Source organism: Patiria miniata, unplaced genomic scaffold, assembly GCF_015706575.1.
Source record: "Patiria miniata isolate m_02_andy unplaced genomic scaffold, ASM1570657v1 HiC_scaffold_5, whole genome shotgun sequence".
NCBI classification, from domain to species: Eukaryota; Metazoa; Echinodermata; class Asteroidea; order Valvatida; family Asterinidae; genus Patiria; species Patiria miniata.
The window spans coordinates 9806863-9878951 of NW_024037072.1; the positions used below are offsets into that span (position 1 = coordinate 9806863).

Here is a 72089-nt window from a genome sequence, read left to right on the forward strand (position 1 = left end):
TCAGAAGTTTCATACAGAACAAGTGAGGTCGGTGGTTTTGTTGAAGTCGCAGTGATAAAAGAATATTTAAAAAAAAAATAAGATTAAGGCAGACTGTTTTGTAGCGCAGACCAAAATTAATAAATATGTGAAGGGCACATAATGTAAATATAGTACGGGAAGGTGATTCAAACCTTACTAGACATTTAACTATGAATATATGAAGCTTTTACTATCATTGGGGACTTTCTTAAATCTAAAGTTTTTGTTCTAAAAGTTGTTCCTGGATAGAATTTAATGACAGTAAAAAAAAAAATATTTTCAGTCTCAATTTGTTATCATACAGGTAAATATGTCATTAGAAACTTTATATTTGTTTTGAAAAGTTTGCAAAATCAAGCTGGAAAAGGTGAACCAAAAAGAGAATATCGGTCAACATTTCGAAAAATACATTTAGTTCCAGTCTGTGAGACCAACCAAACAAATTATGAGTGAATAGAATCCCCATAGAGGTTTAGTGATGCCGCACTTAACATTAAGACTCTTTCTCGTTGTTGGCATGCATTTTGTTGGTTGTTAATTTTTAGAAGAATGCATCAACCAGAACTTGACACAGTGGAGTCTCTCTGTGGACGCAACTGTGCAGGGAGATAAAATGGTGTTCATTGTTGGTTATACAGTTGTTGAGAAGAAACGACTTCCTGAGAAGATATTCAAAATCAGCTTGGGGCTTATGTCGCAGGATGGTGAAATAGATCCGCTAATTCACATTCAGCAGCCATCTTTGAAAATGCATTTGTCATTTTGATTTAATAACAATGAATGCTCGAGAGGACTACTCATGCGCATCAAAGAACATGCACCTCAAACATGGCGGCAAAGCCTGAAATGCAAAGCATCTACATGTATAGACCCATGCTATTTTGACCCGAACGAGGGTCTTTTGTATTGTTATTGAGATATGTGAATTGAGGTTTTGGGCCTTGCTCTTTTAGATGGTGCCGAAAGGTTAACTTTTATACAAATAACTGTTTTGACACAATGACAAATACATTTAAGCGGCCCGACGTTTCTTCCAAACCTTTTTGTTTTGCCTCTGAAGATCTTGTCAAGATCCAAACGTCAGGCCGATTATTTTTTTTTTTGATTTGTATATTTCAGGTCAATCCAGTCAGAAAGCAGTTTGTAGCAGTTTTATTCATTTTCACAATGACACTAGGCAGTTTCAACTTGGCTCCTCTTATTTTACCAACTCTGGTAGCTCTTCTGGAGTATTTCATTTTTTTTTCGCCTGAGCCTCCACAGTCCAGTTAAATATCCATTTCAACACAATGACAGTGAAAGAAAAGACGTACAACCTTCTCTCCGCCCCTCCCATTTCCCTCCTGAGAGGAACCGCCCCTGGGGCTTTTGCTTCCTGGGGCCTTAGCACGCCAAAAGGCCAAGACATCTGAGGAGTGCTAGAGCGAGGTGGCTGCTTCTTCAGCTCAACAACAAACAACAATACCAAAACGAATATATTTGCATCCACGTGATGACAGGGGAAGCCTGCATAAATGCATACGGGTCTCGCTTGCTTGCGACACCTTACCGCGATACCTCATCTCCAGAGGTTTGTCTTTTCACTTCTTCACTCGTTGTTGCACCTGAGCCCCCTTCACGAACTGGATATTTCTCCCAGCCAAGCTGAACCCGGATACTTTGATTAAAAAAAAAACATCTTCGTTTCAGCTTTGACTATAATGAATACCAAGCCATTGAATACATAGATGTATTCGACTAAAGGGAATGAATGTTTCAAATCAAAAATATGTGCAAATACCGTACTTTTTCTCCCGCAATGTATGAAAAACAGGAAGGCATAAATTTCTGTTACATTTTTGTCAAAAACACTTTTTTTTTTCATTATTCACAATGTTCATGCCATTTCCTGACAAGTGAGGGCGCTTTTGCTGTGATGTCACTTAAAGTTAGACGATTTCATTCCACAGTTTAGGGAGTTTGAGTACAAATTAACAAAAGTGTTAATTGATACTGCAGGCCTTGCTGTACATGTATACTTTATGTACTAAATCAACCAAAAACCCCAAAGGGTACAGCACAGCAATGATTTTGCATAACATCGTCCCTTTAAAATATATAAACTGGTGATAACTTAATTTGTCCCTTACCAACTGCAAAAACCCAAGTTTTATTTTTCTAAATAACATTTTTTTCTTTTGTTTCATTTTGACAAATGTAACCCTGGCGTATTAACCGATACATTGTGTTTGCTGATAGACACACATTTTGTTATTTTCCCAGGGGCAACCCACACTCAAAACTGTGCCAACCAGGAAGCCAACGTGATGAATTTTAATCGGCGGAGTTTAAGTACGGGTGTAGATTTTGCAATGGTCATTTGATACATGAATCAATCAGCCACGTGAAAGGTATATCAGGTATCTAATGAATGAAAGTCAATGAGTAGAACTGTGACGACGACAGCAAAGCCTTTTTGGTTTGTCTTGGCTGTGATCCTTAAAGGGGTCCGATATTTTTTGCCCAGGAGAAGTTCTGTTTGATTTACAAATTAATATATTTAAAAATGAATTACAATGATGCATGTGTCTGCACTTTTCTGTGAAAGTTTGAGAAGGTTGTGAAATGAGGCATTCAATCATTGTTTGAAAACAAGGAATCGTGTGCAAAACAAAAAACTAGTAATGCGGCTTATAAAATTAGAGCCCCACAATTAGGCCTACATGTTTCTGTTAGAATGATGTAAACCCTGAGCCGTCACAAAATGGAACTCTACAAAATCAAATAAGGCCAAAGATAACACAACCTTCAAAACTAACATTTCGATGTTTGTTTTGAATTTCAATAAAGATGTCCTCCACGATTTTCATTTTTTTCACTCAGCATCTGAATACTGATCATTAAAAAGCTACAACATTTTAGGCCCTAATGGTAAGTCATAAAATACAGAATATTTGTGCGTTGGAATGAGATTGTTTTTGTGTCCATCAAGCTTATTCGGTGAATTTGACATTTGAGTTCAAATTAAATTGTCAATTTTTACACGGTAAATTTTTATTCAAATTTATGATTAAAGGCACATAATAAATGCTCTTTATAAAGACTGCTTCTGTCGGCTGAAGAAAAACCGTATCAAATGTAACGGACTGTGGATGGCGAAGAAGCCATGGATGTCTCCACTGCTCAACATGATGCATTGATCGGCTGACATTAATACCACAAATGCCTATCACCGCGGCAGGTTATTCCAACAGACAACTGACTTGACATCAGTGTCAGATAAAGTGGCTTCCGCAAGGGACCGGTGACAGCTACCGAGGGTCTCAGCTTGCAAATCATTTATACTGGACACTTTCAAGTTTATCTAAGTTCGCAAGCTTGCAAAGCATAATACTGGATGAAATCTGAACTCGGTTTGAAGGTTCCACTGATAAAAGTACAGTAGCAACAGTTTAAAATTAGCATCCAATCTTGACTCTCCGTGCCATTGTATGATATTGATGAAGAGCTTACTGGATGAAAAAAGGAGAACACAGTTTGAAGGGGGTACATACCTATGTTCCCCAATACTGATGTTCCCCGAAATCCTTACCCTAATCCCAACCCTTACCCTAATCCTAAGGATTTTTGGGAACATCGGGTAGACCCCGTTTGAAGGTACTTTTGAGAAATGTACAAACATTGTAATGTAGCAACAAACAAAATTTCAAAATTCAGTCAAGCTGAGGCCTGCTTTGCCAATATATATCGCATGACATTGACTACCTTTACTTTTTTAACCCTTACCACAAAAGAGACAACTGAGGCCCGGCCCAAGAACTTGGTGTCATTTTGAAATTTGTTTATAAATGAGCAGACTTCTTGGGCCGCAATCGTTTTTGGATAATCATGCCAGTTAACTCCCCCCCCCCTCCTGACTGCTACACCCCTTTTTGCTGATAGATCCACCCCTGGAACAGGTAATATCCAATAAAACAATAACACAACGGGCGAGATTGTTTTGGTACATTTCCCTTTTAAGTTCATTCTGAGTAAATTGCCACCGTGTTCTCTACTAATGCTGTGCAAGTGCCACCAGAATGTCAAATGCCAACATAAATTTAGAGATCACGTCCTAGAATTCGTGTGTTGCACACCGTCGTCTGCCACTCACTTGTGCTGCGACATTATTGGCATGTTATTATCTCTCATGCAGGTGAATGAACCTTCCTGTTTCCAATTCTCGGCTGAAGACAAGCAGGTTATGAGATTTCCTCTGCCTGTCGCGTGCCATAAGCCGTGTCAGAGTTGACGGTGCGACGATCTGCTGCTGGAGTTTGACAGAGTTGGTTAGCCACGGCACAGATGCAAAGTGGAGTGGGAGGGACTAGAGAAAAAAGGTTTGGGGTACTATTCGTGGAGGAGGGGAAAGGTAGGGGGAAAAGGCGGGGGGGGGGGGGTGTTTCACACTTGAAAGTTGTTTTCCTCCCAGATAAAAAGTATATAGATAAACAAACACCTCCTAAGATTGTTTTTTTTGAAACCCTTGTTCCCAAAAATTAAAAAAAAAATTGACCTCACTCAAAGGAGAGACAAAGGGCGGAGAGATGTATACACTGTTTGCAGTTAAAAGCCATCGCTGGGGTATCCCTGTGGATATAAATATGGAACCTCAACGATTGCTGTTATGCAAAGGAACTGTAGTTGTGCCCCCCTCCCCCCACAAACAGAGTATATTTAACAGAAAAAACCCCTTTGCTCTCAACTTTCGTTCTCCCAAATCAGTTCCCCTGATGAAAAACGTGATCTCACTGGAAGCAAACTAATGTTATGAAACTTGTAAATTGGGTCTAAAAATAACAAATGGAATGCTAAAGTTCTTCTATATATTCTCCAATTACCTTAGAATACAGGAGAAAGCATTAAAAATGACAAAAATGTTCCTGGGGTTACGCCCTCAGACCGCCCTAGCAGGGAGTGCCTGCGACACACCTTCACTCAAACCCGCCCTTATATCAAACTCCTCCCCCACCCCACCCTTCCCCCCGTTTCCTAAAACCTAGATCCGCCCCTGCTTAGGTTTGTGTGAAATAGTGGACCGTTTTTTGTGTGAAGATTTCTATTCTCCATTCACCTAGTTAAGCAGCTGCGACTGTCGGCTAATATTCATCTTCTCAACACTCTATGGAAAAACATCACGTCCACAAAACCTTTTCAAAATGCATAATCGCATCAAGCTTTGTCATATTGATCGCCACAAAGTATTACTCGCATGCTAAATTGAATTGTATATTTATCTTTATGAGATATTAAATCATCCAATGAAACTGCCGTTACATTGTATTCAGAGAGTGAAAGCATGACACGTGCAGTGATCTCTTTTATTTTGGATGGAGTGATGCATTCTGAAAGAATCACACCACGCTTTCAGTTTCTGTGTCACCAGAACAAAAAAGACAATGCACACCAAACTCTGTACATCTGATATTTTATTCAGCTAACTGATGGTCCTTCAAAAAAAAAATTCCTAGTTCCAATATGTGTGAGCATTACAAAGACTTATATACATACACTTGTACTCACTTTGAAAGCTTTCTCCAAAACTACCACCCCTTAAAAAAAGTAAAGATGAAAATGGGTTGTCCTGTTTTCTGAGGAAAACAGAACAAATTAACAATGTCAAGAAATACTAAATTACTATGTAAACACTCTTGGAACTCCTTAAGTTGGTATGTCTGTGTTCTGCTGAAAATGTTTCCTGTTACTTTCATGAATTAAAAAAAAAAACAATTTTGGAAGAAACAAATTATAACATTCTGTTCCAGTTTATTTGGTCTCCAAAACTTTTTCATTTTGGCTATATGCACAAAGATTGATGAACATTAATACTGTCTAAATATGGAGTCGGGACTTCCCATTCTCCAGCAATTTTCTTGTGTGCGGTATCTCATTTGAAAGCTCATAACTTGTCTAATGAAATAATACCAAAATGAGCAATGGACAAATATCACATAAGCATCCAAATTGAGGCTCGCAGTATTAAGTTATTGTAGGACATTGGAAACCTTTCCTTTTTCATTTTCAATACTCACAAAATAGCAGGAAGTACTATTAGCCTTCACTTTCAATGCTAGTATAAAATGTGTGTATTCAATTCGAATTTTTTTTTAAGGTTCAATACCACCAGAAAGCACAGACATACATACTTTGATATAGGTTCCAATCGTATGATGTCAAATACCACATGACCATCCGGTCTGCCCGTGATCGGCCACCATTGCAGTAGGCAAGTATATGGTTAGCAACCAGTCATCATTGTAAACTAGACAGTAGGGCTAATTTTCTCATAAAAGAACCGATAATTCTTTATCAAATGGCATAATGGCCACTACCTGTGCTGTGTACAGTTGTCGTAATGTGCCGACCCAGCACTGGGTGTTGGCTCTGCGTTTTTTGCAAAGTTTTTGCCATCCATCACAGCGTCTGCCATATGATCTCCCCTAGGGTAATCCTTACTTTTAGGACCCCGTTCCCCTATAGGAAGGGAAAGACTCACCAAAACAGTTGACTAAATGACACTCAAAATTGACATTCAAAGTCAGTTTTGAACAGAACTTGTAAAAAATAGAGGTCTCCTAAAAGTAAGGATCACCCTGCCTAGTGCCTACCACAATGGCGATGGACTAGCAAGGCTGGGTTGTGAGAGAGCCCTATTTCATATGATGGTGACAGACTCTGTACCCTTGTCTTTCTCAAGCATGAATGCTTGCAATGAAGACAAAGCCCTGATATTTCTGCACTGTGGGCCGAGATCTGGAGTATACAGGCCCAGTCACTCGTGAGTCTGGTGGGTCCCTAGATCAAAAAGCCTCTTGATCTACATTCAAATTAGTACAAAATGTAATGCTTTTGCTTCAACCATGATGTTTAAGCTGAACAGAAATTAATATTCAAAAAAATAATTTTGGATTGTTTGTTTTGAAATGAGAGTTGGTGGATTAGACTTGCTGGGTATAAGAGGAAAAGATTCAACCTAAGCTTTCCATGAAAATATAGGATTATTTACATGTACTGCAAAATGAATCACATTTCAAATTGTTACAAATCTTTACTAAAGGGTTAAATTTAAAGATTGGATTTTAAAAAAATATTCACTGATATTCCGAAGACAAATGGAAATACATTTGTAGATTTCATTTGGACATTAATAAAGCGGAGACTGTAATATCAAGGGATGTAATGTGGATAATAAAAAATATAAAGTTATATAACTGACATTTTAAAAATACATTTGGTAAATGAAAATACCCAGTAGCTGAGGATGAATGGAAAAACATGTCTGGTCTCGGACCCTGCAGCGCAACGGTAGCAAATTGCATTTGGTTTACGCTGCAGTGGCTGCATGCTGCATCCTGAGCAGTATGCAGACCATGTGCCTCAAGGGTCGGTGGATCGAATCTTGAATCTTGAATCTTTCAACCCGTGCTGGGGAAATGCTTTTATTAATGAAATGCTCACGCGCTGGTAGGCCTGGGCTTATGCTGCCGGACCGGGGCAGGGATTGCATTGTTTGAATAACTGGAAAAACATGAGTTGCGGAGATAGGTTTACATGCACCATTAAAGGCGCACTGCCTAACCCAGACAAATCAAATGAAACATTGCCATTGTATATTACACTGCGCTTTTCAATGTATTATTCTATTTTTATGGCACCTGTGAGCATTCCACAGACTACACTGTAAAGAAGGATGGTTGGGCCTTGTGGTAGGAGTTCCGTTTATCCTTAGTCTGTGCCAACAGCTGGGCGGAGACACTCACTTGTCAAATCAAATGCATCAAGGATTGACCTTGAAGGAGGTGGTGTTTGACAGCTGGGTGGTACCCAGTGGGAGGAGTTATAGTCCCACATCAATTGACAGGTTATGGATGGTTTGGCCTTGTAGGAGGAGCTTATGTGATCCTGACTGGTGTTTGACAGATGTGTGGTATCAAGTGGGAGGAGTTAGTCCGACATCAGTTGTATGTTTCTGGCTGGTTTGGCCTTGTACCCTGGTAGGAGGAGCTTATGTGATCCTGACGGGTGGATCTGGGTGATACCCATTGGGAGGAGTTATAGTCCCACATCAATTGGCAGTTTATGGATGGTTTGGCCTTGTATCCTGGTAGGAGGAGCTTATGTGATCCTGACTGGTGTTTGTAGCTTAGTGGTAGCCAGTGGGAGGAGTTAGTCCAACATCAACTGTAAGTTTGTAGGCTGGTGTATAAGACAGCTGGGTAGACACACACATTGTCAAGTATTGGGTGGTAACCAATATGTGGAGTTCACTCCCATGTCAATTTAAATATTACGGATTGATTAGTCATATGGGAGGAGCTTCAGTTATCCATAGTCTGGTGTATACAGCGGCTGGGCGGAGACTGGTGGAAAAACTCAACCTGGTATGTGCATGTATGGCAGCTGGGTAGTAGCCATTAACCAATCAGAGTAATCTGAATTGAGAGTTAATTGATGGTTTGGCCTTGTGGGAGGAGCTTCCCACAGCAGCTGGGCGGAGCTACAGGTTGAATGTCTGATCCTATGTCATTGTGGGTGGAGTTTATTCATTCACTCTGATCCCTCCTCTTCTTCTGTCTCCTCCAACTCGGCTGAAAGAGAAGATCATAAGCCTCCATTACACAAGCAACTTTTTAAAAAAAATTAAATAAAAGAATTTGAAGTAGGCAGGCCCCTGAAAAGCAAGTACATGTATGAGATTGGTATTATAAAAAAAAAAAAATCAGTTAAACAAACAAAGGTCCATTAAAACTGAAATTTCAAAACTATTTTGAGAATGAAAAGTGAATCGGAAAACTAAATTGATATTTAATTTTGATCATCTGAAAACAAAAGTTCATAGAACAGCTTTGCAGTATAACATCACTACCATCTTTAAAATTGGCAAGGTTTGTTTACTAATACAAAGTCCTGGTTTTTCTTGGAAGCTTGCAAGTTAGAATTTCTTCTTTGGGATTGAAAAGAGATACAAGCTAATTATGTAAGTTCTCTTTGAAGCTCGACGAATAAAAATGTAGTAATGTATGAAATCCTCCTGGAATGTGTTTGTCATACGTGTAAGTTCTGGAGTTTCCAAGAAATAACAACATCCACAACAAAAACAGGCCAGATCTGGGTATTTACAGTTTGCTTGCTGTGTGTTTCTGTTTCTTTTTGTTCAAGATTGTAGCAAAATAAGAAAACTATTACCTATTTACTTTCTTACTGTTTTTACAATGTCATAGAAATGACACAATACAAGAACATCCACAGTATAACAGGTGTTTCTGAACTACATGTTTCACTTGACTACTCTAAATTGTGTTTTACTTTATTACTATCAAAACTGACATTGGGCAGCCAGGAGAGAGCAGAATTCTGAAAAGTTACAAAATGGCGTTTATCACTTTTTTGAAACAAATTTTTCAAATGCAACTTTCAACCAATGGGCAAGCCAAAACCAAAAGTACATAGTTTAAAAAAAAATAATTTCAGGTTATGTTTTATTTCCCCTTCAAAAGAAAGTTTGAGAAGTCTATGCTCCCCGACACCTTTTTTCCATCTTCATATAGAGGGCCTTTTTGCCAAGGGAAACTCGGACATGGGAAAACTAGACCTAGCTTGCCATACACTATGCAGAATTTGTAAGGCTATATTGCTCAGCAAGGGGAAAGTGTATTGCCCAAAACAAAAGGTTTCAAGACCCTATAAACTGAAGAGTATCTTACAGCAGACAAGTTATATAAATTGAATCAAACGAAATAATAAAGAAATTTGTTGAATAGTACATGTATACTGGTTCAAAATCATCTACTCAACTTGATGAAGTTGTTCTTTGATTGACCCCCGTGTATTTTCTCCTTGCAGATAACAGAACACAATGGAGCTAGCGACCCCAACACAAAGAAGAGCACAACAAGAAAGGCAGAAGTTTCATTGGCCGCCTTATCAAGCCATGTGTACAGGCCAATTAATTATGGGAGTTTGTTTGAGGATAGATGACAGCTTGACCTGACTTTATTGGTTTTCTTGAGTCTGTATACAGAGAGCTTGAGCTTCACAGGTCAAACAAGATGAATATGGAGGAAGTAATAGTCATAAAGGCCTGAACTAAATGAACACTATCTTTTCATCTTTGTATGGAATTTGTTTGAGGCCTGCTGTTTTTAACAGGTTGACAAGAGTAAATTTGTTTTCTCATGTTTGTCTACAGAAAGAATCAACTTAAAAGGGCAGACAAGGTGAAACTGGAGGAAGTAATGGCAAAAGGACTGGCCAGAATGAAAACTATCTTTTCATCTGGTTACAATACAGAGTTGTTTGAAGTGTTAAGTTTTTGCCATCAAATTGAACTACAGAAATCTTCAGCTTCAGAGGGCAAACGGGATGAAACTGGAGTCAAAAGGATTAGAACTAATAGTCAAAAGGACTAGGGAAATAAACAATCTTTGTACTCTTGGAATTTAATACGGTGCATTTATGTATATGCAATTCTGTGAGGACCAGTTTTTGTCAAAAAGACGGGGGTGTCAGGTGTCAATTATTTTTTTTTGATTTAGTCTACAGCAAGCTTCAGCTTTAAATGGCAGACGACTTCAAACTGATGGAAGTATTTATAAGTATAGGGCTAGACAGTGGAATACTAACTGTCAATCTGTGTTCATATTCATGCATTATGTTCATGGTTTGAGGACCTGTTTCTAGTGACACACACTGGTGTACCAGATTGACAAGTACCTACAGGTACATTGGATGCCTAATACAGGTACTCAAAAAGGTCAAGCACACTCAAGGTGCTGTGTTGAGGAGAGGTGGGTTTGGGCTATAATACCTAAAACAATCTGTGTATCTAGGCTTCCCTAAATTAACTTCAAGCCAGCACTTCACCAGAATCTATTACAACTAAGCAATTTTTTTAAAAATTAATTCTAAGCTTTCAAAAGAAAATTGTTAAAATATTCGGTCCTCCCGAAATTCATAACATGTACATCTCATTGAAAATATTATATCAGTCTCTAATATTGGAAATTTGGAATTGTTCACTTGGGAAATCCCAGGGTCCAAAAAGGTAAGTGAGACATCTTGAAACATAAAAATGAATAAAACTGCTGCAAGCTGCTTTCGGACTCTTGAAACAAATACCATGGCAATGCTTCAGGCACTTTAAAAAAACGTTATTGCAAATTCTCATGAGAATTGAAGAGGTTTAAATTGCTGTCGAAATTCTCTCATTTTCACCTGGAAAGAAGTATGTTTTTATGATTTCTTTGATTGTCTCTTGGAAGATTGGATTTTCATTTGCGAATGCTTTGATTGAAAAAAAAAAATGGGGGGGGGGGGGAAGGGTTTGAAAGTGTCAGCAGATGAATTTTGTTTGTCTAAGATTTTGCGCGTTCCGCGTCCATTTGTATCATGCAATTGGACAATATTTCACTAGCTGCGCTGACGCGATTCTACCGCGATAGGTCAATTGACAATTTGACAGACACCATGCCCATGTCAACACCCCGTTATGGGGAAGTTTTCTACTGTTAGGGAAACTAGCACCAAGTTAAGGGGACTTTCTGCTGTCCCCACAGCATCTTCAGTCCCCTTTAATAATAACTATCGCTCAACAGTTGTGTGGTTCCCACAATTATGGAACAAGATTGGGTGTTCTGAATTGTGTCTCTAGAAACATTCTGGGAGAAGGAATGTGATTGATGACAAATTGGACCAAGTTCCAGCCCAACCATTGGAGTCCCTTCAAAATCCACAGGGTTTTGGAAAAGTCTGCAGGACTGAATTTTGAGGTGCATGGTGCATGGTGGATTTTGAGGATTCAGAAATGGTGGTAGCCAAAAAAATGCCACGGGTCACAGCAGAACATAACTGGTGCAGGTTGAAGCCAGGAACCCTGAAACATCCTACTGGAAGGAAGGAGGTACTGTATTATATCCTGACAGTTCAGGCACAGAGCATGGTTCAAGATTCACAGGCAAAGCACTAACCAGCTGGGAATGTCATTAATTAATCTGTAACATCAACGCATTCCTGCTTACTCTAATGCACTTGATCCTGGCTTCTTGCCCTAGACTACCTTGAACAAAAAGCTGGTACGATCTCTGGTAGTTAATTCTGGCTATCATATAAATATTTAGACCTTGACAGAAAGAGAAATAACGAGGCAATGACTTTGGTTTATAGCCGTATAGCCAAGCCGATGACATACAGTGTACCAGTATTACTAAGAGGTAAAAATAGACTGCTTTCCTGTGGAATGTGAATGCCCACTCCCGGATAAAAACAAAAGAGCTATTTTTGGTACAGATTAAAGATCTAGGAATTTGAAGTAGGTAGTAAAGATGGACTGGTTGGCTTTGTTTATTTTCTGACTGCCAGTATGAAGTTAACCATAACATAACAGTTGATGGTTACACTGTCAAGGAGATCAGTGGTGTTTTTTTTTAATTCACATGGATTGTAGATATTGAGACTGAGAGAATATTACATTTTGTAACCCTTACCCTTCAAGATCCTTTTCATCCAAGGATGAAGGAAGGTAGAACATAGCCTTTTTAACTTTATATGGGACGTGATGCTCATTAAAAGTTAACCCTCCCTCTCTGGTTGGCAATTTCAACGAGGCCAGCCCAGTAGTCAAAGGAAATGAAGTGACTGTAACAGTTGAGTGCTCCCTGCCTTCATAAAGCAGGATTGACTGGTTGTGATTGTCATGAAACCTGATATAGCTATGCTTTGACTGTAGGAGATTGATAAGTTAGCTGTGCCTACCAGTCACCTGCTTTTGTCTGTTGATGGAATTTGACTAGTCACAGTGCCACAGGAAAAACGATCTGACTGTTGGTGACTAGCCTGTGCCGGCAGGCAGGGGAACAGGATTGACCTTTTGACTGTCTGTGAGTGATCAAACAAACAGCAGGTTAAAAAGTTAAAGGCACATAGGATCATTTACATTAATCCCAAAATTAACCTACAGAATCATCAAAAAGCTTCCTTGGATTAAAGATCATAAACTGGTACTAAACACCCCGTGAAATTATTCTGTCTAACTTGCTGTCATTTAGAAGAAATCAAGAAATGTAGGTGATTTCCAACGATCAGTCAATGGAATGATCTTTGGAAATAAAAGAGTGCTATTGACAAAATAAATAGTGTTCATGATCAAAAGGTTGTGCATGGATTTTCACGGTTTTCTTGACAAAGTCTAATAATATCCACTGAGCTGAAACCTCATCAGGTTAGGTTATGAACAGTCTTCTTTGGAGTTTTAATGGTGGTGTTATTGGAAACCAACAAAACACATGGAAAGCAATTGATCCTATGTGCCTTTAAATGAATGTGCCACATGTTTCCTCCACAGTAGAGGATTTTGGAGGAATCGGGAAGGTTCCAACTCATCAAAGCAACATCAGCTGGAGTCTGGGTTTCAGATCTAATACTGCTATTGATCCTTCAGTTTTGGCTACACTAATTACCAGAAAATCTGTACCACTATTACATTGTTTTGTAAATATTTATTACTATTGTCATTCCTCGTTGTTGTTTTGGAAAAATCTGGCAAACCAAAAGTCCTTAACCTCTTCTATATTTGGACCGATTTCCTGGTATTCCTGTGACCTTTTGGTGCCTAGATATCAATCAGCATTAAAATAGAAGATTCCTGGATATCTGTGTGACCACAGGAAGCCCTACTTTCCCCGCTAATTGCTCAACCGGTTACGAAATGGGTCTGATTGGTCACCACATTTTGTTTTCTGCCACTCTTGCACGATCAAAACAAAGTTCATGACGTTCATATAACTAGCTATAAGTAAACACAGAATTTCAAAGTAAGTTTTGATTTTTATAAGCCACAATTACTTCTTCAATATTGTATTAATACATAGGTTACTTCGCAGCAAGAGAATAAAGCCTTTTCAGTCTTTGAGTATTTTTTTTAATGAAAGAGTGAAATGTAAAATTCTCTATTTAAATTTAATGCATATAACCAACTAAACTTGGCAATCAGAGACATTTATAAACATATGCCCTCTTTATGATGAACCCAAAAAAACTTGACATAATTTCCAAGCCACTATATATAAGGCTCTACATTATTTTGTATGTTTTGAATACCCTGTTGTTTGTATCACCCATCCCCCATTGAGGCCCCCCCCCCCCCGAAACACCAGAGCGTTCCCTACAAACACCGAGGCCCCTAGAGCCCCACCCCTCGTAACAGTATCCCAGTTTATGCCACTACTGACAGGCAGAGTTCATAAACAAGACATGTACATGTAACTAGCTGTGAAGATGTCCCGAGCCAAACAAGCCGCAATTTACCCAAACGACAAAAACAAGGATGTGTGGAATTACAGTCTCCCGGCCAGCAATATCTTGTTTGTGTCTCATGTGGCTTCACCGCTGAAACCATTCCAACGCTTTATGTGACCCTCTATGATCCAACACTTCCTGGCAGCAAAGTTGCACTCAAGACTTCCGTCTATTTTCAATTAGATTCATATCCAGTGGTCTCACTAGGCATACGTAAGTGTGCCCCTCCCCCACCCCCAACTGGAAAATGTGAGATTTTCCCCACCCGGATAGAAAGGTTCCCTAAAACACTAACTTTGTGCCATCATTTTAATATTTCCCCATTCCGAATAAAAACAAGATCGCTTTTCTTTTTATGAACTTTGTGTATTTAAGTACCCTTTCAACCGTGACACAAAGAATGTTACAAAAGACCATCTCAAAACCTACAATGTAGTGAGCAATTTCAAAATGCTGTTCATTTTATAATATCAAAAACAATCTTTTGTTTTGCATTTCAAAAACACATAGTAATCTGTGAAACTGTGTGATGAAACTCAAAGGAAATCACTGACTGACAGCAAGGATTTAAACCGCAGGCCAAGAAAAAGCACTAGATAGACCCCAATAAAGGGCCAGCGGAAAAAAAACAAATCCCATTTTCAGAGTTCTGCCGTTACCACAACCCAAACTTATAGACAGTAGGAGGCTTATCAAGAAATGATTCCAACAGTCATTTGTAATTTTACAACAGTGCTCATGCAAGAATTTTGGCTGATCTGTTGTATTTGTTGCACATGGAATGTCTTTTGCTGATTTAACGATGGGAATGACAAATAAATCAATTACTTATTCGGAGAATGAAAATGCAGAACCAATTTTTTTACCAAAACTCTGGCTACAATAAAAGCAGGGATATGTTTTGATAGTATGCAAAACATACAAATGCCTTCACCCAAACAACTACACACCTGTTTGTATTGTCACCAAAGGGGAAATTGCTGTGCATCTATTTTCAAGGCTTTGCATTAATGTCCACATTTCTATTTTAGCAACAACATGAGTCATGGTGTAATAAAAAATTCCCCTTTTGCCACGATTTTTATGTGTGCGTAGTGCCAATATCCCCCAGGCCTCAGAGTTTGTCCCTATCTGGGTTGGGTCGTTGGAACTGTGTATGCTGGCAATGAGCCAACAGGCCCCCAAACGCCAGCCAATATCCTGCACGTTATTAACATTTCCTCTCAGAAATCTGTAAACACACTTGCTGCCAGAAGTTCATCAACCGCCTGTGTGGTTCACATATCTCCAGAAAACAAAAATTCCCCTGTTTTGATGAACAACACTATCCAAACTATCCGTCTGTGAGGAATTCTATTTTCAAACAATTCCAGATTTTCCCCAGCTGAAAAGACAAAACAACAAATTGATGTTTGCATCATTTTTCCTGACGCAGCATTTGAAAATAGATCAATTAACACCATTTTGTTCTCTTGAGCTTGAAGTCATATAAACTGCAAATTTATGCGTTGATCATTTTCCCTGACTCAGCATTTGCACTTTTCCTGACCCCTACGTGTTGTGAGGATTATTGATTAATTAGTGTTCTAATGTTTGTCCATTCTCTCCACTTATAACTCCCAGAATTGCATCTAGATTTAATATATTTGCTTTACCATTCTTCTAGGGACCATCTGTGCAAAGACTGCTTCATTATACAGGGATTGTGTTGTCTAAATCTTTCAGAGCACTGAGTAAAAAAATAATTCTATAAATAATTAAACTGATTCAAACAAGGAAAAAGCACTCTGAATTGGCAGCTATTTTTTAATGCGCTCATGGGAAGAAATTAATTTTTGAAATTAATAAGTGTTGTAGATATATGATAACGAAAAAAAAAACTACATCAGATTTATTTTTGAGTTTTTTTGTGAGCAAATGATAGTGATGAGATTGTCGATTTTTAAAAAGGTCTGAAAATTTGATAAAAGGTCTGAAAGTTGTTTTTTTTGTTCAATACTGATAATGTCTTTCTCTCACGTCTGAATTGAAATACTGTACAATCTGTAGCATCGAGGCTCGAGCCTAGCTGCCTGTTTTTCGCATTCACTGACGATTCATCGTGAATCATAGAACGAAAAGAGAGAAAAAAAAAAAAAAAAGGAAAAAAAAAAGAGTAAATATCTTGAAGTGGATGAGTCAGAAAAATTCCAATTCTCCCCAATGTCATTATCAGTCCGGCTCGGGTCTATTCGAGCATCAGCAATGCAAGTACTACTATTGTGTGCGCTGTGACTGAGAACCAATCAATGCTCCGTGCCTAGAGACCTGAATAGAAAGCCGCCAACCGCGTATATTTGGATGATGAACACTGTGTGATACGTGTGTTACAGTCATCACACATTATGAGTCATCAATCGGCCGTACGCACATCGCATGTTGTCTGACAAGTGTAGTGTGTGGACACTGATGCATTTTTGTGTACCCCTGCCAAAAAAAACCCCATAATAAAAAAAATAAAAGCCAATAAAAATATTGAAACGTTGTCCAAGACAAATAATTGGACTGGTTGCCAATGGCAGGATGCATGTCATTCGCACAGGATCAGTGTAAATGTACGCATTTCCCAAATGGTGTGTTGAAATAATTAACACTTCACACTTCAAATGTAATGAATATTCATTGATCAGAGCCACGTACGTGTGAATTTATTTCCAGGAATTCTGCATTGTGCCTTGAAAATATGGTTTACTTGTATGAAAGACAGCTGTCAATAACCAGAGACCAACTACACTATTCCTCTTGATGAAATTAAACATACAGTAGAAATGTAACAAATTCATTAGTTATTAAGCATACCGGCACTTCATGTATACATGTATGTATGTAAATGTATGCATTATGATGAATTTTAAAGAAACTTTTGGTTACAAACACATGATTTTTAAAACAAATTCATGTCAATTCCTCATCGAAATCATGGAGGTACAATCTGATAAAAAGATTTACATGTGTATCAGCAAACGTTTTAAGCTTTGTTTTGGATGCAGACAAAATGGTCAATTCGTATATAAAGTGTGAAATTACAAAAATGTATCAAAGTTTCAAGTTGCATTCCCCGTGCGATTTTCGAGGTTTCTCCCGAAAAACAGATTTCTTTTCTAAATTGCTATTTTTCCAACAATACAAAATTTATTCCCAAAAAAATTCAGTCCATGGTTAGGCCAAAAAAAAAAAAGTAGTCGGTCTCTGGTCAGCGCGCGCGTCGATTTTAACCATGCGCGTCAATCTTTTTTTTTTCCAAAATGTTCCGCGGTAGCTCCAACAGCGTTGCCGCACCGCCTCAAATTTTTTTACCAAAGAGCACCCAGGAATGGGAAATTGCACCAAGGTAAATGATTGAGGGCACTAAGGCAAATTATGCAGGACACCAATGTACATGAGGACACCCAAAAAAGCAAAATAGTACCCCACCTTGTCTGTACAATCCAAGCTTAAAAAAAAAAAAAGAGCAGTGTCGTCGCATCAATTCCGGAACTGTGGTCTGACCAGAGACCGAGTATTTTTTTTTTTTTTGGCCTTAGTTACTGAATTTTGACTTTTACAAATATTGGCTGCCAGACAATAATTCCATTGTCGATAATGTTCAGACCAAGAGCCAGTATTTTGCTCGCAAAGTGGATCTGTTTGTGCCTAAAACAAAAACCCTTTTTCAGAGGGTTGCAGAGTTCAAAAAAAAAAAAAAAAAAGGGAAAAAGTGTTGAATTTGTTGAAGATCAAGGGGAATGCAACTTTAAATCATAAGATTTTAAAATATGAATTCCATAAACACTGGTGTAGTCCATAGCCACTTATCTAGGAGCCTGCAGTACCTTGTATCTGTTTGAGATCTCCCTCCAGCACCTTGCGCAGTCTCTGCCTCACCTCCCGGACACGCTCCTCTTGCTTCTTGATGTCGGCCTCCGTCACCAGGAACTTCATACAAGGAGGCTGCTCTGTATTCAGGTACACGCCTGGGTTCTTCTCAATCTGATGCTGAGAATTCAACAACACAAAGGTTTAATGCAACGCAAACATAGTGTGGGTACATGGATGGTATGCAATGTACGTGTATCAAATGTCAAGAAGACAGGCACTCATTCCGAAACATTGTGCTACTGGTACACAACTGATTCTTTTCAGAACCACACACTGGCACACAAAAGATTTGATTACATGGTGCTACCGCTAACCGTACATCTGTAGACTTCCCACCATGCAAACCTTCAATTCTTACGTCTCCAATGTAGTCCTAAAGTGGTCAATTATACATTATTGCATGTAATAACCGGTAATTAATTGATTTTGATCAGTCACAGACAGTCAAAAATTTCTTTCACAGTAAACATTTTCTTCCACTTTCTCTGCCATCCATTACAGACTAGTAAACACTATGACCAGTCAAATTCCATCAACAGACGAAAGAGGTACCAGAACTGGAAAGTACAGCTGGCATATCAATTAGGCCTACCTACAGTCAAAGCATGGCCATTTCAAATTAACTATTAATTATAAGTCACTTAATTGATTTTGACTGCTGTGATAATGTACCCCTGAATGTAGCTGAATGTGTCAGCCAGACAGGGAGGGTTACATCAAAAGCACCTGTCATTTTTGCTGGGAACATTCCCTAATCCTCCCCAAAACAATTGTAATTATAGACGTCATCCAAATTAATGATCAAATAAAAATCTAGCCAAGGAAATCTAAGACGATATTGACATCAAACCAGAGGGCATGAACCGGAGCTCTGCAATTTTACACCAGTCCAGCTCAACCTCAGGTCACTGCCTGCACGTCAGTTTTTTCTCCGAACAGAAAAAATATATAAAAACAAAACAAGAAAAAGCTGGATATGGTTTCCATGGCAGTGACACTAACAGTGTCTAACTAACACTTCTCACCCAGGGATCATTTCAGGAAGAGTACATATTCTGGATGTAGGACAGGATGTGGCAACTAATACTGCGTTAATGTGAGACTTAAAGGCAACATGCCATGGCAGTTCTGTTCTGGTTAAAACCTCTTCAAATTCATTTCCGAAAGAGGCCTTCAATTTTCATTTTCTTTTTGAATTCACACAAAAAAAATTGTGCAACATTTGCTTTTTGCTGTAATTTTCAGAAATGGATAGATTTAAGGTTCACTATTTGATAGCAAATATTGTTAAAGTGGCCTGTTTAAAGTTTTGTGTTCATAAATTCTATGAAAACCAAGAATTTTTTCCTTGTAGTCTGATTCCCTGACCCTACTTCAGACGAAATGGAGCAATTTATAGACGTCAGGGAATTTTCACGCCAGGGAACCAGACTAGCTGGCTTGCACCCGTTCACGGATGTGTCTCCAATTGCAAACAAAATGTGGATTAACTAAATTTAACAAATTGGGAGCAGTATTTGAGAAAAAAAAAATCTTTTTTTTTTCCAAAGATGATTGGCCGACCCTCGTTGGAAATTGATACAAAAATCCCACTTTTCTTGAAAATGACAGCACACCAGGTGCCATGATATCACAGAATGCTTGAGACTATTATTCACTTTAAGTGAGGTACTTCATAATAATTTGGTAGTTTTGTTTTTTTGATGTAAGCAAATATTGTGTTTTACCTTTACATTTGTAAGTTTGGTTCTTTATGTACCGGTACAGTCTTTGACTGTGCACAAGAGACCCAAGTAAGGACTCTTTCCCAGTTACAGTGACTCTTAAAACCCTAACCTTCCCCAATCCTTCATAATCCTCCAAGCAATTTTGCAGGATTCTGTAGGATAAGGGAGTAACAATAGAGCCCAACCAGTAGTACACGCATTGTTTCACAAAGACCCTTTATGGATAGCCGCCAGACAGGAAATGTGCAGTGAAGGTATGTCACAATGCATTGTGGGACAGTTTGCGCTGCACACAATCCTCGTAGCGCAAACTTTCCCAGGATGCTATACACAGCATGCCTTCACAGCACTCTTACGATCTGTCCGTAAAAGGGTCCATGGGGCTGGATGACCTTCAATGTTTATGTTAAAGAAACGTGCCATCAGGTTTCTTAAACAGAGGAAATTCTGGAGGATGCAGGAAGGATCTTTGAAACAAAAGTAGATCCTAGAGATCCAGACTCCCGATCCTTGCCAAGTCTGGCATATTATCATGCATGTGGGTCCTTGAACCCACTAAGATATCTATGCTCTAAAGTTATGGCTACACAGTGTCATCGTTTATTAGCACATATGGAGAACTTTCGTCAAGCTAGTACGTGCCAGATATGAGGCAAAAACAAATTCTGGCATCTACATTCTAGGTGCCTAAGGATCAAGCCAATACAAATCCGGGCACTTGATCACTGTGTGCAGATCAATATTTCCTTCTTAGACAACGTCTCTCAGAGAACCCCTGTTTTGATAGGAAAGTTATGTTTATTCATGAGTAAAGAACAATGACATACATTGTAACACCATTGTTACTTTAATAGTCAACTACTTACATTAATTACATCATTTTAAAGATAGTGAGATAAATTATGGATCGCAAGATCTTCGGTTCAAAATCCACCTGTGCCCATTTTTCACAGACTTTTTTTGTTCTCCAAATTTATCGTTGGGATTATTTTAATTTAATTAAAGGAAAAGAAGAGTCCGAGAACCAAAATGTTTTGCAGTGATTCCATTGAAACTATTGAACACAAGTTCTCTGAGGAACTTTGTCAAAGAGGAAAATATGTATCTGCTTACTGTACACACACAAGGTCCCCTTCAATGGCCAAAACAAGGTGCTCACTATTGCACAGAGGACCTATCCTATGACAGGTTATCTTAACAATAGGTTGCCCTGACACTGAAGGAGGTCTTCATGATAGATAATGATTGTGAGGGATACTGATCTTGAAGATCACCCAAAGTCTTCTCTAACTGCATCTCATTACAAACTGTTTCTTCAAGCATCAATTTAGTAAAACTTCATTGTCCTAAGCACCTTTTTGCTGATATCAATATCAACCCTCAAAGCAAACATACATTCTGTGTGAAGCAGTCCTTTTAGTCAAAATCAATCAAGTGACTGTTAAAAAAAGTTAAAAGCTCCCAGACTACATAAAGTACCGTAGGATTGACTGGCTGTGACTGTTGTCACTTGATACAGCTATGCTTTGACTGTAGGTGGTTGATAAATAAATTGAATTTAACCCCCCTTTCTGACTGGCAAATTCAGCTATATGCCATCGCAGCTGTCAAAATCAATCAAGTGACTGTTTTTGACAGTTTCAAATTCCCTTCTCAATTTGATTTAAGCATGCTTGGACTGGAGGTGTTTGACATTGACAGTCAGTGCAGTAAGCAAACCTAGGATGTCACAAATACCCTTGCAATCCATAGATAATATACTCACTTCATCGCACTCCTTTGCATAATTACCGCGACATCGTTAAGTACAAGCGTTACTTAAATCAGTACCCGGTAATTGTATAAATATTAGCAACCCGCATTTACGCTCGGCACACAATTAATCCCAAATGGGATTTAGAGTGAGCTGGCTTCATCGGCAAGCGGTTTCAAAGCAATCAAGTTTGTCAGGGATTTTTTTTAATACGAGGGGGGAAATTTGCGGTGGCAAATACTTGTAAGTGACTTACGGCCAGGATGGAAACTGCACTAATGATATTAAAGACTTGCGCATTATTGACTGGAGCCGACGTTCAGTTTTAATTTGACATTTTAGACAGAGTTAGTGACATTTGAAAGTGGGATGTTGCACTTACACGTACATACATTCAAAGAAAAAAAATGTTTGGACGCATTCAAGTTGGTCGGTTTTGATTAAAAAGGTGGACGAGACAAGAGTATGTGACAAATACCATGAAAGTACGATAGGAGTCAATGTTTTCAATGGAAACTTGGTTGTTACTATTAGGTATACCGTGGAATTTTTCATTTCTACTAAGAAATGTTGGCTCTGGAAATAGATCATTGTACATGTACTTGACATTTGAATGGGTATGATCTACAGTCTACATACAATGTACATGTGTGTTACCTAAGATGAGTAAATGTGTTGGCAACTTCCGCATTTATAAACGGCTGAATCATACAACACAATTTTCACAAGAAACTAGGAGGCAACCAAATGCAATACAAGCTAAAGGAAAGGACTAACTACAGATTTCAACAAAATTACTCGTGGAAAGTTACTCAGAATATTTCACTGAATTACTGTGGTTTTCTTCTTGGACAATCCTTGTTGAGTGGTCGGGCACAACCCGACCACTGTCTAGAATTGTTCTCATAAATCTTCTTTGTTTGGGTCTTTCTTTCTTTCTTTCTTTTTCCGGACAATACTTCTCCGCGGGTTTTCTCCTAAACGGTATATGGTATGAACTTGTAACTTTCAACATATCTCGACCCTCATCCCGAGTGGTGCATATTACTCTGACGTCACGATGACGTCATCGGGTGTCAAGTTACAAGCAATTTTTGGTCAAAATATGACAATTTTCCATCAATTATAACTCATAAACAAAATAAACGATCACGTTTATACTTTGCGATCTAATAGACAATACCTTGATAAACATTTTTGATTTTAAAGTCAAAGTTGTTTGACCTTTCCTTCCGGGGCTACCGGAAGGTCAAAGTTAGGTGAATTCAAAATGAAGACGTTAGCTTGAAATAAAAAAATAACAAAATTTCTTCCGAATGGTTTATGGTATGATCATAAAACATAGTGTGAACTTGTACCATGTTATGAAGATGTTACAAATTTTGTAACGTCATCATGATGTCATCAGGTATCAAATTACAAGCGAGTTAAGGGCAAATTTTGACAAAGTAGTTTGCGCTATATCTTTTGAACTAAATAGAGTTTCGTGTTCATTTTTTCGTGAGGTTGTACACTATGCCGTAAGAACATTTCTTCTCCCCGGACACAAAACCGCTTGACCTTCACTTCCGGTGTTACCGGAAGTGCAATAAAAACCGAATATAACTCAAAAGCGGAAGCATTTTACTGCACACATACAAATTAGGAAAGTGTTTAGTGAGGAATGTCAGACACAAAAAACAGTGTAACGACGTCATCTTGTGAAAAGGCTGTCTGCTAGACCACTCTGCGTTTGTAACTCAACAAATGCGAACCTCTAGTGTACCGGTACATTGTCTTGGGTGGCATGGTTCTAAGATGCAAATTGTTGGGGAAAACCAGCCATCTGTTCATAGAGCCAATATATTTCTCCTGGAAAGAGAAAAACTACCGGTACAGGTTAACAATGTGCACTGTGAACCTGATATTACAACACCCAAGAAATCTAACATTGTTTATTCCTTCATGTTAAACTCTAGTTGCATCAGGCAGCTGGTGAGTGGGCGTGGTGAGTCAGTCCAACGCCGAACGAAAAAAACCCCTCAATGTTCCCTCCACAGCGCTCACTTAGAAAACTTGTTAGCAAGAATGATGTGGATGCTGACTACCTGCTTCTAGTTTATGCTACAGAGTTTACTTTCACTGAGATTTCACAAAGCCACTTAAAGAAATTTAGTGAGTCACTCTTTAACAGAAACAGAAATATTCAAAGAAAGTTTCACATTTACACACATGTTGTCCCACATTAAGTCTTGGTTGGCATGTTTCTTTCCATTTCTGAACACATACGTACAAATCTTCATTTTGACATTATAGTCTTGTGAATGACAACACAAAAATGGGGCATTCGTCATAAAAATCGGCTTATCATGTTTCCTCATCAGGATGTAAATTAAACTGTAAAGTACATCGTACGTTGTCAATCAAATTGACTCATCTTGGTGTTCACCCGACAGTATCCAAATATGTACATTTCTTTAAATGCATTAGATAAAAATCAGCGTGTGGTGCATACATGTACCGCAATGCAATCAGCTCTCTGCAAAGCAACCGATGAACGTAATGAGACCTTAGGGACTGGTTCAGCTAATACCAGGGAACAGTATTTGACTGCTGCAGACCGGCCTACTAATTGCATTATACCACAGGCTCGTCTCCTCCGCAGGAGTCCGCAAGCTGGCTTCACAGCAGCAGCCTCTGCACAAACATGCACAAATGTCTTTAATACATTCCTCAAGTAGGTGTAATTACAAGTGACTCATGCATAATATTCGGTTCAGTTAAAAAAAAGGGGGGAAAATTGTTTGTTTGAGATGTGTCCCTGGAGATGGGTGGTAACTGTCATGGTGTTTGTGCGGGGTACTGAGGCATCAGGTATCATGATGAATACAGAAAAGACAAGAGGTGACACTGACGTCCCCTGCGTCATGCTGTGTAGTGAGTGACTAAGGAGTGGTCATGATCATGGTATTAAAGGGGCAGGGTTATGGGGTGGGGGAGGGGAGGGGGGAGGGGAGAGGGAGTCTAAAAGGGTAGGTTCATGATTTGGATTATGGATACACCATACATGTACCTGCAAGCTAGCAGTGAGCACATGTGATGCGATCAAGCTACATGAGTCGTTTGTCGACCCTGGTCAAAAATGTATTTATTACAGATTTTAAAACAGCACAATCTCAGCATTACTGCTGTGAAAACCGCATGCTGATACCATCTTTAGTTTACAATTTAAAAAAAAAAAATACCCGGTAGACTACAACAAATCCCAAACCGTGATGCTCGGCTCATCTCAGATGCTACTCCTCTCATCACCAATCTTCACTGGTTACCCATCCAGCAGCGTATAGCATTCAAAGTTCTTTTGATGGTTTACAAGTGCCTACATGGTATTGCTCCTCCTTACTTGTGTGACTTACTCACTTTGTATCAACCAGGCAGACCGGGATTAAGATCTTCCAACGATAAACTTCTCTCTATTCCTACAGGTTCAAAATCCCTTGGGGACAAATCTTTTTCAATACCGGTAGCAGGCCCCAAATTATGGAACACTGTTCCCATCAACATCAGGGACGCCCCATCTCTCACCATTTTTAAGAAACGTCTTAAAAGTTTCTTATTCATAACATCCTAGTCCTCTCTTGTAGTTGTACAGCGCTTTGATCTATCTTGTGAAAGCGCTTTATAAATACTTTATTATTATTACTATTAAAATTATGGAAGTCAGAACACCAAGAGATGTGATGAAGTGATGTGATGAAGTGGCCTTATTTTGGCCTGTATCTCCACATAAAAATTCCCGACAAATGACTTATTTAGCTTGATTGCATCACACCTTCCAAACTATAATCTTCCAAACTGCTGGCTCCAACATCTGCTGCATGAATCAAGAAGCCTGATATCGGTTATGCCTGGATAACTGTGGAAACTGACAAGGTTGGAAGTTGTCCTACATGTAGTTCGTTATTGACCCAATAGTAGCCATTTTTCGCAACGGGCTCGTGCACCAAAGGTAGATGGCGCTTTTCCTTTGCGTCCACTTTCACTGTGTGCATATCCCATGCGTGTATTGCCTGAATTTCGCATGACTTATGTTATTGCGAATGTGCACAAACTCTTGGTGTCTTTGTGCCAGTATCAGGCGCCGTTGGCAATGCGTTTGAATGTCCCTCAGGTCTCTCCCAACTCTCCCAATGTAACTGTTGAGGGGGTGCTTGTGCACGGAGCCCATATGTAGGAATATTCCCGAATCCTCCAAAATCCATTTCTCTGCAGGAAACCAATTGTGGCTCACTAACTATCAAGGGATATTAAGTCGGGATCTCAATCCTGCAAAATCCTTTGAAAAACCCTCCTGGTAGATTTTGAGCAACTGGAGGTGTTAATGTCTTGGATCCATTTTGTTTAGCTTTATTATACAAAACATAATTGTGAATGTAAAAGAAATCTCCATCTAGAATAATATTTAAAAGCATAAAACCATGTTTCCAGGTGGTATTTTCAGATTGATAACGAACTCTTATAATTAATCTAAATGTAGAAATAAAGAAGACACAGTTGCACACAGGAGACCAAGCATTCCATAATGGGCCCTATTTATAGCTCACTGCCTCAGGCATATTCCGGAAAGTGACAAAATTATGGTGTGGCCAGGACTAGCTAGGTTTCAGCCTCACGTCTTGCAATTAGACTTTCTGAATGCATTAACACATCGGGGGTATTTCATCGCCCTTCAATAGATCTTTATCACCCTATGGCGGAATATGGTCTGGCTCCTCACAGGCAAGAAACTGGCAAAGCACCCATTTCCAGATATAATATTACAGTAGGGTAAAGGGAACCTGCCTCTTTCACAAATTCACACCTCCTGTTGGGGTTTCGGATGACATGTGTGTAGACTGACAGACATTGTAGATGTAATATTTGAAACTCTGCCTTCAAAACAGCTCACAAGAATGAGAATTCGATGAAGTCACTTGACACAATCATTCCAATTTCCTGACCTTACCGTCAAATATTCTTAAAAATTTACAATAACATTGCAATCATTTCTTTTATTTCGCCAATGTCTGATCATGCGTTGTGATTTTGCTCGGACTATGCACATTAGTTTCTAACTCTGAATCCCTGTTGTGAAGAGGGGAATGCAAAACGTGTGCCAGTCTTGCGTTGCAACAAGGAGGAGGGGGGGGGGGGAGGGGGACGGTGGGATTTGCTCCCAGACACGGAGACAAATCCCCTGTGATCTGGTTGCCAGACAGGCTAATATCATGACAAGCCCAGCCTTTCCTTTTTGAGGTGGGAATTGTTAGAGGGGCCAGACAGACATGATTGGCATATTTTCACGGACCAGCTGGGTCAGGCACTTGCTTAGCCCAGAAAATATGTGCTTAGCGAAAATGGGTGACCAGCTTTCCAAGTCATAGAATGTGTTACTGCCGGTGACTGGTACTCCGCTCAATTTCGTTCAGGGCAAACGTTTGCTGAGTACTGTTATTTTCTGTTTAGGAGTTCAATGCAATTTTGGAACAGCAGGTTGGCGTATCTTGCGAGGTCAGTAACCAGGCGTGGCGCGTCGGTAAGACCGCGCCTAGTGCCCAGCCCTTCCTGTGCTTGTTGAGTGGGGCCATTTATGTCGGTCAACTAATTTTCACGACATGACAACTGCAATTGCTTTTGTTCTGTTCCGAACTCACATTTTTCTATCACTCATCTATGTAGATCTGGTAACAGGCTTTTATTAATGAAAACCGAGGGCCAAAAATTTTGCCTTGAATTGAAAAAAAAGTGTTCAAATTGCTAAAATGTTATCCTTTTGGATGCATCTGCATTTAAAGGAGACGGGATTGACATACAGGGTATCAACAAGAAACCCAGACCCCTGCTGGCTGACACCCGCTGGCTAAAACCTTCCGGTTTCATATATGCATCCACGTCCAAGGAAACGTCCATCTGCAATTGTTGATTTGTTCTTGCCATTCGCTCAAAACTGAATTCAGTTCAAAAGGAATACACATTGCCTATCCTCAACAATCTCTATGATTCATCTTTTCAGTATGACAAAGAATGACAAGACAAATCTGCTCCATTCATCCAATGCCGCTGCCAATTCACACATGGGCTCTCAGTTGCTCTTCATCCTCAGTGGCACCACCATGACAAACACTTTAACATGATTTGAAAAAAAGTGGATCGTGAGTCATGGCTTAAAAAAATGATCTGCTCTTTCTTTTTCTCTTTCTCAAACTCCAACCTCCAAGATGCTCTTACACACCGCAATATTCAGTCCTTAAAAAAAAAAAGCCCCCCTCCCCCCCCCCCCCCAAAAAGCAGCATTCCTGTGTCAATGATTCATGGATTTAATTTTCCCGTTTGACGCACGATGTGTGTCGATTAATGACTAATGCCTCAGCAGTGGGGGAGCAAACAGCGTAGTACGCGGCGAGCATAATCGCAGCGTGAGTAACCGAGCGGCGCTATGCAATTGGTGCCTACTGTCTCTGAATGATGACAACACGCGCGGGTTTAAGTACCTTCCTGGATTAATTTAGCGGCTTGATTGTCTGTTTATATTAAGCCGGGGTTACGCACTTCACTTAATTCATAAAGCCAGTTAGCCAATACCCAAGTTACAACAGGAATATTTGTACCCTGCCACAGACATTCTTATACATGTATTTACATATGTATTACTTTCCAGTAAATTTTCTGATGTATTCACAGTATGTGACTGAATCGTGTGTACATTAAAATGGAACTAGAAAATGTGCCATGCCATGTACATGTACATGTGTTTCTTGAAACTGAAGCTATATACATGCAGAAGATAACAGTATCTTTTCTAATCAAAAACAAGTATCCACTTTGCTGTACATTTCTTTCCTGTATCTTACTCATTCCCTGAATCAGCCACATTATGATGCACTTTCAGATTTTGTTCACAAAAAAAACATGAATGTTTATTTTGTTTGATGGGATATTTTTTAGGGGGGGGGGGTGGTGTGGAGACGGAGGGGAGGGGTAATGGGGACTGAAACCTCCTTTAATTTATACAATAAGCCAACATTCATAAGTGAAATGGGACACGAACAATTCTTGGATAAAGACAACTACAAGCACAAGTTTTGCCGCACGCAGAGTAGGCCTATTCCTCTATAAACTTTAAGAGCATTTTACAGGAATTACATTTGACCAAGAGCAATTTCTACCTGTAATATCAACTAACTAGTTGCACTGAAATCAAGGTCAGAAAACTTTAGAGGGGAAAATCTCACTAAGGTGGGGCAGTCTCATGAGATTGATCAAGTCAACTCACTGCGCTGACCTGACAGGAATGTGCACTGGTGTCACAGTAGGTCAGAGGTCATGGAAAGTAGTGCTACATCAGCCCGACCTATGACCTGTGTGTGGGCAGATATTTACAGTGGCGGGAAAGCTGGTGTTTATTGTGACAAGATGCAAAATGACAGTTGTGATATTTCGTCTTATCTTGAAGTGGGCGTGATGTGTTGAAATTGGAAATTATCAAAATATGAGTTGACAGCCTAGGAAAAAAAATTGCCAAGGGGATTATTTTTCTCATTATTTCAGGGTCTCTGTTTAGAGAGACTGTTCCATTAGAAAATGACAAAAATCCCAATTTATGTACTATGAGTCATTATTTATGGTACATTTGACTGCCAACCTTAACAAAAATTGTTATGATTTTTGGGTTGATAACAGTTTTAATCGTTGATTAATGATATCGACAACATTCCAGAGGCGCAAGAGGTAACATTTTGTGTGGGTCAAAATAAATAAAAAATATTGTGGGGCATCATCCACTGATGATATGTATGGAGCGCACTTTAATAGTGGCTCTTCGTGAACTATAAATAGCCAAAGACCTTTGCTTCAAAAGGTAAAAAATAACATTAATATCCAAAACCTCTATTCAGTTTTCATGCATTATTTAGGCCTACCGGTACTGGTAGATAAACAGCACTACCATAAAACACCAAAATGTGCTTGCATTACTAACTAAATAAAGAAAAATCAGAAAAGAAACCTACAATCATGTTTGGAGGTTGTCTTGGAATTTAATTACGTTTCTTTTTTTATTTTTGGCTACATAGTTTTTTTTTTTAAGGTATGTATCCCCAATTACTGGTTGACTATTTTATGGCTAGACAGACATCTGAGGTCTGTTACCCTAAGGCTTCTTAAAAGGGTAGCAGGGTACTACTGTCTACAAGAAGTGTTCATTGAAGAGAAATCCGAACTTTCTTGGTGCAAAAAAATGTATTTGTCAAGTCTTATACATGTACATCCATCATCTACATGTAGTAATGGTCAAGGAGATTACAGACCAGGGTTTGTGGATCGTTTCTCTGAATCATTAATTAGATACATGTATCATGGTTAATTGGCTCTGTCATGGGTATTACACCAGCTTTCATAATGCAGGAATTGCCCAGAATGGAAACAAATCTGGAATTTCCTTAAGTTCCCTGAATATTTGTCTTTGCTCAATACTTTAGTAATTTTATGCATTGACTGCAGCGCTTCATCCACCCTGTCCTTGAAAAATCTTGGACTTCAAGTTCAACACCCCAACCAACCCCTTCAGAAATCTCTGGGCCCGCCACTGGGTTACCCAAATTGAAAAAAAAATGTACTATAGAGGGAAAGGAATAGCCTAAGAGCTGAGTTTTTATAAATAACTCAATCAGATTGCGGAAGGAAATCTACACCTTTCCATGAATCTGATAGTACATAAGACCTGCTTGACCGACTGCTTATAAGCCAATTCACTTTTGCACAACCTCAAGTTGATCGGCTCTCCTGAGTATATTTATCATTCCAATCACAGAACTGGACGATGACTACTCTGGAATACATGCTACGGATGCTCAAGTCCAATTTGTGACAGGAACCATCACACAGTGCATCACAAATTATTCCAGGTGATGAGAACAAATTCATTTACATACGAATTAAACCAAGGTCCCTCAAAATCCAATACTGCACGAGCCTAATTAAATGATTGAGGCCTAAGTCTTGATGCACTCTAATGGCACACTGTGCTTAATATGTATGCTGCATCAGTATTAATTACAATATTTCAGATTTACTGTTTTGCATGTAAATAATAGATAGGCCAACCATATTAAAAGGACATGCGTGTTTGAATATGCTTACTTCAAAAACTCTCAATACACATAGATTTCCCACCCATGTTTGTTTTACATACGCTTTGTGGACATTCCTTTGTTTTCATGTAGTTAAGAAAACTCGGTACAAAAATAACTTTATTTAAACTGTGAAAACTCTTTTAACCCCCAATTTTTTTTGATTTCCTTGAATGTTTCTCTTCATTTTGCGACAGATAAACCTAACCCGAAAATGCCTCTACACCTGTTTTCCAAAGAGGGCGAAACGTTATGTGGACACGGCTTAGTCCACATAACGTCAACACAACCTGCATTATGTGGGCATCTTTTGTTCACATGTCCACATTGTGACTGTAAGACAACTCAGCGGTACATGTACATGTACATTCGACATGGAAGACAAAAGTCAAGTGGACAAGCAACACAAAAATTCTTACTGGAGAGCCCCTTTAATTCTACTACAGACAGGGACAAAATAGTCTGGCTCTGGAAAGGATTAACACTACTTAAGACAGGGTTAATTCCGGGTTCCAGCTCTGTGTATATATCTGGATGCTGATCCCGACGGAATGTCAGTATAACCGGCCGGCTGTTCATATGGCCAGAGCGCAGTGGGGCTTGCCCTACTATACGCCAGACTGTTGGACCAGCATTGAGTAAATACTGACATGATGAGAGGCTCGTCTTGACTACTTCTCCAGGGGGCTCAGAGAGGAGAGCACACAGGGCGAGTGGATGACTAATAAAACTGGGGGGAGGAGGCTGAGGAGAAGCTGGCTGCCTTCGCCGGTCTGCCTCGCCTCGCCTTGCTTTGCTTGCTAGGGGCAGAAAGTCAGTGGAGATGTGAGGCACGCTGCATGAATTATGAAAATGTAGTGCCCGACTAGGCTAGCCGATTCATAGCTGACGCTGTGGGCTGCAGACAAAAGACCCTCTTGGCCCGAGAATAAATACACCTACATGTACAAAAATGTACATGTATTTTGAGAATACATCCTTGGTATATTTTTTCAATTTCCAGAAATAAATCTTGGGTTCTACACACTGAACATTGGTTATATCTTCGCATTCGTCAAATAAAATTAACACTCTTTGAATTAAATCTGACTGAACTTCATTTGATTGATATAAATAAATTGGGCCAAACTGCACTATTTATTTCTTTACTCTAAAATTTGAGATTGTCAGCACATTGTACCGGTAGTTGTATCAATGTACCTGTATGCTCCCATTTTGTCTGTCTATTAATAAAAGAAAATGTTTATTATTCCACAAATATTAAAAATATACATTTCTTAAAGATCTATTGATAAATACCTTTTATTTCGTTAACAGGAATTGGCAGGCTGTTAAAACCAGGTGAGGAATTTCCAGTATCTCTACCCACATGTAATTGCAAATGACTACGTGGGCAATAATCAGATTGACATTATCTTTAAGATGATTTTAGCACACACAAGTGTATAAATAAATTTTCAGAAACGCGAATCCTTGTGAAGAATAATAACTACACGTAATAGGGGCCTATTCTTGTACCAACTGGCTTTCAAGGTGATCAACCGTACCAAACTCCTTCAACTGCACGAGATGCCATCACTATTTCACCCAATGAACAAAAAAGCATTTGGATGGCATTCTAATCTTGGATTACGATGTCCCTGTTCTAATCAATCTATCACTCCGTTAAGCAATTTTAGCCATGATTTTGAATGACAGTCTTGTGCAAGGGTCTTCACTGTTCATTTAATATAAGGACTGAAGCACATTTTTTCAGTATGCACACCGGTATATCATCTTACACATTTTTGTACGCATATCATATAAGCTACATTTGCTTTTCAGAGGTTTGTGTAAATGTTCAATTATTTAGTGAGGTTTGACTAGGTATCCAAGGTTTTTCCTTCTGCATTTTATTAAGCGAGATGCTCTTAGAATTGTTTCCTGTAGAGGACTTCCATTTCAATTGCAAAACAAATTAAGGTTTGGGAGAATTTGATTAACCCCCTTCACAAATGTTTGCATTCTAATTACAATTTTAGAATTTGCTTTTACTAGAAGATATTTCTTCTTGTACAATGTAATTCAATATTTCTGACATGGTTTTTCACTGAAGACTTGAAGTGCATTGTGGATCTCAATGTTCAATTTTTTTAAAGTTCTGTTTTAAATTTCAGTGACTGATATTTTTGAAGTCTGATTTTCTGCCTTCATTTCTACTGCAAAAAGACTTGTTCCACGTTTAGACCGGTCAATTAATCCCAAAATAAATGTCATCATATATGCTGTGATTAACCGTGCATCTAGCCCTGGCTTTCAGTCAAGTGTTCTATTTATAAGAAACGGTCTAAATGTGCCAAATTATAAATTTTGATGAGAAAATTGGTTGACATGCGTGTTCCAACTTTGACAATACTCTTTAATCAACCCATTTGACTCATCCTTAGTCCTCACTTCACACATACATGAAAAATGAGTGCAAGGCACAAGGTGCAATGACACAGTAACATCTGGTCATATCCATTGTGTCTATCCCTGCGCATACATACAGCTACATAACCTTTAAACAGTTACGGCCTGCAGACCAGATACTGAAACAACCCCATGTCAATATTATATGTTCTCTTCCTTGATCGCAGCTTCCACTTTTATTATAAAGAGCAATAAATTCCGCGTTGTCTTTGGATTCCCTAACCTGATTACTCAAAGTACACGCAAACCCGAGACAGACTGCAAAAAGGGACACGGTTAATTGGCCACAAATATTTGATATTGGTCGTTTGTAGGTAGCGGCCCTAGCAAATCAAGCTGGTTCTAAGTGGATTATCAGGCTGGGAGCTGAGCTTGTCAAATGTGATTAGCGCCACGATGCAGAGTGAGCTGAGCCAGCCATGGCTTTTAATAGTGCTACTGACAGTGTTACATTGTCAGGTTAGCGAGCTGGTCAGGTTTGACCAACAGAGGGGGCTATAACACATTTGTGGTTATTAAAATTTTGTCAACACCACATGGATAAAAGAAACACAGAAAATGGACTCATGAGTAAATGAACACGAGTGACGAGTGTCATCAACACATACCGGTACATGTACAGGTTTGGCTTAGTAACATTGTCTCATTCAGTCTGGTTTGCAGGCTGGTCAGATTTGGTCAACAGAGGGGGCTATACCAAATTTGTGGTTATGAAGTTGTGACGTACCGGTACGGCTCATGTAAAACTACGTAAATGGATGGATTGGGGGGGGGGGGGGGTTAGGATAAGCTTACTTTGGTGTAAAGTACCGGTACATGTACCACATACTACCAGTACATAGTACTACAGAAACATGCAGTACCCAAAAGCTAAAAAATACTATGAGTGCTATGCCCACTTACATTTGTATATATGCTGAAGTACTGCATACTACAGTTTACTACTACATGTGGTAGTATTTTGTAGCTTTAGGTGAGGTTAGGGTTAAAGCAAATATTGTTACACTGACTTGTTTGAAGTTTTGAGTTCGTAGATAGTGGAAAAACCAAGAAAAACAATCATGTTCTTGTAGTCTGGTTCCCTTACCCCACTTAAGATGAAACGGAGCAATTTACAGTAAACTCCGGCTAAGACGGCACTCTCAGGACCAGAGAATTTGTGACGACTGACGCGAATGTCGGCTTCTGCTGCAAGTCGTCATTTTGCCGACTTACACAAATACACAAATTGAATCACGGAGTGAAAAAAATAGATTGAATTAATGGCCTAAGCGCATCTGTATCTGGATCATGCAAACAAGATTCATGGCTAAAATTCAAAGGCTTTGATTTACCCTGGTTTATTTCTACATCCATGGTTGATTCCAGCAAATATATCCTCAATGTTTATCATCACAAACAGGCTGTGGTATTGATCACAGAAAGTCATGCATGTACATGTACGTACGTACGTACGAAGCAAGAACGGCGCGGCCGGCTAGCGTTAACAGTGGTAAGATATACAGATCGCTTGCATACTGTACGTCCATGCATAGAGCAAGGAACAGATGGTCCATGTACATGTAGTGTACATTGTGCACGTACGTACGTGTACAGCCACGAATTAAATGTGTGCATGCTACTGGTACAATAAGGGGACCCCCAAAATGAACAGAGCGCATGCGTGCAGTCGAGAAGGGGTACTGGTATTGATATGCTATCGGGAAAACCCCTTTTTGATCGCGCACGTGTAAGCGAACAATGCACACAATGTACAAACTGTGCATGAAACAGTGTACACCTACGATTAGTGTACACGTGCTGGCCGATGCATCAATCACGGGCCGTGCCATTGATAAACAGATGTCAGTCCGCAGTGTGTGGGACTTTTCACTCGACACTTCTTGCATGAAACGCAGAGCACGATGCCGACTTATACAGAGGATTTTTTGTGGTTTTGAGGAAATGGGACTAAAAGTAACACGCCGACATAGGCGAAATGGCGACTTACATGTACAAAGGCTGGCTTAGAAATGAAAATGTCAATGGAAATGCATTAGAGACAATCGGGGCTTTCGTCAGATGGCTGATTTAAGCGATATGACGGTTTATACGATGTCGGTTTAGCCGGAGTTTACTGTATAGCCATCGGGGGATTGTAAGGTCAGGGAACCAGTCTAGCTGGCTTGTACCCGTTCATACATGTAGGCGTGTAATCGATTGCAAACAAAATGTCGACTCACTAAATCTGATAAATTGGGGGCAGTGTTTGAAAAAAGCCAGTTTTTTTCCAACGCCAGCCGGCCAACTATGCAGGTATTTCATAATAATTTGGTAGCTTTGTTTTTTGCTGTTTGCAAATGTTGTATATTCCCTTTAATGCTACTGTGTTACATTATTCAATGCAGTCTGGTTGGTGGGCTGGTCAGGTTTGACCAACAGAGGGGGCTATAACAAATATATGGTCACGAAAGTGGGATGTCCCATCCTGGTGGAACTACATGTAATTAATTAACTCTATGTGTGAATGAGTGAGGGTTTTGTGTCACAAGTTCAATAACACTGCAGAGTGTGCATAGCCAACCCTAGTGTTAATACTACAGTGCAGTATTGTATTGGGTGCATTCGAGTAGCTCACCCAGGTCGACACGGGTCAGCCAAGTGCCGTCCGATTGGCTCTGACGTCATTCTCAGGGCTCACTTGGGTTAGCCACCACAGACCCTGCTCATGGAGCAGAGTCAGTGGTGGAAATACATCACACGCATGTGTTGTTCATTCCAAGAAATGGACAAATATGGCGTCCGGACAGTGGAAATCTCCAGTGGAGCCCAAAAGCAACTTTATTTGAAGTCTAAACATAATTATTTTGAGGCTATAATTCCAGCCCTGCTTTTTTTTTTGAGTTTTGCAATTGACTGAAAAGCAGTAAATCTCAAACTGAGACCCAGCAGGAAACGGGCATTCTGTCAGTGGCTACAGCCGTGGCTATGGCCGTCACGTGAGGATCATGATGGCCAGCGGTTGAGCCTTCAATTAGCCCTGCTGTCGTGGCTAACCCGTCTGACTTTACCCGAGTCGATCCGGGTGAGCTACTCAAAAGCACCCAATGAAACACAGAAATGTGGTCTGTACATAAACGGGTCTGGAAGTGGGTTTTGAGTCACCTGCATGATGAAGCAAAGATTCCCAGTGTGATGGGCACTTGCACTTTACTTATTCATGCCCACTGTTAATAATAATTAATAATAATTTTTTTTATATAATCTGTGGGGTTTACAAATCTCTTCAGCTTCAGGCTACAGCTGGCTTCATGAATTTAGTCTCCTACTTGAAAGACTCCAGGATGACATTGGTTCTGTCTGAATTGGAGACACTAAATCCTGTCACGCAAAGCTAATGGTATGTGTATTTTCAATACACATTCAATTTCAATTATCATTCTTGGACTGTTGAAGATGAAACCATAGACCAGACCATGGTTTAGTAGACCCCCTTTTAACCAGGGTAAATGGGTAGCTCAGTTTCCTGCACCCGATTTCACGAAGCGCTGCGACGCGTCGCAACTCGAGTTACGACGTGTAACACGTCGCAACTCGCGACGCGTCGTATCTTCCATTTCAAGAAAGTTGCGATGTGTTGAACGCGTCGTAAGTTCCTTGACAACGGCTTAAAACACGTCGCAAGTTAAGACGTGTCTAGTGGTCGTCGCAAAATAAGAAGAGTCAATTCTAAGCCAGTTTTATGCCATAAACATTACATTAACGAGATTATAATACAGAGGCAATGTGTGTAAAGTTGTAAATAGAAAATTCATTGAATAATTATGAATTAGACCGGAATATTAGAATTGAAATTTCAAAGTAGCTATACAGTCCAATGAGAGTTTGTTTTCCTTCAAAATTGCATCGCACAGCCGCCATTTTGTTTTACGTTTTAACAAATTTCGAGCTGAGATCCAACGACTCTTTGTTGAATATCAGACGACTATTTACTGTACGCTGACTAAATACATAAAACAGTCACTGAGTTGTGCTATAAATACACCTACGACGCGTCGCACTTACGACGTGTTTTGTGAAATGGATCGCAGGACGCATCGCAGCTGCGACGCATCGTAGAGATACGACGCATCGCATCACTGCGATGCATCGTAAGTTACGAAGAGTTTGATGAAATCGGGTGCTGGTTCCTCAAATTACTGGTGTAGCTATTTGGTGTAAAGAGGTAAGACCTAGCAGGCTATAAAGAGGTGGAGTTTATTCCGCCTTGCTGACTCGTTCGTGCACTGTAGTTGACAGTGCCCCTAAAAAAACTCTTGATCCGAACCAGATGCTCTTCTGAAACATCCAAGGAAGGGAAGTTTACCGAAAAGGGGTATGTTTGTGTCTCTAATTATGCCTTCGATCGAGTGTGGATTTCGGCTAAATTAACAGCATGCTCTTGGGAAGCACAGATCAGTCAGTCTACTTAGGTGTGTATGTAAACACCAGTTCTACCATGTCCAAGCATGTAGAATCCAGACGCCACTTCTTTGTTTGTATATTTTCAAAGTATTTACTAACAAAATTGGAAATGTTTTACAGTCCCAGATTCATGTCTTTTCAACATTTTTGTAATGACTGACCTTCAATGAGAGAATATATAATGAAAAAAGTGGCGTCAGGATGCAGCATTTTTTCCAAAAATACGCTCAGGGTTACCACAATGTTTTGCTAAACGTTAGGCAGCACCATGAAATCTGCTCTAGTATCACACCAAGTCTCTCTCCCACTCAGTCGCTCCTGCATAGAGGCCAAGCTTACCTGTGATCCCGTCTGGCCCATGATTGGTTGAGTACTGAGATGTAAGCTAGATGCTATACTCTGTACAAGACCTTCCTCCGACATGTCTGGACCAACAGCTGTCAAGAGATTTTGCAAAACAAATTAGGAAACTAATCATGGAACTGTCTCTTTATTTCCAACAAAATCATCTACATAAGTTTCTTGATTTCTGTTAAATGACAGCAAGCCAGACGGAATAATTTTACAGGGTGTTTAGTACCAGTACGATCGTTAATCCATTCTTTAAACCAGATTCCTTAATTCGGAAAGTTACTTTTGGTATAAATGCAAATGATCGTATGTGCCTTTAAGTTTGGGCCAAAACCAAAGTATGTTTATATCTCCTTTGGTTCAGCCTGAAAGTTTACGCTTTTCATGAAAAGGCGATTGATTGAGAACCAAATTGCAGCTGCTGCTGCTGTTATACCTATAGATGAATCCAATAACTTAAATAAGCGATTTCTGTATTGGACATGGAAACTTGTATGTGCCCGCTGTGTATCAAAGACATGGATTTCAGCCTCACATTTGATCTAAATTTGGTTTTTTGTACTCTTGTTGGAGCAATTATCAACAGCAGACATTCTTTTTGAACCAAGGAAGATACATGCTGCTCTCTTGAAGAAAGGAATTTGAAACGGGCTTGCTATTGCATTTTTATAAACAAAAACAAAACACTAATATTGGTAAATAGGACTCCATCAGTTATACTTGTTTTGTATAAAAACATGTTGTCTTTGAAACAACAAATGAACAGGGAGTCCAAACACAGGGTTTATATAACAGAGTTTTTGGGAGCATATCGCAAGACCAATAAAAAATTGGTTATGAAATCTCCTAAGACAAGCAAGCAAATCCTTTTAACTTAGTCATTACTTCTGTTCGACCCTTTGACAACTGTAGGTTTTGATGAAAAAAAGTGAGTTACACTGTACCGCCTTTGAAAAAAAGTCAAAGATAATCTTGAAATAATTAAAAAAAGTCCTGACAATCTTTTTTACATCCAGACTTACCAAAGAGCCCCTCTGGTAGCTCCATGGATTGTAGGATTTCTTCTTCGATGTCGCAAGCATGCATGCCCTGCAGCCGCTTCTCCCAGAATAGCTGAAGACGGAAGACAAGGGATCAAAGATGATATGCCATACAAATCTAGGGTACTTGCATATGTACAAAGGGGCACTAAGTGATGGCCATCTGTCCACTGCATGCTATTTAGCCTGGGGGTGGGGGGGGGGGGGGGGGGGGGAACCCTGTAAGTTGTTGCTGGCACGGTTTCTTTAACCCTGAACTCTACTTTTGCGGAGAACTTTTGTGAATCCTTAAAAAATCCACAACTGCACAGGACGCCAGTGGCACAAATTTTTATTTAAACGTTTCAAGAGGCATCAAGTCCCATGAATAATGGCATGGCCTTCCACAATCTTGTAAAATCCTTCCAAACCTCCAGTAGGATTTGAAGTGTAAGGAGCAGGAGTATGGGATATGTATTTAGCATCAAATATGTGAACTAAGTCATAGACGTGTACCTCAACCTATTTTACAAAAAATTCTAAATACAAGTCTTCAGACACAAATAAAAAAGAAAGAAAAATGTTCAACAAGAAAAAAAAAAAAAGAACCGGCTAATGTTTAAAGTCAACATAACCAATTCTCTGTGGCAGTTCTCAGAGTTCTACTACATTTTAAAATACATGTAGTTTAACATACATGTGTTGCAAATCCAATGTGGTTGAGGAGTAAACAGCAGGGCCCAACAGGGCTTGTTGAAGGTTTCACAGTATCTTTCAAATGGAACCTACTACACGGCTCAACTAGTCCTGATCTCACAAATTGAGTTTCATTATGCAGAGATGTCACAGGGTCTGCTTAAAAAAAACCGGAACTGGGTCTGCTTGAAAAAACCTGAACAGCTGCTTAAAAAAACCCAAAAGCTTTTGTGTGTGAAAAAGCCACTCCGACACAAAGACAAAGTCCCCGTTGTCATCTTTCTCTTGTAGCCAAGCCCAGTTCCATTTATTTTTGCTTCTATTGCCTTTAAGCTGTCGGTTCGTTCAATCACTTTGAATTGTTCATATTCCTATTATTTATTCCACCTACCCGATCCGAATTTCCAACGTTTTCTACACGAAACATGCACGATTCCACAACACTGTTGGTGTACATGACCTTTGTACTACGCGATGTGCGCGACGAAAACATGGTTGGTACCAGACATTTTTTGTATTCACATATTCCCACCGAAATCTGAAATCATAGACTTGATTTCCAGGCTGAATGCTACGTGTGCTTAGCACACAACACACCCGCACGCTGTGCATGCACGCGAGGCGCCATTGTATATTGCGTGCAATTACGTTGGCCGCCTGTATTGCATGCAGGCTCGGCAACAACAAAGACTTGGTTTTTTAAGACTACTTCAACGAACAACATTGTGCCGTGCATGCGTGTGCAAGTAGGCCGATATGTACTAAACTTGAGTCCCTTACGAGGTAAAAATCAACGCATTTCCACAATTTTTCTTCTCTTTTTCCAGGCTTTTCTTTTTGACGGCCGGAAAAAAGAACAGATTTTTTTTGAAAATCACTCAATATTGTTCCGGTTTCTTTTTTCAATCGACACCAGAAGGGGAAAAAACGGAATTTTGTGAGATTTTAAAAAACAACCGGAATTCCGGATAAAACCGGAAAAGTGGCATCTCTGATTGTGGGATTTTGTCGGATGGAGCAAGTGGACTGCATGTACCTGTCTAGGTGTTTCCTTGGTGTCCTGTTTTGGGTCAGCCTTGATACGATTGGTCGTATGATTGGTCTTCAGTGTGACGGGCTGCTTAAAGATTGACGCTGTCTGTCGTATTGGGAGAACCAAACTGATGTCGTGCCGCGTACCTGGAAGAGGAATGGTCACAGGTTTCATGTTGATTAATTTAACGGCAGAAGAGTTAAGTATGTATTTCAATAGGTACTTGTAAGTGCACAGGCACTTATCTTAAAATACGGTGTGATAAAGAAATGCACATTATATCATTATCTCATCTCATAGACAACGTTTATCATTGGTTTGGACTGCCATTTCGTGTAAAATGCTAAGGAAACGGGGAAACGTTGTGATCAAAAAGTAAACTTGTCTTTGTAATAAACCGCTTGCACGGTCATCTCTTAATCCAGTGACAAAATAAAGCAATGTGTACTCATGTGTGTCACAGAAGAACAAAGACCTGCCCTCAGCTGTTATGTCAGATGCAATTGGTCTATTCAAACTACTGGAATAGTTCTCAGCTGATCAATTCCTTTGTTTTTTAAAGGTAATAGGCCTACGGTATGTACAACATTTGCTTTTGCTGTAACTTTCAGAAATGGACAGATATACATGTATGAGGGTTAGTATTTTATAGTAAATATTGTCGAGTCAGAGAACCAGACTATCTGGCTTGCACCCATTCATGGATGTGTAACTGATTGCAAACAACATGTGTGGACAACTAAATTTGGTACATTGGGGGCAGTATTTGAAAAAAGTCAGTTTTTGACAACGATGGTTGGCTGACCATCATTGGAAATTGATACAAGTATTATACTTTTTTGAAAATGACAGCACGCCAGGTGCCATGCTTTCACAGGATGCTTGAGACTATTATTCACTTACAGTCAATTTGGTAGTTTTTTTTGTTGATGTTTACAAATGTTGTGTATTATCTTTAACTGTTTAAATTAATGCCCTTAACCCCAACTCCCCAGCATGAACCATACCCATCCTGGCAAATTCCAACACCACTTGGGAAACTGCACACACATATTTCTGACTTTGATTCTGGAGGTGTACCAACCCAATGTAAAAGACTGTCAGTTTAGGGGTACTAGTACCCATCCTGACAGATTCTAACAATACATGCTGTTGGGGTTTGATGGGTTGAGTTGTGTTAGGGTTAAGTTTAAGTCTGAAAACTACTTCATCACATTTTATAAATCGTGGGTTTTTGCTCACCTTTGTTGTAGTCATAATGGATGTTTTTTAACCTCTTGCTCTTCCGAACTCCTGACGTTAAGAGTTTGCCCGTCCGGAAATCAAAGGAGGTCAGATCAATGGCGTCTCCAAGAAACCTGGCAAGTTGGGGCTTACTGCGAAACTTCCTCCCACACGGACTGCATAATAAAATCAAGTTTCTTGTCAATTGGGTTGAAGTATGTGTTGCATCTGCAAAGTTGGTCTGACAAATATAGATGCCTTGATATCTTTGTTTTGGGTGGGGGAGGGGAGGGGGTGAATTACTAATACTGTACTTTCAAAAAGAGAGTAGCCCCATAAACATGTTTTAAAATACCAGACTTGTTCGGTATTGTGAGCCACACATCAACATATCATGCTAGCTTTCTTGAAATGATGTATTTCCTGAATTTGAAATCTAGACTGTTTTCCACTTGATCCATGTCGCTGTGGTTGGAAGCTACATACCTGGTTAAAAAAACAGGAAAAATACTGTGGTTATTGTTGGACAAACTATCCGCCAATTTTGCCTAATCTATCCACCTCGTAGCCGGCTACGGAGTCACGTTTGATTGCCCTCAATAAACCTTCTAAGTCCAACTCTGCACATACCACTCCGGGGGACTTACATTAGACTTATACAAAAAAATTTGCAGCGTGCCAGCACGGCAGCGTATTTGAACCCACATCCCTGGTATGTATGAGCTCCGAAAAATCTAAGTCCAAAGTAATCTCCCGGGGTGGCTACGCGGATATACGGGGATACGAAGTGGGATTGAGTCAGGGAGGGGCGCAAGAGGGCGCTAGGCCTATCTTCCCTTTAAAAAGAAATATCCTCCAAGGGATGAATCAGCAGGCCTACATACAATGTAAATTGAAGGAAGTGTGTTTAGCCAGCTAGTTTAGCCAGCTTTCTTTCAGTAAACGATATTTTAGCCTGCCAGATTGCACAGCGCATTATAAAAGGTATTAAATTGCCTCCAACGTTGTGCAGCACCCGATGATGGTCTAGTGGATAAGGACATGTTAGTGAGTGAGAGATCCCTGGTCATGCTGGTTCAAACCCCTGCTGGCGACATTTTCAATTATTTTTTCATCCCAAAGAATTAAGAATATTCTTTCTTTTTTTAAATTGACTCCAACATTTAATTACGGAGCATTACATTTCTTTTGTGATTCGTGGCTCCGAAATTGTAAAATGGTGTGATTCCATCTTGTGAATAAGAAGTCACAACGACAATGTTGGTGTGGAACCAGACTGAGATTTGTCACACACACGGTAAAAATATCTAGGCCTAAGTCCCCCCAAAAAGTCACTGTGCAATGCGCATGTTCAGTGCTTAGCTCAACATGCTCAGTCAATAGGCCTAGCTGGGAAAATATCATTTACTTAAATTAAGCCGGCACCGGCTAAATATACACTGCCTAAATTGAATGGGCAAGATTGAACAGTCCAAAATAGGTCCCCTGGAGTGGCGTTGTCGAGCTCAATTTGAGTCCCCCGCGCAAGTTTGAACTTGCGCGCGCAAGTTTAAACTTGCGTGAGCAAGTTTAAACGTGCGCAGGCAAGTTTAAACTTGCGCGTGCATTAATTTCCTTGCTACAAATTGCGCATGCAAGTTTAAACTTGCGTGCTACATAGATTTTCCCCATGCATGCAAAGCCGCTAAACTAATTTCTTACCTGGTAAACTCATGCAGAAAATAACATTATTATAGCAGATTTTTCTCCGATTAATAGCACCACTGTGCTTCGTGAGACAATGCCTTCTTTGAAACATTTTATTAACAGTATTATGCTAATGAGGTTGACTGTGTAGAGGATCAGAGATAAGGGGTGGTAATGCGAACAATTTATGCACTTAATTTGCATCATGATGTGTATTATTGTTTATGGCTCATTAGGATTTTTGTTTAATAAACAACATATTTATTCCTTAATTCGAATTAGTTAATTAAAGTAATAATTTGAATAAATTAATTAAATCATTAATAAATTTATTTACTTTTTAAAATAATTACCATTTTATGTGCATAGCGTTTTTGAGTTAAAGCATGTAAACATTAATATGAATTAATGAGCCTGCAAATGAAATAATTGTTAAAGTAATACATTAAATTAATTAATTAAATTAGTAATGAGTTATTATTTTTTTTTAAATTATGCATTTTTTAAGTGTACACAGCGCTCGAAGTGTTATGCAAAGTATTTTTAAAAACAAAATGAACTAGAGGTTGTATGAACAACCACACGGTGTTGGGCCATGGATTACCGCAGACTTTGCCACACACATCAACTCAAAATATGCATGTTTAAATCCATGTTTGAATTTTTCAACATGCCACCAGAGGGCGCTCTAACATTTGATGACGTCACCTGTAAAATTTTTGTACAGTACTGCCTAGACAGACACTCACATCTTTGAAAGCAAGTTCGCATCTTCTGCCAATTTCGAATAATAAGGCACTTCCGGTTTTGACCGGAAGGAAGGGTCAAGTGATTTTGCACTTAATACCAAAAATGAAGACCCTGCAATATTGTATCGATTGCTATAAAAAACAAAATCAAATCTGTAGCAGTTGATTTTATATTGATTTTCAAAGATTAAATCTAGAAATCTTTGATTGTTTGTAATATGATACTTGATGACGTCATTGTGACGTCATTACCAGAAAGTTCAAGAGCTATTTTAACTGTGCTATAGTTAGCTAAATCTTGATTATATCTATCACGGTTGATTTTTTAGCAATTTTTGAAGGTTTAAAGGTCGTTTTATTGTAACTTCTGGTCTGATGACGTAATCAATTTTTTTTTCGCGCACAGGTCTTGTCTGCATTAAGGTCATCATGTACATGAATTTTGAAGCGATTACCGCAAACTTCGCCACAGACATCAAGTGAAAATGCGTTTTTCGCGTTTTTTAACCTGCCGCTAGAGGGCGCTCCAACTCTTCATGACGTCACCAATTATTTTTTTTGAAAGGTCAATCCAGGCAGACATCAACACCGTTGAAAGCAAGTTCATATCTTTTTCCACTTTCAAATTATTAGGCACTTCCGGTTTCGACCGGAAGGAAGGGTCACGTGATTTTACGCGCACAAGATAAAATGAAGATCATATATTATCATGTCGATTCCCGCAAAATTCAAGTTGCGGTCTCTGACGGTTGATTTTATATTGAATTTCAAAGATTAAATTGATTATTTTTTGAAGTGACGTCACGTGACCCTTGATGACGTCATGATGACGTAATTGCAAAAAAGCACATCTTCAGTTGGTTGTGCATTCATGTATTGACAATTGAAGTTCATATATGTTTTCATTTTGACAAACAGTTCCGGAGAAGAATGTGTCTAGAAGAATAATAAAAAAAATGGTAAATTCTTACAATAACAATAGGTGTTGGACTGAGGCCCAACACCTAATTATTGTACCGTCCAATTAATTGCTAAATTAATTAAATCAGTATTTTTTTTTTAGAATAAGTACTTTTTTAATTGTCACAGTACATGTAAATTAAAGCATTTAAAAAATAATGTAAATGATTACTATAACGTCAAACAATTGAAGGGATCATATTTATTCTTTCTACGTTAACAACGGGTTACCCCTAAGAAATTACGATTTATTTAAATTAAAGAATATAAATAAAATGCTAATTAGTAAATACAAGGCGAAAAAACTTGAAGCTGGTCTCCATTATTGAACAACTTCAGTACACTTTCCAAGCAATCGGCGTGCTTATTGATTGCTTGCCTGGTCCCCTCCCCGCCCCCGCCCCCTCAGAAAACCTCTCTGATAAGCACTGCTAAATCTCAATGTTTCTTTTCAATTCCCCTTTTAATTTATTTTTTTGTTCATTAATTTATTCCATTATTTATTAATTTATTTCCCCATGTACTCGTGTTTTGAACATTTTTTTTCTTCATCGATGAAAATCCCACCCGCAAGGTTCTTAAATTGCGATCGCCTTTGTGCAAGTTGTAACGTGCGCATGCAAATTAAAATGGCGCGGTGTAATTTGCGTGCTTCGGGAGTCCCTCGCGCAAGTTTAAATTTGCGTGCGCAAGTTTAAACTTGCGTGGGGGACTCAAATTGCGCTTGACAGCTAGGCCTACACAGATACCGGGAGTGGGATTGAGTCGGGGAGGGTGCAAGAGGGCACTATTTTCCCTTTTAATAGAAAAAATCCTCCAAAGGGATGAATCAGTAGACAGTACTTGCATAGGCCTACAACGTAAATTGAATGGGGAAGATGAAAAAATTGAAGTCCAAAGTTGGTCCTCAGGATCGGAGTGGCTACGCGGATACGAGGATACGGGAACTGCTCGCGCATTGTAGGTGAGCAGTCAAGCGGGACTCCAATCCGCGTAGCCAGCTACGAGGTCATCATGGTCATGCGACTTGGGTCGTGGGATAGATGAGTGGAGGGGTGCCGAAAACTACCCAAGCTATTAAACAAAAGCATTTCAATTACCTGTGATAGTAAATGTCTGTTTTACCCGCAGACAGACCAGATTTTCTTATGACTTCTTCCTTCTTCCACCCTTTGGGTAAAAAGGGGCATTCTTCCGTCTTTTTCTTCTCCATTTTGTGACTTCTCTGGACTCGTACTCACGGACAACCAACACTTCAACAGTAGCACCGACTGATCACCGGGTTCATTTGATCCGCACAAAAAAAATAAGGCGTAATTTTCTTGAAATGAATTCAAAAAGTAATAACTGTACGCTTAAATTATAAAATGGAACCATGTAAATGACATTGTGTTTTTATTAACAACAAAAACTGAAATATTGGTAAACATTTTGAAATTTCTTTGTCAAAAGAGCATATATATTCGCTGTCTAAAATGCCGGAAGCGCAGGGGGTGATGGGATAATCCAACATGGCAGCCCCCATGGACCAGGCAGCAGATGCAGGAGAGTGCAGCACAAATCTTGGCGGGTATTTCAAATCATGCAATTTTTCAGGAGCATAAAATTCTATTTTTAAGTTGCAGTTAAGGATGTTATTTTGGACGACAACGAGTAATATGGTTACAGATTAGGGACCGAAGCTGTAGGGCCTAGGGCCGGCTAGGGTTTACTTTGTGAAGCAGCGAGTGGACAGCGACTGGATGGACATGCTGGAGTGTAATTGTATTGTAAACCTACGTAGTCTGTGCACTGTCTGTGCACAATCGTCGTCGGCGCGGTATGGCTGCCAGTGCCACTCTGACTGAGTGCCAGTGACAGCGTTTCAGAAAAAAATGTTGCATCCTGACGCCACTTTTTTCTTCATATATCATCTCATACAATAAAGGTCATTCATTGCACAAATGATGATAAGTCATAAGAGTTAAGACACGAATCTGGGACTGAGAAACATTTCCAATTTTTTGTTAGGATACTTAGAAATTTTTCTTGACTCTTTATAGATTTTGTATACAATCGCGGAAGTGGCGTCAGGTTGCAACATTTTTTCCCCTTAATTAAGCAACCACAGGCAATCTAACAAATATAATTTTGTTGTTGTAATTTCTAGCAATAAAGAGAAAAATGTGATTTTTTAGTTAATAATGTTGATAATGCCATGCATGTGAATCAAGTTTTGAGCATTGACGGTGCAGTAATCGCGTGGCAAGCTGCAGTCAGCAGTACCGGGTTATGTCGTTAGCATTTTTAACTCCAAATTTTGAAAAGAAGTGGTGTCAGTACTCAGTAGGCAACATTTTTTTCCCAAATGGTCATCTCCATAAAAAATAATTGATTAAAAAAGGCCCTTTTCCCACAAGTACACATTCTTTTATGTTTAACAATATTACCAACTGTGCCTAGGTGAATCCAATAACCTTAACGTCAATTTTGTCCTCATTTTTAAGGAATGCTTCACAACGTCTTAAAACTGGAAGTGTTATTGAACTAAAACTGTTCATTATCACTCATATTTGAGACAAGTATATCAGAATATCCGTGATTAAATGCTACATTTGATTGATTTAACTTACATGTAGCTCAACTGTCAGAAGTTAAAACTAACTTTACTTAATCCTTTATCATTTTTGAGTAAATCTTATTTGATAGAATTTCCAGGAGAAGTCGTAAAATAGACAAAGTGGCAAAACCGTCTCTTTGACCAGGGCTCCTCCCTATATGTTCTCTTTCCCTTAGTGACATTAGCAAGTAAATAATACCTGTGGTGAATCAATTGAGCTCACATCAGTTCAACAAAATTGCAAGCATGGACAAGCAAGCAGTCTTCAACAATCTATCGGCCTGGTTTGCAAGGAGTGTTTCACCTCGAAGAAAAGCACTCTGGGGTAAGGTTATTCTTTGTTTAAAAGTTAGATCAATTTTTACAAGAAAGTGTGCTAGAAACAACTTTTAAAACTTTTGCTTAAAGGGAATATACATCATTTGCTTTTGCTGTAATTTTCAGAAATGGATGGAATTTGGGGGTTGGAAATATATAGCAAATATAGTTACACTAACTTTCTTGAGGTTTTGGGTTCGAAAATGCTATAAAAACCAAGAAAAACGATCATTTTCCTGTAGTCTGGTTCCGTGACTCCATATAAGAAGAAACAGAGCAGTTTACATACAATGGGGAATTGTAAGGTCAGGGAACTAGTCTAACTGGCTCGTACCCGTTCATAGGTTTGTAATCAATTGCAAACAAGTGCGATGGTCAATTGGGGCCAGTATTTGAAAAAAAAGCCAGTTGTTTCCAACGCTGATCGGCCGATCCGCGTTGGAAATTGATACAAAAATACCACTTTTCTTGAAAATGACAGTATACCAGGTGCCATGATTTTACAGGATGCTTTACACTGTCATTCACTAACAGTCCAGCAAGGTATTTCAAAATGATTTGGTAGTTTTATTTTTTGATGTTTGCAAATGTTGTATTTTCCCTTTAAATTATAAAAAGATAAATTGCAAACAAAAAGTGCCCTTTTGAGTTTATAATTTATTTCTTAATTAAAAAATTAATGAATATTTTATTCGGTGTGGCTTGAATCGAATTGTAAATTACTGTTTCAGTGAAGCATGGAGGCAGGCTTGTCAACATTCCTGATGCGCAGTTCATTTTCAGTCAAGATGTGGAGGACTGGGACACAAAAAGGTGAGAGTTCACACCTGATAATTCATAGGTAGAATATGTACCTGTTCTACCTATGAATTCATCCGGCTTTCGATAACATGTACAACACAGCCACAACTGTGCATATCTTGATTAGATTTAATGCCGCTTTTAACATTTGGTGATCAGACAAGGTGCGGTTGTTTTGCAATGTGGGGTGGGTGCAAGAATGAGGTTTGCCGATGATAACATGCACACAATCATTCTCTTCCATGAAGAAGTGTTGGTTGTTGAGGAACCAGTTGTGATGGGTGTTACCTCAATGTTTCAAAGAGTGCAGTAATGACCTGCCTGTCGTTATGAGAATATATAATTTTGAGGACAGACAGAGTTTACTGCCTGAGCCGTCAAGATAACAATCAAGCTGTCAAGCAGAAAAACAAGGTTCCCAAGACATCCTTTGCTGCTTGTAAGCATCTGTGTAGCACCCGCTTCGGTGAAATGCTGCACTGTCTAATAACCCATGAGCGCTGTAACATCGCACCGCTAAGGACGTCTTGGAACTAAGACTAGTACAAAGGTTGTAACTGCTTCTCAGCTAAGTTTAGCTGAGAATATCATTTTGCTAAGCATTATTGTCTGCATAGCACCTTTACCAAATTGGGCCCAGATCATATAATAACCTTGCACCTTGCACCTTCAGTTTATTTAAGACAGAGGACTACCTGATTGGATGCCTGACTGTCTTCCACGCTGCTTTCATCGACGCCTGTCTCAAGAATAAAAGCGCCCATAAAACAACCATCAGCAAGTTTCTTCTTCTGCCTAAAGACATCCCCAAAGGTAGCCAGGTCAACTTGAACACTTCTTTGAAAATTAGGGCAGTTGGGCACTATTCTTGCAGACCACACAGTAACACTAAACCTCCCAGATTCCTCACAATTCAATAGGGGGTTTTGGAGGATATTGCATGGTTCAGCAAAATAGAACCTTGCCATTTGAACCGATAGTTTCAATGTTCCACGGGATTGATGCACATGTTGAAGATTCGAGAAGGTTTCTTGGCAAAAAATGTTCCAGGAGTCGGGTTAATGAATCTTGAAACTGGATAGGTTTCTAACTGAATTGGTGTTTTTCTTCAATTACAAGAGAGCTGCCTCAGTTCCAGAATGAATTGTGAAAAATTAGAAAATGATAATTCGTGATTTTGTCTGAGACAACCATGTCAAAGTGTCAAAAAATGAAAATGATGACGACATTCGTGATTGATTGTACATTTCAGAAAAGATAATGCTATTTCTTTAAGCCTTAACTCCTGGTATCTTGCAAGGGATTTTCACAAATTGCCCAATTCAACATGCCAAAAGAATCATTGTGGTCTTGACTCTTGACTATAAATTTACAACAAGTTATTTTTCATCTGATAGAATATTTTCTCAATTGCTCAATATTGTAACTGGGGTGCCATAGGCGATTTCTAATATACTTTTCTTTAAAAACCCTTTGTTTTGAATTACAAATTTTAATCTTTACTTATTTAATTTGAGGTCTTAAAAATAAGCCCACAATCCCATCATATTCCTTACAGTTCTGCACAGCGTCCTAATCCCTGAGGATCAATCACAAGTGGAGAATCCAACAAGATCACCCTCTGGATTAAAAACAGCCTGCACGGCAAGACTGAGCGATAGGCACACTCCAGCATTAACAGATCGAAATGGAGAAACAGCAGACCCTTTGCCAGAGGGAGTGAATGATGGAACTGGTGACAGGACGGGCAATGGAGACAGATCAGATGTTGCTTCTACTGGAAACAGGACAGCTGATGGTAGTGGTACACAGCAAGTAACAACACATGAAGAACAGAAGAGGTGAATGACATTTAATCAAACATTCATTACTTTTGGGCTGCAGTGTTTATTTGATTTCCACACATGAAAAGTGATTTTGATGTCAACATATCTATCCAAGAACTACAAATGCTGGGCCTTATTTTTTTGTTACGTGTTGGACTATCTTCACAACAAATGGAGTTGGTGCAAAATGGAGATCACTCCGGTCCATTTTGTCTTGCTGATGTGAAGTATTTTCTTGGGATGAAGCTGAGAGGGGTTGGTGGGTGGGGAATTAAGGTGATGAGAATGCATTGATTGATTGATTGAGGTTTAATAAACCTGGCAAAGTTCATGGCTAATATGGCTAAAGGCTGCAGCTTCATACATTTAGGTGTGACTTCACCTCACCATAGATCTGTTTCCTGCTTCTGTAACATCCAAACCTATACGTCACCAAAGTTTCTGGTTAATTCCATTTTATCTGAGTTGTAAAGGCTTCTCAATGACAAGCCGAGATTTTAAAAATGGTCATTGATCAGAATGGATCACTTTTTTTTTTTTTTTTTTGGCATGTCCGCCTTAAATTTGGACCTGATTGACTGACTGACTCACCGACTGTCACTTGTGAAATAGAATCGCTTAAGTCTTGCCATGGCTCAAAATATGTTTGTCCCCAAATGCCAATGAATGGACCGAATCCAGCCCAACGTGTAGGCAACATGAATGGAAGGACCTCCAGCCAATACCTATTCTGAATTGATTTTAAACATGTTAAAAACATTCTGTGCCTTCTAGGGCCAGTTTTACTGGGCTTGCTTTGTTTTATTAGATTATCACAAAGGTAACTGTGATTTCATATCTCACAGGAGCAAAGATAAAACTGGAGAAAGCAGAACCAATGAGAGAGGCCGTCATGCAAGCCGACAGTCCTATGACATGGATTCAACAGGTAAAAACCCATTTAAACTAATAAAGTTATCGTTTTTACGTGTTCAAATATATGCGTGCATCTTTGATTAATCCTCGTGGAATCGACTGAACATTAGGAGTTATGCAAGTTAATAACTAGGAGAAGTTGCAGGAAAGGTTATCCTCAACAGGTCATTGTATTGCTCAACCAAAAATATATTATGTGTACCTAGTCAGGTTCCCTATGTGCTTTAGATCTATTTTCTTACAAAATCAAATGTACAGTCCTCTTCCAACAAGACGAGGCAAGCCTAGTAAAGCTGGTCCCTGAGTGCACACAGTGCTATTCAAATGATTCCGAATGGCTATTCACTGGACGTCAAGGTGGGCCAGATTGAGCCCATTATGGGGTTATCCAATATGCGATAATACTGCCTGGCTCTCTTTAAAGGGAATATACAACATTTGCAAACATCGAAAAACAAAACTACCAATTTTTTACGAAATACCTTACTAGGATGTTGGTAAATGACAGTCTAAAGCATCCTGTAAAGTTATGGTACCATGTGTGAAGTCACTTTCAAGAAAAGTGGCATTTGTTGTATAAATTTCCAACGGTGGTCGGCCGACCACCGTTGGAAAAACCTAACTATTTTTTAACTACTGCTCCAAATTTACCAATTTTTTTGGGGTCCAAATTTTGTTTGCTATTGGTTACATGTTCATGAACGGGTGCAGGCCAGTTAGACTGGTTCCATTACCTTACAATTTTCTGGCATCTATAAATTGATCCATTTCATCTTTAGTGGAGTCAGGGAACCAGACTACTTGAATATTTTTGTTTTTCTTGGTTTTTCCAGTATTTTCGAACACAAAACTTCAAACTTGTCAGTGTAACAATATCTGATCTATTATACTAACCCCTCAAATAGTTCATTTCTGAAAATTACAGCAAAAGCCAATGATGTACATTCCGTTTAACAGCCAACATCCAGGCTAACTCACAAGCGACAGTCAGTCAGTCAGTTAATCAGGTTAAAAAGGACTTGGATTACCCTCTCTCTGGGACCAGCACAAATGCTGTGAAAAAAATGAATTATATAAACTCACATTCGCTTCTTTCTCCCCAAAACTGAACAGGATTTCCTGATCTTCAGAATATGGACATCGATACGATTCCTCACGTGAAAGATTTGCCCAAGGTGTCTGGCCCCATTGTGGACGTTGTGATCGGCAAGAATGGTTTTACTGTGCAGAAGATCAGCAACACATGATTGATGCAGAGCGTCCTAGGCATTGTTAAACACCCTGAAATTGTTGATATTATTTATTTTTTCCTGTCGTTTTGACCCCAAAGTGGGATCAGCTTATGAATTATTCATTATAGTTATGAATTATTCATGCTGTAGTTTGTTCTTTGTATGAATATTCATACATCCAGTTTGTTCTTTGTATGAATATTTGTGTATTGAATTTGTTCTTATGAATTATCCATACATCCATTCAGTATTTTTTGTGATAAAACAGAGTGCTCACAGAATATTGAAGGCGTTTTGAATTTAGAATTGAATAATATTCATAAGTATCCATTTATTTATAATAAACAATTCTAATATTATATTAGAAAAGATGTAAATATTTGTATTTATTCAATGTTTTTAGCAGTTACTGTAAATGATGTTTAGAATTTGGCCACATTGTGTTGCCTGTGACTGTGAATTATTATTAAAATTAAGTTCAACTCAAAGAAACCACTTATTCGTCTCCTATACAACTGTAGGTATTATAATGTCCATGTTATGTGAAAAACCTCCCCTCGTTTGTGGTGCCTGATTTTTTGTGGAAGAGGTGATGAAACACTGCATAAAGACCGCCCCCCACCAAGACATATCTTTATTCCCCACATCCCTTTGTTTGGATTTAATTGTCACTTTTCTACACCTATTGCTTGATCCAAAGGGCCAGCCTCTATTGTCCTCAGACAAAAAAAAATGAAAACAGCGCCCTCTCATGGTGGCCACGGTGCAGCTTAATGCTAACGTAGGGAAACCAACATTTCTGCCGAATATTTGGAAAATCTTAACAAGAAATATACATACAGTGCGGCCAAAAGCTATTTGCTGATAATTGGATTCACGTGACCAAACATCAAATTTCTGGTGAGCCCATGGATGAATTTACCCTTGCTGTATTGGTAGCCCTTAGACTCGGGGGGGGGGGGGGGGGGGGGTCCCCGGGCGTTTTCGAATCCCTGTTCTTGACAACACTCGGGTTAACCCGACACGAGAACAGCGGTCTCGAACGTGACGAACAGACCCGAGAGGGCGTTCGCGGATCGATTTTTTCACTCCCCGGTTGATGGAGGGTTCTGCGAGGTGCAGCTTGAACAAAATGGCGGACTGTGCAGATTCGTAAATTGTTTTGTGTGATTTTTTTTTGCTAATACCCTAATGATTGGAATAAGAATACCATTATAGTGCAGGTCTGCAATTTCATCCCCGCATGTCCGGTTTTGCAACAGTCGTCCTCGTTCATTTGGAATAGGCCTAAGTACAAATTCAGACGATTGTCGGCCATTTTGCATTGCTTTATATCGATGCGACACGCATCCGCGCGTTCGTAACAACCAGCTCGAGAACACGTTCTCGTGTTACACGCGTGTTGTCAAGAACAGGGATTCGAAAGCGCCCAGAGAGTGGTGTTTGTGCTCTCCAGGGAAGACACCCCCCCCCCAAAAAAAGCCCTGATCCTGATAGGGTTCGAGTCCACCGCGTTTAAGGCAGGGTGCATTTCATTTTGCGGGATGTTTGAGAGACATTAACGATGAATCCCGAAAAGTTTCCATATATGAACATTTAATATTTTTGGAAAAGAAGGCTTGAAGAAGACAATTTTCAATGCGGAAACACTGGCTGTTCAGATTTTGCGCAAGTTAATGCCAAATAAAAAATGCGTCAAAAAAAAACCCAAACGGAAATAAATAACTAAAATTCGTTTGATGGAATTTCTGCCACACACAAAAGATTTACAGTCGAACCCTGATAAGAAGGGCACTGTTAATACCGCACATCCTGCTAATAACAAGGACTTGAACAATTTGAGGTCCCGAGTCTTTGTTTTTCTTTGTTTTCCATTACTGTTAATACAAGGTACCTGTTCAAACAAGGTTATTTGTAAAGTCTTAAGGACCTTGCTATAAAGGTGTTCGACTGTATTTAAAAATGAAAAGAGAAAATCTTGAGAAAAAAACCCACCAGATTTAGTAAAATAAAAGCAATTACGAAAACTGTTAGTTAAAAAACGTAGTTAAATGTAAACTAGAGGAGTTTAATTTCTAAACGTTGTTGTCCCGTGACGATAATGCCGTAATATCAACGAAACAAATAGGTAAACTTCTTGCATTTTCTGAACCTGCTCGGTATGGGAACTAGATTAGTACGACCTCACACACTGCGATTACGTTTAAAATGTTGTTTAAAAAAATGTAGGCCCTACATCGTTTAAACCACAGGACTTTAATTTCTTAACTTAGTCTGGTTTCCTGACACGTGACGATAATATCGCAGGGGCGGATCCAGGAATTTTTGCAGGGGGGTGTTTTCATCAGCCAAAAATTCTGAAATGTAGACAGATTTTTTCTCCGGACACTTGGCCTCCGTAAAATAAAAAGGGGAAGGGGGGGGGGGGGGGGGGGGCTCGTACCATACTTTCAATGGGGACGCTCTTCAAATCCGACGATTAATACAACTATTTACTTACGTGATATCGGCGCATACAAGACCCAAGACTTGTCAAAATAGGCAGATAAATCTCGTATGGGAACCAGATTAGACCTCACACACCCCATATATTAAGATATAAACTGTTAATTACAACTATAATCAAACCTTAAAACTGTTACATGTTTGCAAGCAAAGTTTGAATTGGTGGTACCTTAGGTGCTCATTTTAAAAATGCTGAATTAATGAATCCTTTATTTCCTCTCAAAGATAAGCAATACAGTTTATAATATTGGAAATATCATATTGGAAATCTCCAATTATGTGAAAAGTTACCTTATTTGTGCGTGAATCGAAATCCTGATCGATCATCATCAATACTGTGTTACATCAGACGAACGCGAAACTTAGCGGCCAACAAAGGGACGAATTCCCTGTTAGGTAAAAAACCTGTCGGGCATGGCAATGTCTTTTGCCCATGCCCAGTTTAAAATTGCAAGCGTTTGTACTGAATTTGCCCCAAGTGCAGGCAGTTGGTATGTGGTATGGTATGGAATGTATGTGGTAAAAAATTAACCTATTAGCCCAACCTCCTTTTTTCGGTAGTGTGATTACCCTAAGATGCATAAATCGCCTGGTTATTTAGGAACTACATGTATTTCCAGACCTGAATGTATCCTTGATGTCTATAGGCCTACACAGCCATATGGTTGCGAGGGTGAAGCTTGGCTGGTTGTCAAGTAAAGCTAATCCGATTAAGTACGTACTTAGACGCTGTAACAGAGCAGTGAAATTCGTGAACCCACCCCCCCCCAAAAAAAAAACCCCCAAAAACATGGCCTTTTGGACGTTGTGTTTCTCAGAAGATATGCTCAGTATGATTGAAATGCTAAATTATAACGGAAGAAGAAATTCTAAACTTCACGTCAGTGACAAAATTGCCGTCATCGATGCCGAAACCTCAATACTGCATGGTTAGTGGTAAAGCAGATCTTCAAGTCTGGAAGAAATCGTTCGAAAACGTCCCAAAATCTATGTGTTATATCAATTTCCAGGAATTTACGAAGGTTGTTATTTCACGAGTAGTTGAACACTTATATCATTTAAGTATATACCAAATCTCAGCTTAATCTGTTGTTGCTAACGCTTGTGTTACAGCTCGATTTATCTCTAAGGAAAATCTCGACGAGGATTTTTGCGACCCAACCCACTTGCATGGTTTTCAGAGCGCCGTAGGCGCTACGGTTGACCAATTTCGGCCTAGCGCAGCACGACTGGTATATTAGCATATTCATTAGCGTAACCTGGCGTGACGTGGCGTTGGTCTCGGTATCGACCAATGGAAGCCGGCAAAAAGGGTGATATTTATCAATTAATAACTCGTGAAGGAGACTTTCATGCACATTTTTACTGCACACCATAATGGATAGGAACCTTATTAACATTTGTGAGGCTTGAAAAGATTGACAGACATTGCTTAAAGCCAGTGTTGAGCTTTCAAATATGCACGTAGTCAGACCTATTTTTCCAATTTCAACGAAAAGTAAAGAACATATCACAACGATTTTTAGCACATACTTGGATCATTATAAGGGAAATAAACTCTGACAGTTGCATGAAGATACGGTCTTCCAAACGTGAGAAATTAACTTTTAAAGATTTCGCCCGCCAATGTGAACATGTGTGTGTACAAGTAGTTTCATTCAAAATAAAGTGTTACGTAACCTTTAAAATCGCCCTTCGCAACCAAAAATGGACGAGTTAGACAAATGAATAGTAAAAAGATGCACGGCTCGCTCCAATATCTATAGGTGTGTTCCTCATATACAAATAGCTATCTCACGTGGCTCAATTAGATCTCAGACGAAAATGTAAGCCGTGCAACATGCATGATTTCAATTTTTGTTGCTCGCAGATGAACAGCCTATAGTCATCATTGTGTCATGTGTCCAGCTTTATAGGCTTGTCTCCTCTTGTAAATTTCGTAGGACAACATTGAATAAGAATTGTCGAGAAATCTCCTTCCTCTCTCTGAACACAGCATGTAGGCCTACTGCCCAAACGTTTATACCACTTCTTGTCAGATACCCCTAACTCCAAGAAAGAGTGCTGATGTCACCTGATTTTGTTACCCGCAAACGTCCACTGATGCAAACCTTCAAATCATATTTCTCGCGCCAAAAATGCATGCAACATTCGATATACTTTCATCTGAAGAGCAATGCGATAGGGGGAAATGATCACACTAGAAATGTCTGCCGCCGACGTGATCACCATAGCCTCAAGTTATATTTTAGAGGAGTACCGTCGCCGCAACCTCCATATGATTGAGAACATCAGCTGAATACATGTTTAGTATCGTGAGGAATGTTAATGGTGCCGTGCCTTATCGTGCACTCGGCTCATCATCATTTAAGCTTGTAATATTTTTTTGCGATGCCTTCTGCTCAACTGCAAAATGATAACATGTAGAATTCATATTTTATCAGATTGTTTATTGCTTCTGGTGTTTAATTTATTGATACAACTGTGGCTAATTTTTCAGATCTTGACAAATCAACTCAATTACCCTTGTCTTTTATAACGACCATTAGTGGGAGTCATTGCATTTGGCGTTGTGTCTGAATATTTAAATTCAAGGGTAAATACAAGTTGAACGAGAGAGCGAGCGACCTAGGCCTACCGGAGCTTCACAGAAATAACATTATGCCTAAACATGATCGATACCACGCTAAAGTGTTCCTGTGAAGCTTTGCAATGCACAGAGTGTAAACATGAATGAAAGTTTCCCTCTGGTGGCGAAACGGCGTGACAGCTCAAACTGGCAAGCGCCCTCTTTCCCGATCACCTCGCCCCGCCCCTGGGGATAGCAAGGGCGGATCCGGGGGGGGGGGGGCAAAGGGGGCCATGCCCCCCCCCCAAAAAAAACGAGACCAATTTTTTATTTTTTTATGTGACATCGCAATAAAGGCAGGCAATGAGTACACCACCATCTTTTCCTCAAAAAAAACCACATTGGTTAAAGTGGTCAGAAATTGCCTCAGATCGCACCACAGAGCATCTAGAATCCAACATTGAATCCAAAAATGTTTTTGTCCCCCCAAAAAATTGTGTTCTGGATCCGCCCTTGGGGGGTAGGGAGTGGAGTGGGGGGGGGGAGTAATTCGGTTTCCAGACTATATTCCTATAGCATGGAACACTGTGCATTCACAACATTTAGTAACAACAAAATAGTTTAACATGCAAAAGGTCACGCATATTGCGTGTAATGAGTGAACATCTTATTTTGCCGAACATGTTAAGTTTTTAAGCGGTACTTTCACTTGAACGGCTCACTGACTTATCTAGCTCTTAGAGCTCGTGCCACAGGAATGATATGAACTGTGATTTCAAGGCATCATGAATTGATGACAAACACGAGGCAATTGTGCTGGTTTGGAAATCAATCACTGGAGAGATAACGAGGTATGGCGTCAGGGGATAGCCGTAATCATCATCAGTGGCTAAGCAAGAGGTCAATCACAAACCGTACGAAAAACAATACATTCGGTTTTCAGTTTATGTGTAAGTTTGAATTTCTCCACGGGTGTTAACTTCTAATGTTAGGTAACTCAGCTATGGGCGTCGTGAAAGGAGGGTGGACGTTCCCCTCCCTCCGAAAAAGCAATTCAAAAAAGAGAGAATTAAAAAAAAGACGAGAGGGGAGAAGTCAACATTGTAGTGTTAATTGCAAATAATATTTTTTCCACTGCCGGTTAATTTCTCGCATTGCTTCAGTGAGAAACCCAGATTTGTGTACCGGTAAGTCTACAATTAAACCTTAAAATGCTTAAGAGTAATCAGGATTTTTAAGCTCTTGTTCGCACAATCATTTCATGCATGACTTTCAGGCAAGAGGGCCGGAGCTTATTGTGTACTAGCACTTGTTGTTTTAAACTGAGACGTTTAACCATGCGGCCGCTCTTTCAAAGCTACAAAACACCTTTGCTCGGGTTTGTATTTGGATTTCACTTGGCGTTATACCTCAATTTACCAATAATTGTACTAACATGATACATTGTATTATGTACTATAGTGTTTGTGCAACATTTGCGACTGATGATCTTTGTGAAGTGTACTGGTATGCAGGCAGTGTGACTTATGTGAAGTATTAATTTGCATGTGCGCATCAGCTGAATGTTTATCACGTGATCACGGGTTACGTGCACATGAAGACTGCTACCTGTCACAAGTCTTTGCCAGGCAGGTACCAGTCTAGTAGAAGTCCAGAAGTGGGACTGTCTCAGTCGGGTGACCACTTCATGACGTTGGAATTATTTTCGGTGATGGTCATTCCGAGAGTCGTGTGGTTTATAAAGTGTTGTTTTCGAGATGACAGTTAGCAGTTGTTGAATGATCTCAATGGCGACTTCACGGTTGGGTTACCGAACACGACACCTCGCGGTGATTGTCCGGACCCGATTGCGGGGATAAAAGGCCTCATTTACCGGGTGAATCGTGACACTGGGCGGCGTCAGTAATAAAGAAGTCATCGCTTGTTTGTTTTTCTGTCAGACGGACTGTCCGTGAATGGGCATTCGCAACTTTCTCTCACGCCATAGTGGAGGTAGATGGTCCGGACTCTAGCCGGGAACTGTCTTCGGATCAGCCTCCGCGTGAACATGCATCGCACGGTCACATTGCCCTAGGCAAACAGAAACGGAATCAGCTTGTTACTTCGTTATCGTCACCTTACCAGCTAGACTGATCTTGCTCCCAACGCATAATCCAACCTTCACTCCCGCACTGCCAACCGCTGTGAAGTTTTGGATTTTGTAAAATTAATCGCGCATACGATTCGAAAGTCAGTACTGTATAATAATCGAGCGTGTATCCACAATTATTGTTGAGCTTCATTTCGCTGCCCCTACCTGCAAATGTTGCGGTTGCTAATCTTATGAATACGAAATTATGTGTATACCTGCTAGTTATGCTGACAGCTTGTGTATCTGGTGTGTATGCGTGAACTGATTTGATATAGCTATAGGCTGGACTCATGTAAATCTCGTACGCATTCGTGCACCATCCCTTGGACATTATCATTGCCGAGTCGGGACTCTCCTACTACCGGCAGCCTGCCGGCAACCAAACCCAATTCGCCCGGCATCTCATCGGCAACACACTCGTAAATATTAGCACGGGAACAGCAGTTTTGATTTCACGCCGCACGTTAGTGTGTTAGCTTCGGTACGTGGCCACGTCCACGCGCACCGGCCGTATATGAATGTTCGTCTACCGAAGATAGCAGTTGAGTTGATGAACGATGTCAGGATCGGTCAGCGTCAGGATGTTTGCGTGGACAAGCGTTCTTACAGTTTTGGTTCTACCTTATTTGCACGGTAAGTGACGCACTTTTAATCAACTTTTATCTTTGTGGTATCGGATTTTAGTTGTGCACTATTTGCATTTACGACAGTTTTTTCCCTCTTAAACAAACAATAATGATCCAATTCACGTCTGATTCGTCTTTTAAAAAGGCTGCTATACATCTGCTGCCATATTTTCAGTGACGGCTGTGTACACAAACACACAATGGAATAGTTGCAGTGGTTTCTGAGGTAACGGAAACTGTTGTAAAGGTTCATCTTAAATATCTTCAAAGTTTATTAATGACCCCCAAAATTTCCAGAGATAATTTAATAATTCAAGATAAATATATTAATCGGATTTTGTCACTTTTATTTTAACATGTCAAAAATAGTCTAAAATGTTTGTATTCTCGATCTTAAACCCAAAATTATATTTTAAGTTTTAAATTTTCACTTGAATGTTTTTTGAGCTTCAGAATGACGACTATAATTTTTTTTAATGACAAATTGGGGATAAAGAAGACACTACAACAATTTGAAGTTGGTGAAAGCAAATATGTTTTGGTCACCAGACCGATAAACATCTTCACCGAGATCCGTCGCTTCAACTTGCCGGTGGTGTCACCGTGTCACCCTCCACGCCACTTGGTATCCCCGTGCTCGCACCGCTGGCCGCTCGGAGTTAAAAAACACCCCAAGGCCGAACGCGATCAAGTGCGATGTACAATGCAGATGCGGGTCCCGATTATGCATTCGGGGGAGACGGAGCGTGGTGCTCTCCTTACAAGGACCAACAAGAAGAAGAAGTAGAAGAAGAGAAGAAATACAGCGTGGCCGTACTTCTGCAAAACAGATCTTTTGCCTGACCGGTAATGAAGTGATTATGCACGTTCATCTAGAAGCATGTGGGATGTTTTCAATTCCTTCGTCTTCGCTGCCCGTGCAGTAAATCAAGAGGTGTTTTTTTATTCCCTGAATGATGTGTTGAAGAGGGGCACATTCTTAAATATCCGCTACTTGGCCGGCTGGATTTCGGAGACCGTTAGGGATGGCCAAGGTGAAGGAGGGATGGTTACAACGCCACTGAAAGAGGAGATAATCACAAAGTCCCTCCAAGACAAGTGGGTTTATGCAACTATGCCGAGAGAATATTGCTCGGCTATGATCTTAATACAGAACACAATTTTTATTACGTAAACAAATGACGTCGCTTTACAGGATTTTTCTCCGGACGAAATATTGGGAGGTAATACATTTTTGTAGGCTAACTTGTGAGAAAAATAAAAGAGCATAGAAAGATGTTAAATATTTCTGACATTTTGTGAAAAGTTTAAATGGCAATAGAAGACGCTTTGGGGGAGTTTATCACGTTCATGTTTTGGCGTAGGATGGGTGTTGGTTGTCTCGAGGTTCCTGGTTTCTGTTGTGATCAACGTGACACGAGAATAACATAACATTAAAGGAGATAATCATGTATTCTGCTAACTCACAGATACTGTTTGGTAGCAATACTATAACAATCGCAGGGTGACGGGAACATACATTACTTACGTCACCGACCGAATTACATACCCACTCACAATGTACAAATGAAACAGTACCATACCCCTTTTCATCAAGACAGCGCCTATAGCTGTACATACAATGAACGTCTCACACAGTAACCTTAATACACGAATTGGAGGAACATAATTATCAACCACTATTCAGTAAGCTGATACCTACCAAGAAAGAACTCATCACGAAGACGGCATGGCATTTAACAATATGAGAGTATTTTAAGTAAACATGCCAACTTGACTACGTGTAACTGAGCTTGATGGCTATAGGCCCAGCTTCGAGGAGGAGGATATATCAAACGAAGGACCGTTCATTTTCTATTTAACAGAACATGAAAAATACCCAGTGCTTTTAAGTTTTTGAAAAGCAATAAAAAGCTCTAAAAGTTACCCGCATTCAAATGTATCTAATTCCACCTAACGTTCACGTTAATGTGAAAAAACCCAGAAAAACAAATGACCGAATCAAAATAGCAGGTGCTATTGAATTGCGTCCTAGTCTTTAGGGGGAATTGTAGCAGATTTGATCTTCTATAGATGTTGATATTTAATTCAATCCTTGGCAGATGGTGTAGTGCTGCAGTTGAAGGCTATCGACTTTCCTTTTTTTTCTTCGGGCTATTTGAACTGTGGTTACCAGAGGAAATAGTTCGAGGTTACCACAGCGTGGACGTATTCAGTAGTTAACGTACGATGACAAAGTGGACTCGATTCTATAACCTATGTTTTCCCGTTTAATTAAAACCAATACTGAAATGTTTTGATTGTATGATTTTACCAAATCTTTGATTATTTTTCAGCACTTTCACAAAAGGAGCAAAAAGGTTGTCTCAAGTTGAAATACCACTAACCCTTTTCAGCACCTAAGCTATATGCATTAATATTCAAGACAACAGAATTGTTTATTTTTACTTTTTTTCCCCCACAGTTGCCTTTGCTAAGGACACTGAAAAGACACCGTTTGTAAAAGGTAAGAATACCACTTTAATGACTCCTGCTGCTATATACAAAATTTGAATTAGGAGATCGGACCAATCCCTTTCTGCTTAGCGCAGGGATGAGAGATGTATTGATTACTAACCCCATGACATGTGTAAAATGAAATAGGTATGTATATTCGAATTCTGAAAGAGTCTACGAATCGATTATTGTCAGGGACATTAAACCTAATTCAATACCCCCGTTTTTGCAAAATGGAGAGGATTATACTTCATGCAGTGATGTCCTACTTTCATTTCTGTCTTGTGCAATGTACTGCAACAGATAAAGCACCTCTTGGGGCACACCATATTCCATGCTTGTTATTGATATAATTGTCATGTATCAAAATATTCTCTCAGGTAGAATTTTAATGTGTAACGACCAGTTTTTTTTTCCCATTCATGTCTCTAATATTTCACAACTTATCAAACTTGAAAGTTTGAAAACATGATGGGCTTTTATGTAATATCATAGAAACCAAATGCAAAATACGCTGCATGTTTTCTAGAAAGTTCTACAGGAAGCGTGCATCATTTGTCTTCACACCGCCCTGTCGAGACCCTTCCTAATTACAATTTGCCGCCGTCATTGAAACATGGCCCGCAGCGCCATAGGAAGTTGAAAGTTGATTAATCTTGAACTTCCTGCAAGAAATCAGGAGCCTTTTGTAATTTTCCAAAAGGGGAGCAAATTTGAGAAATCGCGGTCGGTATTTTTCAAACGAGGCGTGACGAAGATATCACGACTGCTCTTGTTAAGTCAGTGCAAATTAACTCATCTCGTCAGCCGAGCGTGACTTCCTGGTCTATCGGAATTAAACAACATCACCTCTGAAAGCATAGACATGCCAAAGTTTTTTTTAAGATGCCGGGGCAAACTGTCTTAAGACGTCTCAAATATTTCCATTCAGACGTCCTTTTCATTTTTTAGGCGCGTAGCACGCCTATTGTGTGTTATTGTTTGCATTTATTCAATAAGCAAATAAAGGTATACACTTTTTGTTCTTACTCAAACTTTCGCATACTCACATTTGGACAAATAATTGTCACATATGACGCGTAGAGTCAGTCACGTCTGAAATTAAACGTTCTGTTAGGAGGGCAGACATAAAGCATGACGAAATGACAATTTTATACCGTAAAAGTAACGACCCATTTAAAATACACGTATGGGCCTGTTAAACATGTCTTGATCTAGCGTGTCATGGGCCCACAACTGTTCTTAAGAGCTTTTGATTTTTAGGGAAGAATGTTCATATCTCAACGATATCAAATCCAAAATACAATGTCTCATGAAACACAGAACAGTGAAGAGTAACATTAATGATATTTTTTCGCTGCCTACATTTGTAATTAATGTTAAGAGGCACCGGCCGAAACTGACTCTACAGCGCGATACAAACTTGATTCAGAAACCTGAACATGGGTGCCCGTTTCACTTTCCTTCAAAATATATAAACCTGTAAGACGAACTGGTATTATAACCATGTAAGTCTGGAAGGCACCCGACTATTATTTCAAATATTGCAAAGGACATTTCATCTCATTAAGATTCAATACCGTGTTCATATTTTTTTGGGGGAATGATTTCATGCATTGTATATAAGCGTTTGATTAAAAACACTGATTGTAATTTTGTGATATGAAAATCGTAATTATTAGAAATTGTCTCCGTCTTAACTAAGTCTGGACATCACCTGGTAGGCCTACACAGTTTATAATGCAGAGCTTCGTATTAAAGACAAATTCTTTGCGTCAATAATGCATGTGCAATACCATGTGTGCTGAGAGTGTGGAGAAACTTATAAATACATTGTATTCCTTTGTTGGCATCAGTGATACTTGAGTGGCCTTCGCAGTATTTTCTGTATTAAAATAGGCCTATACTTGTAACTTAATTATATTTTATTCAATTTAAATAATTGTGTGTTATAATCAGAAACAGCTTTGGAATACAGTATCCAACCATGAAAACTGAATGAAGCGGGAACGACTCAGGATAAACTATTTGATACCCATAACTACTATTCTAAACTCTTCAAAGGCTCATATTATGCGGTAAATACCTGTCCCCTTTAACGCACTTAAATGTAATGAGTCATTATAGTTATCACGTGTTGATTGACAAGCCCCAACACGGTTGCGTGATAACATTATGGGATTTATCAAAGCCATTACAACATAATGTTTTCAATCTGATGTCTCAGGATTTAGAACTAAATGATACAACGAAACGAAGAATCAATATAGAAGGTAATGTTGCACATCTAATGGGTCAGTGTTTAGAACATCAAACAATATCATGTAATACGTCTACGTTTAAGTAGAGCCTTAATGATTTATACAACGATAATCGGATCAGGTGTAATTAAAATTTGAACAATACAGGGTGTTTCAAAAAAGAAAACCGATCTTATTTTGTTGATTTCTCGGGTATGACTAATTATTTAGGAAAATGGTAACCACCATCTGTTCCATAACCGTGTCTTCTTTTTTTTGACACCAGGAACTCCATTTTACCGTCACGGATGACTGAGCACCAAGTGATGTAACTGACATGCCAGAAATGGCCTTGGTGCACATGCACCATAAGACCAACTGACAGTTTTCAGCATGTTGAAAATAACAAAATGCAGGACGTACATTATCAAAGTCATTTATTCAATTGCTAAAACATATCAAGGTTCGTCACTGTCCCCGTTAACCCCACTGTCCTTCAACATGCCCCCCGTTCCTTTCAACGCAAATCCCTGCCCTGGTTCTCATTGCTGTGAACGCATTCCTGATAACGTCTCTCTCTCTCTGATGGTTACGTAACAGACGGTGGTTACCATTTTCCAAAATAATTAGTCATACCCGAGAAATCAACAAAATAAGCTCGGTTTCCTTTTTTTTTAAACACCCTGTATAATGTGACAGGACAGTCGTACATCTTATGCGTCGGGATCGAAACTTAATTGTACAACGAAACGAACCAATGAAAGAGTTTTCAAAGCTTTAACAACATATCCCTAATATGCCGCACCATCTTGTACGTCGGATTAGCTTGCGCGACTATACGAAACAAAGAGTCAACATGGGTCGGGGTTAAGACTTAGTCATACCACGAAACGAAGTGTTTTACATCTCAATGCTTTACATTTTATGCGTGAGAATTTGGAAAAGGAAATAAAAAACAATTATATACAACAAACCGAACTTTGCTTTTCTTGTAAACGATTTCAAAAAAGGCTAACGCTTGAATACCAAACTATACCAAATCTCGCAAATGTACCAAATTGAATCTTGGTTTGCTGGACGCGGTCACAAAATCAGCGGCCGCCGTGATTATTGCGCCGGTCAAACACCAAGGCCACTCTCTCCACGCGGTGACCGATAATTAAGGGTTGGCATCAAGGAATTATTCACGCTATTACATCAAGGCTCCCTTTAAGCGCAAAGAGAATCCTCCCTCTGCCTGCACAGTATAATCCTCAGTTTTGTTTACGCCGCCGGGACCATGAGAACGCTAAGAGACACCTATTGCTTGACAGGTTCAACCCCGGTACCCCCCCCCCCCTTACCTCCCCCTTTATTAATTTAGCCAGCCGCCTATGCATAACGGACTTTTCATATCTGATCTGTTTCACCCCACGCGCTCTCTTCATCGCCCGGGCACCTTGAGATCATTATACCGTACCGGGTCCCAATCGGATCAGGGCATTGACGGGTCACTGATTTCTACTCTTTACTCGAATCCGTCCCGTCACCCAAGTTCAAATTGCATTAGAGAGATGTATATAGTCTACGCGTATTATACAGGAGCTTATTAGCGGGACGGCTAGGTGTTCATTGGTCGTAGTTTGACTCAGATACCTAGACAAGTTTTACAAAACACCAGAAGCATTTTTGTTCCGAGGCAAGTTTTTCCTCTCTCCGTGCGCTCTGCCGTTTTGGTAATAATTATTCCTTCGAATCTCGCCAAATGGCGGCTAATTTGTTGAACTCCGTATTCTCGTTCAATTTCATTTTCTACGATATCATCAGGCGGCATTTCAATCGTGTGTGTTTGCACCAAGGCAGGTATATACGCAGGAGGCGATTAGTGCATGCAATCCAGTGAAAAGGGATTACCCAAACAAGGAAAAATAGCAGAAAAAAAGGAAAGAAAAAAGAAAACAAAAATAGAAAGTACCTAAAAACTGAACTTCGATTTGATAATGATCAGAGGTATTTGTTGTAAAGATGTTGGTGTGTCAAAATTTATTTACGTTTTCTCTGTCATTTGAAGAAGTAGGGCTTATAGATGTGTGCTATAAGATATTTTACTAAAGATAGCAAAAAGTATTCTCAAAGACAGAAATGTTCCCCCTTTATTTGACTGGAATTACAACTGGCCGATACCCTACGCGGTGTGTATGAAACCTGTAATAAGTCTTGTACCTCGACATGCATGTTATCGAAGATGTTATTCTTTTCAGCGTTCGTAATGAATGCACTTATCATATTCTGAATCCTTGGATAACTTTTCGCGGAAACCCTTTCGTCACGTACCTATAATGTTACGTCCCTCGCTATTTTTGACTTGATTAAATGATCCAAAATGCTATTTAATTGCCATATTTGCATAGGCCTATGTGATTTTTAGCCAGACGGGGCAGGTTGAGATACGTGCGAGACGGGGCCTTGTAAGTGGCCCGATTAGGCTGAATATTGGTTAAGTCAAGTGGTCTATGCATAATGGAACGCCTACTGCAAGATTAAATTCGCAGCGTCGCTAATGAACGAATGCGCCCGGTGTGTAAATGAATGGAATACATTAGTCGAAGAATCGAGCAAGGATGGTTTAAGGAATACAGATGACGCGAGGAATGGGCAGTAGGCGAACAAGTTGCGCTGACTTTGAGGCGGCTTCGGATACTAGCGATGCTGTCAGTAATAACCTTTTCCCTTTGCCCGTCCGGTGGTTTGAATCACATTTTGCCTGATGGTTCAAACCCCAACAGGTGCGTGAGTATGATTGGGGGGGGGGGGGGGGGGGGGGGGGGGAGAGGGGGGAGGTTCCACAGGCACTGATGCGGATTTCGACACAACCCATTGTGTGCCCCGTCCAGAAATCGAAGGCTCTGTACTGTTCCCCTCATTTGAGTTACGCCTGTGGGGCCAGGTGTCGGTCTAAAGCTCCTTGAATACTTGCGCCATTAAAAACTGGTATTTTGCAAATTTCAAAGACAAATCATTGCCAGTGTCTCAAACTGCAAGTGCCTGACATCACATGTTGTGTGATAAAGGGAAACTTAGCGGGAACAATCGAAGGTTCTAAGCGATCTTTTTTGTACTCGGACAATTTATTATGCACTAATGTTGGCACATTATAGGTCGACATACGTGTACTTCCTAACCTAAAGAAAATCACGCACAGTGTGCAAAATTGACCTATTCATAAAGCAGCCACCTCGAAACAAATTCAATTTCGTCGAAACGAAGATGGGCAAATTATACACACTTACGATCGGAACTTACGGCGGGGGAACGGTATCGATCGGTTTAAGACGCGGCGTGCTGCGCCGCGCCGAGCCGCTGAAAATGCGTTATTCACCTCGTTGTATACTTTGTCAATTCTTCGGTCTCTGCTGTAGCAATACTTGAGGTCCTTGGGGCCTACTTTTTTATGAATGAACCTTTGCTGTCTAGACATGTCATAATTATATATTAATAACTAAACATAACTTAGGGTCTCTTCACTTAAAAACTTCAAGAAAAAAGAAGATTCTCTATCTAATTCAAAACACATGGACCAGAGGACGCCCTCTTTCGGCGCCTTTTGACAATTTCTCATTTGCAACGTGTTGTTTTTGGAACGCCGTTTTGACTGAAAAGAACTTTAAATGAGACTGCCTCTTGCACTGGTGTAAGTTTGTTTTATTTTGGTGCTTGGGAAGCCAATTAACGCAGGTGTAACAAGAGTGATCATTATTTTGTATGTTGCATTCAACTTTCATACGTGTGTTTAAAAAAAAAACAGGATTCGCTTATCACTATTGTGTTTGTTGTGAATATTGTGAAAGAAATGAATACCAACGTAAGAGTTTGATAAAATTGTCAGTGTAGATGGCGGACAAGAATACTGAACGAGTGGTTTGGTTCTGGATTGAAGCACTGTCGTAAAATGTATGGCAGAATACAATAAAGCCTTATGGGCGGTTCGTATAACTCAACCGCTAACGGGCATTTTGTTTATTGCTCTCGTTTAGCGCACTCATGAGTGAACACTCTAAATAAAATGTTTAAAACATCTGGCCATCGAACTCGGCCATTCGATATACTCTCGGACGAACGAGCCCCATTCAGAATAATGACGTCACAGCAATTTCTTCCGTTGCAGATCAAGTTTTACTCTTGGAAATCCACATTTAAATGAAGATTCCGATTACACGTGCTTCGGCTGCTTTGATTTGAACACGACTCTCTGTACTGTACTTGGCTGCATCGCATGGCACCGAGTACTCTTTCTCGATGATCCACAGGATCTCCGTACATTGGACAGTGGTTATTCAGCCCACGATTTAAGCCTGATATCCATGTTTGGTATTATACTGACTTTGGCTGCACATTGAGGTATGATCGGGAACTTTAGGGCAAACAATTACAACCAACGATCTCAAATTCCCATTCTAATCTGCATCGAGCGGATCATGAGCGTTGGTTGGGATAAAAGAGTTGAACATTTTTATTTTGAAATAGACTGATATAGGAACATTAGGAATTCCTTGACAAAATCGTTTTAAGAATTTTATGAGAAGTTTATCATTTGTATTTTATGTTTATCTTTATCATGTTCTACGTCACCTTCTCAGAAAAATCAGCTGATTAGTCAGTCCGTGTAGTTTCTTCAGATGAAACTTTTTGTACATTGATGCCAGAAGAGTTCTCGATGCATGCAATGTCGTACGCGCATACCACGCACTTGAATTTGCAAGGAGGGGCTTCAACTGGAATGGTGTCCAGGAATCCAGGGTATTCCACCGCCCAGCCTCATCACGACTGCGTATCGATTGCACACTTCCTTAGGTTTACATAGAGGTTTTCTTTGGGGTATATTGCCATCATTGTGCTAAGAAATGAGCCTGCATGTATCTCGCCGTCTGATTATATCCTGGGTATAAGTTCAGGGATTTACGGATACGTCAAAGGTTTACTTGATACACCGTCGCCTTTCTCTGGCAGATGGTAAAACGCTCAACAGCAAAATGTCATTTCATGTTCTGTTAATGTGAAGAATGTTTTGTATTAGTTTAAAACAACAGTCAGCATTTCTGCACGTCATGATTGTATAATAGCTTCGGCAGTGCGGGCAACCTGTCTGCATGCCAGAGGCTCATAGTTTGACGCTAAGCTAATATGTTACTGCTCAATGAAATTATTTGAGCAAAACATGCTTATGCTTTGAAGATTGGGAGACTGGGAGTCCGTGGTTAGACGATGTCTGTGTTACAAACAAAAATTAGAACAAAAATGAAGGAAAACACGAAAGATTTGATCTCAGAAATACGCGTAACGTCGGTCGGCTCAATGGAAAGATACACCCAGGATTTGGGATGACATATTTATTATAGTGGAATTGAATAATGTTACCAACGTTAGGCGTTTATTAATGACTATAGATGGGGGGGGGGGGGAGTGACGTCAGTTTTCGTCGGTTGCTATGTGTTACCATTCAGCACTCCAGACTCAAGAACCACTGAGTTTCAAGAACATAGGTCTGGAGCTAGATCAGCCAATGTAAAAAACTTCCCGGATGTCCGCGCCCACCTATTCTGTGATACCACAAACCAAAATAGACCACGTGATAATCTGATCTGGCTCTAAAAGCTATGCGTCAAAACGGCCTCCAGTTGTAACACATCGGGGCCAATGTCATGGAGCTGCTAAGCACACAAATTTGCTTAGCATGAAAAGTCTGCCTTGGCAAAAACAGGATTACCAACCAAATGTTCATGTGATGTTTATTGCTTGTGATTGGTATTCAGCTGTTGTTTGCTTAGCATGAAAATCACATGGAGTTTTGGCTGGTACCCTGCTTTTACTAAGCTGGACTTTTTTTATGCTAAGCAAATTTATGTGCTTAGCAGCTGCATGAAATTGGCACGTGGTGATTAAGAACGAGTCATGCTTATTACCTTCCATTCAAAACGGAGTAGCTATACTTTAACAAGAAGGAGGGAAGCGAAACGAACCTCGGCAAGGGCTAGGGTAGGGGACCATCATGTCTCGTAGATATTTCCTGATGAATCTGTGGTTCCCATCCAACCCAGAGAAGGACTTATAGTTGATCTAAAGAAAACAACGATATGGCTTCATTCAATGATATTAATCAGGCATGCGAGAAAAGTGTTTGAGGAAGGTTTGCATCCTTAGGGCTAACCCGGACAAGTTGGAAACTCAACTGAAGTTTTGAAATGTTTTTGTATGTAATTCGTGGGAACGTTCCGAAACATTTTGTTAATGACAGGTTGGTCGGTCGGTGTGAAGGTCCGCTGTTTTCTTTACTAAGAGGATCATCGCTTTGCCTCCAATGTTTGCCTCACCACAAAAGGAATTGACTT

At 39.6% G+C, this 72089-nt stretch overlaps 3 protein-coding genes across 6 annotated transcripts in view; 2 read left to right on the forward strand and 1 right to left on the reverse strand.

Moving 5' to 3' along the window:
- Positions 1-8123: 8123 nt before the first annotated feature.
- Positions 8124-46703, reverse strand: LOC119740712 (methyl-CpG-binding domain protein 2-like). The gene is made up of 7 exons (XM_038216093.1): positions 46567-46703; positions 42090-42247; positions 40851-40993; positions 39122-39212; positions 38088-38185; positions 18183-18345; positions 8124-8627 (listed from the first exon to the last, which is right to left on the reverse strand). Exons 1-7 carry the CDS (start codon positions 46677-46679, stop codon positions 8587-8589), a joined length of 807 nt encoding a protein of 268 aa, XP_038072021.1. The 5' UTR covers positions 46680-46703; the 3' UTR covers positions 8124-8586.
- On the forward strand, positions 46669-53654 carry LOC119740710. Of its 4 annotated transcripts, XM_038216089.1 has the most exons (8): positions 46682-46779; positions 46919-47036; positions 48242-48390; positions 49115-49196; positions 49858-49997; positions 50743-51025; positions 51856-51938; positions 53039-53654. In XM_038216089.1, the coding sequence occupies exons 3-8, from the start codon at positions 48312-48314 to the stop codon at positions 53170-53172; spliced, it is 801 nt and encodes a 266-aa protein (XP_038072017.1). In that variant the 5' UTR covers positions 46682-46779; positions 46919-47036; positions 48242-48311; the 3' UTR covers positions 53173-53654. The 4 variants fall into 4 exon arrangements, with proteins under 4 accessions (XP_038072019.1, XP_038072017.1, XP_038072018.1 ...); XM_038216091.1 differs by lacking the exon at positions 46919-47036 and having other exon boundaries at positions 46669-46806; XM_038216090.1 differs by lacking the exon at positions 46682-46779 and having other exon boundaries at positions 46849-47036.
- Positions 53655-59843: 6189 nt separating this feature from the next.
- Positions 59844-72089, forward strand: part of LOC119740279 — a 21802-nt gene continuing 9556 nt past the window's right edge. Inside the window, exons 1-2 of the mRNA XM_038215544.1 lie at positions 59844-60995; positions 63453-63494. Of these exons, the coding sequence (XP_038071472.1) occupies positions 60920-60995; positions 63453-63494 (118 nt within the window). The 5' untranslated portion in view covers positions 59844-60919. The remainder of the gene's footprint in view (positions 60996-63452; positions 63495-72089) is intronic.

Excerpts from the sequence above, each read along its gene's own strand:
- LOC119740712 (XM_038216093.1), bottom strand. The coding sequence starts at position 46,679 with ATGGAGAAGAAAAAGACGGAAGAATGCCCCTTTTTACCCAAAGGGTGG. Across the intron at positions 40,994-42,089 it reads CCATTATGACTACAACAAAG|GTACGCGGCACGACATCAGT; the intron begins GTGAGCAAAAAC and ends TTCCTCTTCCAG. Across the intron at positions 38,186-39,121 it reads GCTACCAGAGGGGCTCTTTG|CTGTTGGTCCAGACATGTCG; the intron begins GTAAGTCTGGAT and ends ATCTCTTGACAG.
- LOC119740710 (XM_038216091.1), top strand. The coding sequence starts at position 48,312 with ATGGACAAGCAAGCAGTCTTCAACAATCTATCGGCCTGGTTTGCAAGG. Across the intron at positions 48,391-49,114 it reads TCGAAGAAAAGCACTCTGGG|TGAAGCATGGAGGCAGGCTT; the intron begins GTAAGGTTATTC and ends TTACTGTTTCAG. Across the intron at positions 51,026-51,855 it reads ACACATGAAGAACAGAAGAG|GAGCAAAGATAAAACTGGAG; the intron begins GTGAATGACATT and ends CATATCTCACAG.